Genomic DNA, 72089 nt, shown 5'->3' on the forward strand with positions numbered 1-72089 from the left:
GCTGCCGTTGTCTGGGTCAGCCAGAAGAGTGCTTCCATGCTGTGGTCTTACGACTGCATCTGGGTGATGAGGTCATAATTGTGGATTCTCTTGGTGATGATAGAAAAATATCAGAGTTGGGGTCAATTCCATTTAAATTCCAGTCAATTCAGAAAGCAGACCAAATTCCAATTCCCCTTCCAAGTTTTCTTCATTGAAAATCATTGAAGAGAATTGGAATTCTACTTCTTGAATCAACTGGAACTGAAATGTAATTGACCCCAACCCTGGAAAATATTATTGTTCAGTTTATTACATTTACATTTAAGTCATTTAGCAGACGCTCTTATCCAGAGCGACTTACAAATTGGTGCATTCACCTTATGACATCCAGTGGAACAGCCACTTTACAATAGTGCATCTAAATCTTTTAAGGGGGGTGAGAAGGATTACTTTATCCTATCCTAGGTATTCCTTAAAGAGGTGGGGTTTCAGGTGTCTCCGGAAGGTGGTGATTGACTCCGCTGTCCTGGCGTCGTGAGGGAGTGTGTTCCACCATTGGGGAGCCAGAGCAGCGAACAGTTTTGACTGGGCTGAGCGGGAACTGTACTTCCTCAGTACATTTATGAGACTTTCTATCTCAGTGAAATACTGGGTGACTGAAAAAACAACTATAGACTATTGTGTGTCTAAAATAAGCAACAGGTCTAACAATTATGACTAATATTTACAAATGTGGCCCTAGCGCTGCACTACCCTCTACAGTTTCAGAGGAGAAAGTCGCAACACAACTGAAGAGGCTGAATATGCTTCATTGTGTTGGTCAGTATTTATTTCCAGGGGTTTTCCCTCTTACTTTCCCATGGTTTCACAGCTGTACCAGTGAACAGTGGGTGTGGGGGCCCCATCTGTGACACAGAGCACACCGTGGCCCTGGTCCATGTGCTGGTTAGACAGATCTACTATCATCGGGGGAGCTGCAGGGAGAGGAAATATCCCATGAGAATGTGAAAAGTAAGTATGGAAACATAGGTAGGCCATTGTTTTATCACTAGAAAGAAACTATTCACCATTCTTTATATTCCAATGTGATAACTCAATAAAGGAAAATGTATGACTGAATAGTGACCCCGTCTGTAATGTAGACACGTCTAATGCTCCAGAGCGGATAATTATATCTCAGCTGTGTATTTATCTATCTTACCCTTGACCTGCAGGTCAAAGGTGATCTCTTTGACGTCATCTCCATCGGCCACCTGGACGGTGTAGAGACCCATCTGTCTATCCTGACCCTTACCAAGATAAGAGTACTGAGGTAACTGGAAGTCAAAGGTCAAAAGGAAAATAACACAATCAATATCAATACAACTTTATTGTCCATGTTAGTGAACAACAGAAATGTGTCTGCTTCTAGGTATTTATCATGGGGCTTATGCATTGATTGTCATCATAATCAAATCTTTTATTCTGTTGGGATGTCAATGACATGTATGATGGGTACCTGGTCTTAGGCACGTGTTTGGTGTCAAGGATACCGTGTCCCCAGCGAGGGTGGTGTTGTCTCTGGTCCATAACACCTGAGGTCCACAGTGAAAGTTATATAATCCTTCACCCATTAGTTCACTCATCTCTTTATGAGGAAACTCCCATGTGAACTAAACTATCTCTGCTTTTCTACAGTACAATTAACCATCAAGGCCTTGCCTTGTTTCAGCACTGTTTTTAAGAGACTCATAAAGGTGTTCATGGACTTCTGGACTGTTAAGAATAAAACGCAAAGACAGAGGACATCATAACAAGCCCAACGTTCATGCGGGCTGGTCTTCAAAAGCATTTTACAGCTAGCTTTTTAAAGACAATTTTAAGACATCTGTTGAGACACTCTTCCTTTTGGTTGAAGTTTCACTTTGTGGGTTGTGTTGACACAGAGCCTTACCCACAATGCTGTAGACATAATACACCTGGGGCGCCTTCTCCTCTCCGTACATGGCACCTCGGCAGATGTAGGAGCTGTCTTTCAGGATGTCGGTGATCCCTTTACTGGGATGATATGTTCCTTCCACATGGGCCTGGCTGCCCAGCTCATACAGGGTCACGTTAACGCCGGGGTAAAACACCACGCAGGGAATGGTACCTTCCTCTCCCTCCTTCATCATTACTCCTGGCCCCAGGGGAACAAACCATTTGTCTGGGTCTGAGGGGAGGACAGAGATCAGGTACATGTCCACCACATGTTAAACTTTGAAGAAGGGAAGTCAATTCTGAAACCAGCACTGATTTGTATTAACTTTGAAATGTCACAGTTTATCCCCCCATAGTCCTCCTATAATAGAAGAGATTGATGGTCTATGATGGCCTAGGATGGTATAGGATGGTCTATGATGGCCTAGGATGGTCTAGGATGGCCTAGGATGGTATAGGATGGTCTATGATGGCCTAGGATGGTATAGGATGGTCTAGGATGGCCTAGGATGGTATAGGATGGTCTAGGATGGTATAGGATGGTCTATGATGGCCTAGGATGGTATAGGATGGTCTAGGATGGCCTAGGATGGTATAGGATGGTCTATGATGGCATAGGATGGTATAAGATGGTCTATGATGGTCTATGATGGCCTAGGATGGTATAGGATGGTATAGGATGGTATAAGATGGTCTATGATGGTCTATGATGGTCTATGATGGCCTAGGATGGTATAGGATGGTATAGGATGGTATAAGATGGTCTAGGATGGTATAGGATGGCCTAGGATGGCCTAGGATGGTATAGGATGGTATAAGATGGTCTAGGATGGTATAGGATGGTCTAGGATGGTATAGGATGGTATAGGATGGTATAGGATGGTATAGGATGGTCTATGATGGCCTAGGATGGCCTAGGATGGTCTATGATGGTCTATGATGGCCTAGGATGGTATAAGATGGTATAAGATGGTCTATGATGGCCTAGGATGGTATAGGATGGTCTAGGATGGTATAAGATGGTCTATGATGGCCTAGGATGGTATAAGATGGTCTATGATGGCCTAGGATGGTATAGGATGGTCTATGATGGCCTAGGATTGCCTAGGATGGTATAAGATGGTATAGGATGGTCTATGATGGCCTAGGATGGCCTAGGATGGCCTAGGATGGTCTATGATGGTCTATGATGGCTTAGGATGGTCTAGGATGGTCTATGATGGCCTAGGATGGTCTATGATGGCCTAGGATGGTCTATGATGGCTTAGGATGGTCTAGCAGTCTAAGCCGCTGCCTCTGGATTACATCTAATAGATACTGCTATTTCAGAACACTGACTCCTCTCTATCTCTGTGCCATCCAATAAAAAATGTACAAATACATGAGTGGAACTGCCCCACTCCTTTAAAAAAAAATATATATATATATATATATATATATGAGGTTCATACATGGTGTTAAGTCTTACTCGGTACAAAGACTGCTATGTCCTTGGTCTCCTCTGTCGAGGGCTCCTTACAGACGTGGTTCCCAGAGTGTCTCCAGGTGACGTTGTGGAGGACCAGCACACTGGGGGTTCCTCTGTCCTCCACAGACAGTCCCTCCAGGCTGGGCTCGTGAGCAGACTTCCAGGTCACCTTGCTCCAACCAGAACAGACCACTGTGAAGGAGGAGTTGGTGCTCAGTCCTTTTCACTTGGGCTGAAGCTCCAGACTGAGGCTCTCTGGACAAAACTGCAGGAGCACTTGGAAATAATGAGAATAACAACACAGACACAGTCTTGATCGATTACAATATAACTTGCAGTATAAAAACACAAAGATGGCCACCAAAGATAGAGCCTTTGCCAAGCCCACCTCTTTACAAATGTGAAAGCGTCATGTTAAATAAAATACAAATGTGAAAGAGTCATGTTAAATAAAATACAAAAATGTGATGGAATCATGTTAAATAAAATACAAACGTGATGGAATCATGTTAAATAAAATACAAAAATGTGATGGAATCATGTTAAATAAAATACAAACGTGATGGAATCATGTTAAATAAAATGTGATGGAATCATGTTAAATAAAATACAAAAATGTGATGGAATCATGTTAAATAAAATACAAACGTGATGGAGTCAGTAAAATTGTGTAGAGAGAGGACTTTGAAGTTGAGTGCACATGCTCAGCGTCATATCCAGAGGTTGTCTTTGGGAAATAGACGTATGAGTGCTGCCAGCATTGCAGCAGAGGTTGAAGGGGTGGGGGATCAGCCTGTCAGTGCTCAGACCATACGCCGTACACTGCATCAAATTGGTCTGCATAGCTGTCGTCCCAGAAGGAAGCCTCTTCTAAAGATGATGCACAAGAAAGCCCGCAAACAGTTTGCTGAAGACAAGCAGACTAAGGACATGGATTACTGGAACCATGTTCTGTGGTCTGATGAAACCAAGATAAACTTATTTGGTTCAGATGGTGTCAAGTGTGTGTGGCGGCAACCAGGTGAGGAGTACAAAGACAAGTGTATCTTGCCTATAGTCAAGCATGGTGGTGGGAGTGTCATGGTCTGGGGCTGCATGAGTGCTGCCGGTACTGGGGAGCTACAGTTCATTGAGGGAACCATGAATGCCAACATGTACTGTGACATACTGAAGCAGAGCATGATCCCCTCCCTTCGGAGACTGGGCCGCAGGGCAGTATTCCAACATGATAACGACCCCAAACACACCTCCAAGACGACCACTGCCTTGCTAAAGGAGCTGAGGGTAAAGGTGATGGACTGGCCAAGCATGTCTCCAGACCTAAACCCTATTGAGCATATGGGGCATCCTCAAACGGAAGGTGGAGGAGTGCAAGTTCTCTAACATCCACCAGCTCCGTGATGTTGTCATGGAGGAGTGAAAGAGGACTCCAGTGGCAACCTGTGACGCTCTGGTGAACTCCATGCCCAGGAGGGTTAAGGCAGTGCTGGAAAATGGTGGCCACACAAAATATTGACACTTTGGGCCCAATTTGGACATTTTCACTTAGGGGTGTACTCACTTTTGTTGCCAGCGGTTTAGACATTAATGGCTGTGTGTTGAGTTATTTTGAGGGGACAGCAAATTTACACTGTTATACAAGCTGCACACTCACTACTTTACATTGTAGCAAAGTGTCATTTCTTTAGTGTTGTCACATGAAAAGATATACTCAAATATTTACAAAAATGTGAGGGGTGTACTCACTTTGTGATATACTGTACATATCTACCTCAATGACCTCGTACCCCTGCACATGGACTCTGTACTGGTACCCCGTGTATATAGACAAGTTACTCATTGTGTATTTCTTTAATTTTCTCTCTCTGGATTGTTGGAAAGGACCCGTAAGTAAAGCGGTTCACTGTTAGTCTACACCTGTTCTTTACGAAGCATGTGACCAGTAACATTTGATTTGATTTGGATTGTAACTGTAGAGGCCTTGCAGTGGTCTGGTAACTATAAGGCGCAACGACGGCTCGGAAACAGGGCCAGGAATGAGTTGGTTCACTGGGAGTGTACAGAGCATGTCAACTCAAGTAAGGTCTGTGAAATAGAAGCTCATAGAGAAGTAACAGCTGGAGGTTCCCATACTGCTTCTAAGAATTCACTCCCACAAACAACAAGTCTTACCTCTGCTTCATACAAATGTATTTGAAGGTATGTATGGGTTGTCTCAGGCCAACGGGACACTGCTCTGCTGTCTGTCTGGTACCATGAATTCCTCTCTGCTACAAGACCATCCAGACAGAGAAGTTAATGTCCTTCCCAGCTACAGTATGTCTTCAAAGTGAGTACAGATGGGGCATCGGTGGTAAGTCACAGGAAGGCGGTGCAGACAGAATCTCACTGAGATGTGACTGGCGCATGACACTGCCTTGGGGGTACAGATAGCCAGACAGCCAATGAGATCAACATACATATTGGGATAGGAAGTTCTTTTCTAATTAAGTATCATCTCGGGACTCATTCTCTTAGAGGAATTCAAACAAATATAGATTATTTGCCAGAAACCACAATCTGACTTTGCAAAAGGTTTGCAAGTGTAAAAGCATCAATATCTTGTAAGCCTATTGGCTCAGGTCCTATAATGTTAGTTGCTAACTGCCTAGAGGTGCTGGCTGGGAGTCAACATTTCTAATAAAACAAAAGAATCTGGCACCCTGTGACCTCATAGATCAAATAAAAGCTGTTTCCATGAACACACACACACGACCTCCCTCACCAGGGTGGTACCACTGAGTACGTGTGTAGGATCTTAATTTGATCACTCTTTTGTTCCTGATAAATTTCCTGCACCACAGGAAATGAAGATGAACTTCTTGATTTACATAAATTCACTGAAAACCCACACTACCATATGGTTGTACTAACAGTATTGCACTTTGCATGTAGCCTACTTTTAGCCAGCTAATAGTCTAACCGCAGATTAAGCAACATTATGGACTAAATGTAACAATCCTGTTGCTACATGATTATTTTGCTGTGACAATATAGGTCAAATTAAGATCCTACATCTGTAAATGAGAGATACTTTATCTATGGAAAGTCGGCATGAGAGTGAATTCCTAACAGGCCTGATCTGGGCATCGCCTCATCTGTTCCATCAGTAATGCTCTGGACCATGGTTGTATTTATGAAACTCTCTGGGCTGAGCTAAAAGCCTCCTAGCTGTTTTCTTATAATTGTGAGGGAGGCAGAGATCGAGCCTGGCTATCACATGCTCTCTGTGATGAGGAACACTGGCCTCCCTTGTGTGGCGGCGAGGGATTGACACACCAGACGTAACCAAACAACAGACACTGAGCCTGTGGCACCCTACCCACTAATGTTATTCCTATTGGAGAGGCTGCAAAAGAAACTGAACCTCTGTTTGATATGGCTTACACTCACGTATCCGATCTAGCACTGCAATGACTCCATTACTGGGACATTTCCAGTCCATGTACATTTTGCTTTGCTGAGGTTAGGAATATGCTGTTTCAATAGCAGTCTGCAATCTTTCTCATGGGGTATGGCACATTTCCCACAGGCTAAATAGAAGTGAAGAAGGCTATTTACGGGACAACATTCCATGGCTCACATTTACTGAGAGTTTCATCAGCATAGAGTCCTCACATCATTTCCATGAATACTTCTGAACAGTATATATACATGGGGTATGGCACATTTGTAGTTTTCAGTATTGAGCATGTGTTAATCTGTGACCCAAACAAGGCCTTAATTAATTTGACACATTTTTCATGCAGTGTCTGGATTGAAGGAAGGTATAGGTGGTGCTTTTACAGTAATGGTTTGACAGTGTATAATGCAAGTATACCCAGTTCTGGGGGAGAATAGTATTTTAAGCCATTGTTTTTAGTTGAGTGAAGTATTGCCCCCCTTCCTCCCATTGAGGTTACTTCCTGTGAAGGAAAGTGAATGGAGTATGACTGACAGTCATCCAAAGCTGTAATAGTAAATGAGCTAGTAAAGATAGTAGGGTGTATGGAATAATAAAATGTTGGTCAGTTATGCAAATGAAATCGCAGTTGAATAGTCAATCAGTGGTGGTCAGTGCCCTTTAAAATGAGGGAGGAGCATGGCCTTATTTATATTACAGCATATTGGATGACTGTCAGTCATACTCCATTCACCCAGTTCAACGTAACATCAATAGGTTTAGGCTACTACACGGCACTCAAATTTTCCCTATACCCATCATGAGGTTGCTACAACGTAGCCTATGAATGAATGAATGAACGTTTACAGGTGCACACAGGTCGAGAGACAAATCTGAGGGGACAGACACTGACATTCAATATCGGCTTTCACACTCTTGTCTGTGTCTAGCTGATATAGGGTGTAATCATTAGTCCAACAGTTGCAAACAAAGTTTCTATTGGACAAATTCAGGTATGTTTATCCCCGTTTTGTTCCATTTTCCTGCCGTTTAAGATTTTTTTTTTCAACAGAATCGGCGGAATGAATACACCCCTGATAATGGGTAAACACAGTTCACGTTCATAGCAGCCACGTTGTATTACATTTCTCACATTTATGCACTCACCTCTTCCCTTCGCTTGTGGACTTCAATGCACAACACACCAGCTGAATGCCAAACCCCTACACACAGGCCACACCGTTGTCACCATATTAGCTAAAGTAACGTCCTAGTCAGCATAGCTAATAGAACTAATGCGTTAGTAAACCCACTACAATCATGCAGTAACGTTACAGTGTACAGTCAGTTAGCAGTTACACGGCGGGCCCCAGTGGCAATAACGTAGTTAAATCAAAAGCTTACCTTGACTTGGAAGAGTTCCAGTGTTGTGTTGGATCGTCATAACCAGCTAGCTATCATAGCATCCCTCTGTTATAGCCAGCTAGCTATCATAGCATACCTCTGTTTGAGCCGGGTGTTTGCGTAACTGAACTAGCTAGCTAAATAAGTGACAGTGAAAGTGAAAAAAAATGTCAAAATCTATTTCTCTCTTGCCTAGGAGCATTTCTCTATTTAATTTTAGAAGAAATGTATTTGTTCTACTCACCACATTTTATGCACTGCAGTGCTAGCTAGCTGTAGCTTATGCTTTCAGTACTAGATGGATTCTCTGTTCATTTGATTGAGTGGACAACATGTCAGTTGCTGCAAGAGCTCTGATAGGTTGGAGGATGTCCTCCGTCATAATTACTGTGTAAGTCTATGGAAGAGGGTGAGAACCATGAGCCTCCTAGGTTTTGTATTGAAGTCAATGTACCCAGAGGAGGACAGAAGCTAGCTGTCCTCCGGCTACACCATGGTGCTACCCCACAGAGTACTGTTGAGGCTACTGTAGACCTTTTTTGCAAAATAGTTTTTGAATTATGTGTTTCAATTATTTGGTGACATGGTATTATATTTAGTATAGTTCTATTTAAAAAGGATAACTTTTTAAATGTTTTACAATTTAATTTTTATGAAATTCACAAAGGAGGATGGTCCTCCCCTTCCTCCTCCTCGGAGCCTCCACTGTAGTCAATATATATAATGAGCTCTGTGTGACTTATGGTGAATTGTGCAACAGTAGGGTAACGTACTGTATCTACGTTTTCTTTGACCATTGTGGCGTTGAAATTAAATCCAAGCATGTGTTATTGACCAGCCCCCATTGCAGAAGGGGAGTGATATGCATAGTGGGCAACTCTTCAACAGACATTTGTGGTTGTCGTGGTTCTCAACGCACTTTATGCTGTTTTCCTTTCATCCATCTTGGGAAAAAAGTTTGACCATCTTGTCAATGTAACTTAAATAGTTTTTACTCATGTCTGGAAAAAAACACTTGTCAAAACCCTCCTGTTATCATTTAGCTGTCTTGCCTGATACGTATCCCAGCTGCACTGAGAGACAAGTTATTCGAAAAAAAAATCAGAGTGTGACAATACCACAAGAGAGACGGATCAGGATGTGGATAGCATGTCACCCATCACCGGGTTGGGGATTTTGTAATGCCGAAAGCAGAGAAACCAGTACTGTCTCACAGACAAATGTGTGGGTTGGCAGTTGCAAACTAGTCTGGACTGGTTGCAGACAGAGAGAAGCAGCCGTGAACCCCCCTTGTTGTGTCATGTGTTAGAACAAGACAGAGAACAAGAAACAAGAAATATGATAGGGACAATATGGCCGTCTTTCAACACTTTGTCTTGTCTGTTGACCAGTAGGATTGCTATCTGTGCTCCTGTATCCTTTCTGAGTTGGAGAGAAATGTTGATATTGAGTGAAGTCCTTCAATCTGCAGTGAGATACCGGTAGAAACCTTCAGTCAGGAGTGTGCCTCAGGAGAGTGTATGGGAAGTCATCTCTTATGCGTTCATAAAAGCTCCCGCAATATCCAACAATCTTCTTGAAGCCATTAGGGTCAACAGTTTCTCCTCGTCCTTGAATCGTATGTGTGTGTGTGTGTGTGTGTGTGTGTGTGTGTGTGTGTGTGTGTGTGTGTGTGTGTGTGTGTGTGTGTGTGTGTGTGTGTGTGTGTGTGTGTGTGTGTGTGTGTGTGTGTGTGTGTGTGTGTGTGGCGTATGGCGTGTGTGTGGCGTGTGCATATGTATGTATGTACAGTACCTGTGTGCGTGTGTGTCTTTTCCCTCCTCCGTTAACTAATATAATAGAAACCGGGACACTAGATTCAGTACTTCAATACTTATGACTTTTTGGAGCTTCCACTTCAAACTAATTTACCTGTACTGTGTATTGGATCATATTCATGTGGAATTTCCCCCATAGCACTGCTGTCTGGAGGTGTTCGTAATGGTTAGTATGTTAGCATGTTCCTGCTGACTCTGACAGAGCAGTGTTTGTCATGGCTCTGCTCTGTGGAGGACACACAGACAGGAAATGAGGCAGACCCCGATTGCTGACCTGACCAGTTTTCGACCCGTGTGTGTGGGGTAACGGTCACCTCCCTACTCAGCATGCAGACAGAGGCCAACATATTCTACGGCTGCTTTTATGGTGGGTACGTTACATGTCATCCAGCATAAAGGTCCAAAGCAGATCTTTTTTTATCTCAAGATCAGATCATTGCTATGGTAACAATTAAGTACCTTACTGTGTTTTCTTTGGGGAAAAAATAAACAAAAATTTGCTAAATCATTCTTAGCTAAATGCAATTTGTTAAGCAATAATTTAGTTAGGACCGTTGGGAAGTCGTCTGAGGGACCTAATTGGAACATGGGCCTCATGGGAGGCATGTGTAACCTGCAAACTCTCTGTTATTGGCAGAGATGAGGGCAAACTCTCTGTTATTGGCAGAGATGAGGGCAAACTCTCTGTTATTGGCAGAGATGAGGGCAAACTCTCTGTTATTGGCAGAGATGAGGGCAAACTCTCTGTTATTGGCAGAGATGAGGGCAAACTCTCTGTTATTGGCAGAGATGAGGGCAAACTCTCTGTTATTGGCAGAGATGAGGGCAAACTCTCTGTTATTGGCAGAGATGAGGGCAAACTCTCTGTTATTGGCAGAGATGAGGGCAAACTCTCTGTTATTGGCAGAGATGAGGGCAAACTCTCTGTTATTGGCAGAGATGAGGGCAAACTCTCTGTTATTGGTAGAGATGAGGGCAAACTCTCTGTTATTGGCAGAGATGAGGGCAAACTCTCTGTTATTGGCAGAGATGAGGGCAAACTCTCTGTTATTGGTGATGTCACCAGGCGGTCCACAAACCCCACCCAAAAACCCCCAAACAGCTCTTAATAAACAAAATATGCATTTTCATAATTTTCCAAATCTCACAGTGTTATTCCAAAATTTCAGTGTGGGAATATATATAAAACACAGGATAATCATGCTTATGACTGTACTGCACCTTTAAATGATAGTGGTGACATTAGTCTTACTTTTGTCCCCCCAGTTTAACCAGAGAATAATGTATGACTTTAATAAGGAGTGGTAGAGATACATGTCATTTGGATGGCTCAAAGCCTGAAAAGACATTGGAAGCCATTTGACGTGTCTAGTACCAGAGCATGTTGTAGTAACATACAAATCACAGTGAAGCAACACAAACATAGAGGCAGACACATGCATACACACACCATGATAACATAAACACCATACACACACATACACATGGGCTTTGTGTTGTAAATACAGTATGTGGTAATGGAGTACGGGCACTAACAGAATCAAACAAAACAAAATTGGGAGTTAACTACCTACATTTGTCCAATCCACTACATTTTTTTGCTACAGTGCAAAACATGTTGCTTCGTCGTGTGTGTAATAAATACACCCCATTTAATGTGCACTATTGAATGGCGTGCTCCTCATTAATGCCACTGGGGGGAGACAGAGGGCAGTTCACATGATAAAGCCTTCACATAGGGTCATAATGACCGCAGACTATTTTTATGACCACAACAATAAAATACTCCATCTACAACTGTGCGGATATAGTTATAAATTAAAAGATTAGTAAATGTGATGACATTATCATTAAAAATTGAGGGACCAAGCAATAGTTGATAAAATATTAACGTAAAACTGACAGCAGAATGTTTGAAGTGTGGATAAAATAAATCACAATTGCCCTTGTTTGGAGAACACTGCTCTGAAATCAATTCTTACATAATTGATTTAAATTAATAAATTGATGTCCAAGATTTAGTTATAAGCATAAGCAACAAATGAAGCTTAATAATAAAGTTGTCCTCTGATTGTGTCTTGAGTGAAAATAAATAATATACTATAAAATGTACCGTGTGAAAATGGAGGGTAATCCCTCTTTATTGTATCCAAAGTATAGAAAATAGCACAACTACATGTCTGAAAACCTGAACATTAAATCTCGTGAAAATGAAATAGTCACATGCCTAACTAAACCAATACCATTGTACAAAACACTTTTGCACACAATTGAAAAATACAAATCTGAGTGATTATTGTAATTATAAACTGTTACTGGTCCCTGATAACAGTCTTGGACTCAAATTCATATTTTAAAACCATTTAATCTCTCTCTCTCTCTCTCTCTCTCTCTCTCTCTCTCTCTCTCTCCCTCTCTCTCTCTCTCTCTCTCTCTCTCTCTCTCTCTCTCTCTCTCTCTCTCTCTCTCGCGTTACATTTTATTTGGAATAGTCATGGAGTATGCCATTCAGAATGAATTAAATGTGGGAAAATGCCCAAATGATGAATTACAAACATGATACAATGTGAATTCTCCCACTGCTGGTGTTCTATTGAATTACATGTATGTATTGGCTCATTTCTCCACCTGTTCCATTGAACTGAATCAGCAGCCAGTCAGCAAGCCAGTCAGTCAGTCAGCCAGCAAATCAGTCAGTGTGTCAGTGAGTCAGTCAGCCAGTCAACCACCCAGCCAGTCAGCCTGTCAGTCTCCCAGTCAGCCAGTCAACTACCCAGTCAGTCGGCCAGTCGGCCACCCAGTCAGCCAGGCAGTCACCCAAACAGTCAGCCAGTCAGTCAGTCAGCCAGGACTTCACTGTCTCCATGACACACAGGTCATTCCCCCTGACTGGCTTCATGACACTGTGATGTTGACCAGGAAGTGACACCTAGTTGTGAAGTGTGACCTAACACTTTCAAGTCCTACTTTGAACTTAATGTTTTACTTTGTCTTACCTCTTCCAATTTTCATGATTCTTATTCATTTCTAATACCATAAAAAAATTACATCTAAATTCACAATAAAAACATTTCAGAGCAAGAAAAAGTATGAAACATACATCTAAATCAATACCATGTTTTTAAATCAGTAATGTATTTCAGAAACACAGACGGAGGCAGACTGCTAGTTTGTGAGAAGCAGTGGGAGATTGGCAAAGAGGGATGCATGTTTACCATGAGGGGCGGGAGGGAGGGGAGCATCTTCCTCAGGTCATTGTGCCCAACAAACACTGTGCCAGACAGACAAGGGTGCCTTGGGGCCCTGAGCCTGGTTGAGGAACCCCCTCAGGGTCCAGGCCAGACAGAGGTCACCTCACAGCATAGAAACAATCCTCCTTCTCACACAGCTCAGGTGAACACAGCACCAGTCCACACAGAACACAGTGCTCCCAGATGGCTACTCAGGTGAAAAAGAGCAGAGAGAGAGAGAGAAGGGAACAGTAGACTGCTGCTGTGAGATACAGTGGAGCTCAACGTCTCTGTAGCACTATACTATATATAACATACTGTAATATACTACACTATAAAATATAATAATAAAATACTATATTATGAAATACTACACTATAATATCCTGTACAATATATATATATAATATACTATACTACGCTACACTACACTATAATTTAACATGTAGTGTCCTTTTAAAAAATAATAATACTTTGCCTTGGACCATTTTGTATTGGTACAAATATAGCTATACTATAATACACTACACTATACTATAATTTAACATACAATACTATACTATACTATACTATACTATACTATACTATACAATACTATACTATACTATACTATACTATACTCTGCCCCACCAATGCTTCATCAGAGTGCACAGTAGGCTCCCACTGTTCATATACAGATTATTGTCAGATTATTATCAGATCATTAACTGGTCCAAACTGGTGAAACTGTTTCAAAATGACTAGTGCTGGATGTTAAACTGTTTCAAAATGACTAGTGCTGGATGTTAAACTGTTTCAAAATGACTAGTGTTGGATGTTAAACTGTTTCAAAATGACTAGTGTTGGATGTTAAACTGTTTCAAAATGACTAGTGTTGGATGTTAAACTGTTTCAAAATGACTAGTGCTGGATGTTAAACTGTTTCAAAATGACTAGTGCTGAATGTTAAACTGTTTCAAAATGACTAGTGTTGGATGTTAAACTGTTTCAAAATGACTAGTGCTGGATGTTAAACTGTTTCAAAATGACTAGTGTTGGATGTTAAACTGTTTCAAAATGACTAGTGCTGGATGTTAAACTGTTTCAAAATGACTAGTGCTGGATGTTAAACTGTTTCAAAATGACTAGTGCTGGCTGTTAAACTGTTTCAAATGACTAGTGTTGGATGTTAAACTGTTTCAAAATGACTAGTGTTGGCTGTTAAACTGTTTCAAAATGACTAGTGCTGGATGTTAAACTGTTTCAAAATGACTAGTGTTGGATGTTAAACTGTTTCAAAATGACTAGTGTTGGATGTTAAACTGTTTCAAAATGACTAGTGTTGGATGTTAAACAGTTTCAAAATTACTAGTGCTGGATGAAATGACTACTGTTGGATGTTAAACAGTTTCAAAATGACTAGTGCTGAATGTTAAACTGTTTCAAAATGACTAGTGTTGGATGTTAAACTGTTTAAAAATTACTAGTGCTGAATGTTAAACTGTTTCAAAATGACTAGTGTTGGATGTTAAACTGTTTCAAAATGACTAGTGTTGGATGTTAAACTGTTTCAAAATGACTAGTGCTGAATGTTAAACTGTTTCAAAATGACTAGTGCTGGATGTTAAACTGTTTCAAAATGACTAGTGCTGGATGAAATGACTACTGTTGGATGTTAAACAGTTTCAAAATGACTAGTGCTGAATGTTAAACTGTTTCAAAATGACTAGTGTTGGATGTTAAACTGTTTAAAAATTACTAGTGCTGAATGTTAAACTGTTTCAAAATGACTAGTGTTGGATGTTAAACTGTTTCAAAATGACTAGTGTTGGATGTTAAACTGTTTCAAAATGACTAGTGTTGGATGTTAAACTGTTTCAAAATGACTAGTGCTGGATGTTAAACTGTTTCAAAATGACTAGTGCTGGATGTTAAACTGTTTCAAAATGACTAGTGCTGGATGTTAAACTGTTTCAAAATGACTAGTGCTGGATGTTAAACTGTTTCAAAATGACTAGTGCTGGATGTTAAACTGTTTCAAAATGACTAGTGTTGGATGTTAAACTGTTTCAAAATGACTAGTGCTGGATGTTAAACAGTTTCAAAATGACTAGTGCTGAATGTTAAACTGTTTCAAAATGACTAGTGTTGGATGTTAAACTGTTTAAAAATTACTAGTGCTGAATGTTAAACTGTTTCAAAATGACTAGTGCTGGATGTTAAACTGTTTCAAAATGACTAGTGCTGGATGTTAAACTGTTTCAAAATGACTAGTGCTGGATGTTAAACTGTTTTAAAATGACTAGTGTTGGATGTTAAACTGTTTCAAAATGACTAGTGCTGGATGTTAAACTGTTTCAAAATGACTAGTGCTGAATGTTAAACTGTTTCAAAATGACTAGTGTTGGATGTTAAACTGTTTTAAAATGACTAGTGCTGGATGTTAAACTGTTTCAAAATGACTAGTGCTGGATGTTAAACTGTTTCAAAATGACTAGTGTTGGATGTTAAACTGTTTCAAAATGACTAGTGTTGGATGTTAAACTGTTTCAAAATGACTACTGTTGGATGTTAAACTGTTTCAAAATGACTACTTGGATGTTAAACTGTTTCAAAATGACTAGTGTTGGATGTTAAACTGTTTCAAAATGACTACTGTTGGATGTTAAACTGTTTCAAAATGACTAGTGCTGGATGTTAAACTGTTTCAAAATGACTAGTGCTGAATGTCAAACTGTTTCAAAATGACTAGTGCTGAATGTTAAACTGTTTTAAAATGACTAGTGTTGGATGTTAAACTGTTTCAAAATGACTAGTGTTGGATGTTAAACTGTTTCAAAATGACTAGTGCTGGATGTTAAACTGTTTCAAAATGACTAGTGCTGAATGTTAAACTGTTTTAAAATGACTAGTGTTGGATGTTAAACTGTTTTAAAATGACTAGTGCTGGATGTTAAACTGTTTCAAAATGACTAGTGCTGGATGTTAAACTGTTTTAAAATGACTAGTGTTGGATGTTAAACTGTTTTAAAATGACTAGTGCTGGATGTTAAACTGTTTCAAAATGACTAGTGTTGGATGTTAAACTGTTTCAAAATGACTAGTGTTGGATGTTAAACTGTTTCAAAATGACTAGTGTTGGATGTTAAACTGTTTCAAAATGACTACTGTTGGATGTTAAACTGTTTCAAAATGACTACTGTTGGATGTTAAACTGTTTCAAAATGACTAGTGTTGGATGTTAAACTGTTTCAAAATGACTACTGTTGGATGTTAAACTGTTTCAAAATGACTAGTGCTGGATGTTAAACTGTTTCAAAATGACTAGTGCTGGATGTTAAACTGTTTCAAAATGACTAGTGTTGGATGTTAAACTGTTTCAAAATGACTAGTGTTGGATGTTAAACTGTTTCAAAATGACTACTGTTGGATGTTAAACTGTTTCAAAATGACTAGTGTTGGATGTTAAACTGTTTCAAAATGACTAGTGTTGGATGTTAAACTGTTTCAAAATGACTAGTGCTGGATGTTAAACATGTTTCAAAATGACTAGTGCTGGAAGAAATGACTAGTGTTGGATGTTAAACTGTTTCAAAATGACTAGTGCTGGATGTTAAACTGTTTCAAAATGACTAGTGCTGGATGTTAAACAAGTTTCAAAATGACTAGTGCTGGAAGAAATGACTAGTGTTGGATGTTAAACTGTTTCAAAATGACTAGTGTTGGATGTTAAACTGTTTCAAAATGACTAGTGTTGGATGTTAAACTGTTTCAAAATGACTAGTGTTGGATGTTAAACTGTTTCAAAATGACTAGTGCTGGATGTTAAACTGTTTCAAAATGACTAGTGTTGGATGTTAAACTGTTTCAAAATGACTAGTGTTGGATGTTAAACTGTTTCAAAATGACTAGTGTTGGATGTTAAACTGTTTCAAAATGACTAGTGTTGGATGTTAAACTGTTTTAAAATGACTAGTGCTGGATGTTAAACTGTTTCAAAATGACTAGTGCTGGATGTTAAACTGTTTCAAAATGACTAGTGTTGGATGTTAAACTGTTTCAAAATGACTAGTGTTGGATGTTAAACTGTTTCAAAATGACTAGTGTTGGATGTTAAACTGTTTCAAAATGACTAGTGCTGGATGTTAAACTGTTTCAAAATGACTAGTGTTGGATGTTAAACTGTTTCAAAATGACTACTGTTGGATGTTAAACTGTTTCAAAATGACTAGTGTTGGATGTTAAACTGTTTCAAAATGACTACTGTTGGATGTTAAACTGTTTCAAAATGACTAGTGCTGGATGTTAAACTGTTTCAAAATGACTACTGTTGGATGTTAAACTGTTTCAAAATGACTACTGTTGGATGTTAAACTGTTTTAAAATGACTAGTGCTGGATGTTAAACTGTTTTAAAATGACTAGTGTTGGATGTTAAACTGTTTCAAAATGACTAGTGCTGGATGTTAAACTGTTTCAAAATGACTAGTGTTGGATGTTAAACTGTTTCAAAATGACTAGTGTTGGATGTTAAACTGTTTCAAAATGACTAGTGTTGGATGTTAAACTGTTTCAAAATGACTAGTGCTGAATGTCAAACTGCCATAAAGTGTGATATAAATAGCCAGCATTATATTATATTATATTATATTAAATTAAATTAAATTAAATTAAAGGTAGGTAGGCCTACTTTTCGGTTGATACTGACAGAATGATAAAAACTGTCACCTGAACTGAAATACATTGAATTAATTAATTATTACTGTATTGTTATCATTCTAATTATTTGGTGACATAATTATTCTGGTTTGTAGTATTTATACCTGTTGAAGCTGTTTTTATACACATCTGTTTTATGGTAGGATATAAATTAAAGTGACATATGACATAATACTTGGAATCTCCTTCATCAATCATAAATTATGTTTTTTAATAAATAGCTATTTTCTAAATCGCTTTAGTTATTTACATTTTTTGAATAATTGATCTAAAAACGTTATTATTTAAATACTTTATCTAAAGTAACATTTGATATTATATTTTGTAATGTCAGATAACTCAATGAAATGGCCCATACAAACTTTATTCTAGATCTAAATAAATAATAGAAAATGTAAAGAAAACTTGAAATATTATGTTCTATTTCGTTAGTAATTATTTTAACAACATGAACAGTAAGGTCTGAATCAATTACAATGACCTGCATGGACAATTTAATGTTCTCTTTAATTTTTCGAAGTTTAGGCTACAAAATCAACTGTATGATTTGACTGTGGGAGTTGGCTATATGAAGTCTTTTTTCGTTTTACATTCAATGTATTTCAATGGTATCGAAATGTAGACACAAAATCTGTGTTAATTGTGTGACCCTCATTAAACCTGGCTAAAACGTGCAATGTTTCTTCATCAGACTGGTTAAATTCCGTTTCTAAAGCACAAGAGAAAGATGACTAAACAGCGGAGAGGCATAAACTGGGGGCATCGAGAGGGCAATGAGTTGTATTAACATTCGAAATATCCCACGAGCCACTTCCTCCTGGTTTAGAACCCCCAGCCAACACCCTCTCAGATTGGGACCTTACAGAGAATGTCGTGAAAAGGTGGGCACGATACTAGACCGACATATCACCTCGGAGATCTGTTTGAAATTCCCCTCAATACAGCCGTGGAGCCGCGCTGTCTGTTTCAGCTCAGCATAGAAAAAAATAGGCCTAGATTACTTAACCCCAAAGAAGCAGGCCAATTCCATGTTTTATATAATCATACAAGTACATTTGAATTTAAGGTCACCTGAAATATTTCTAACTGCAGTGGGATAGTAAAATATAGGTCAACTCTTGAAATAAAGATAAATATATATGCCTAATACTATAAAGATTATATCACACAAAACAAGTAAAGGCATGAGGAATTTTGAAGAGGACAAAGACATAATGTATCTAAGGAAATATAGGTATTTTAAAGAGGGCAGTATTACATTTAATAAGGATTTATTGGGGCACAACATGATTTTATACTATCTGCTCATTTGAAAAAGGCCATGGTCACTCCAGGGCTCTCTACCACGTTCCTCGACCCTTCCCCATTTTATTCCACAAGTTATGCGGGCACGGCAGTAGCAGGTTCTCCCGTTGAGAAAATCAACATGAACTCATGTTAGTTTCTCCTGTGCGATTTGTAGCATTCTTCTCGACGCCCAGGACGGCTTTGATGCTGGTGCTCGGCTCCCTTTGAAATGCAGGGCCTTCTCAAATGCAAATCCACCCTGATGGGATAAGGCGAGGGAGGGAGATGAGGGCTATAAAATGTTGACGTCAGCGCGACAACTCCTAACCCGCAGCGTGTCTAGCAAACAATAAGTTAAAGAGTATAGGTGGAACAGCCAGGTGGAGGAGGCCTTTGGTTAAACAGAAACCCGGGGAAGAGGAGGCAAGAGTAACGCACTGGACGCACACTATGCGCAGGAGTTACCATTCGGAAATATGTACGTGAGTTATCTTTTGGAGAAGGACACCAGCATGTACCCAAATTCAGTGCGACATCCCAGCCTAAACTTGAACCATCAGAACTTTGTTCCAGCACCTCCGCAGTATACGGATTTCAGCGGATACCATCAAGTTCCTGGGATTAACAATGACCCTCACCACAGCCAGACTGGGGCCTGGAACCCCGTTTACGCACCGCCGACCCGGGAAGACTGGTCGCCCTATGGGCCAGGTACAGGACCGTCCACATCGAATCCGGGAGCAATTGGCTATAGCCCCCCAGAGTTCTCTCCAGTCCCACAACCCGGGCTTCTCCCGTCGTCTATCAACTCATCTGTAGGTCAGCTCTCTCCCATTTCTCAGCGCAGAAACCCTTATGATTGGATGAGGCGGAGCGCGCCACCGGCAAATTTAGGTAGGTTATTTCATACATCTTTGTAATCAAGGAGTGTATAATTTTGTTGTCCATAAGACCATAGAAAATAAAGCGTAAATCATGAAATATGTATTAAATTAAACGTACCTGTAGCAAAGCACACACTTATATGAAATAATGTGTCAAATTCAGTGTCTTTGGTCCATTTTTTTCTGAAACCACAGATACTGAAATACTGTAGGCAATACGCAGTCTTGAGAGGAAAAAGCTCAACCAGAACAACTGCGCTTCCAAATGCGTGCACCTGTTCACTGAATTCAGAGACGAATTCATGATTCAACTCAGAAAGAAGGAATACCAAGGTTACCTGGCTGTCGCTTGGTTGTTCATAGCTGATTCATTCGTTAGTATTTGTTCAATCCCATCAAGGTATTGGACATTGCATATTGTTTACTGACATAAACGTTATCTTGCGCGGTCATCAGCCCGTTTGGTCCTCTCATGCTCACTATTATTTTGTGAACTCATGAATCTCACCTCACATGCCGTCATAAATTAGTGGTATTATCTCGTGTGTTTTATGGTTATAATATGGCCTATGTAATGTATTTACAAGTTGAGGGTAAACCAGGGTATGCAATTTAATTGCATTACATTAAAGTGTTCAATGATTATGCTTATGATTATAATTGCCTATCATCGTGCAGTAAAAAGTAATAGGCTAGTATAGCTTATAACAGTCATAATATAGTCTAGGCTATATAAATGACTTTATTACCATATTTATGATCATCTTCGTATTCATCTTTGATTTTGTCTGGTGTAACTTATAGACTTCACAATTATGTTATTATGTTCCTCCTATTATGTGAGCAATCCCTCGTCCCGCGATACATGTTACCGGATTGTTTCATAATATCAATAAGAATTCTCTAGTCAGTTGAGACGGCTTAACCTGGAAGTGATCAGATGAAAGAAACCATCTGGGGTTTTGAAGATGTTGTTATGCAAATTAGACCGTTGGTTGTCGTCTTGTATGTCGTAGGGCTCTAGAATGGTTTGCTATGTTGTAATTCTTTGTTAGCCATTATGTCTCTTGGCAGGAGTTCTTGTTGTCGATTTACTTTGATGTCGCTCGCTTTGTTCACGCTTGTCCTCCACTAGACCTTCCTTATGCGTCATAATGGCCTGCTGATATAATACGTCATAAATTGACATCATATGACATGACATTTATGAAAATACATATTTTACTGAATTGAATTGAATGGGCACGGAAGCACATTGGTGTACTGTTCCTACAGATGTATTAACTCACTTGCTGTATATGCCTGTATTTCAGTTTGATCCTCTCCGCCCTCATACTCAACTCTGGGTCTTCAACTCAGTTCCACTGCTCTGCAGGGATGTCAAACTCATTCCACTGAGGGCCTAGTGTCAGCTGTTTTTTTTCTCCCTTTCAATTAAGACCTAGACAACCAGGTGAGGGGAGTTCCTTACTAATCAGTGACCTTATTTCATCAATCAAAGTACAAGGGAGGAGTGAAGACACTTGGCCCTCCGTGGAAAGAGTTTGACACCTGCTCTAAGGCCTCTATCTGAGATCCTCAAAAGGCCTACACATGTCCCAACATCTTGGTTTTATTGACATTTTGGACATAAGTATGTCATCAGTTCAAGCAAGCAGGCCTATTTCACAGGAGCCTACACACCAGCTCCTCCAGGTCTCACCGATGATCTCGAAATAACTGCTACTGAATTTGCAAGCATGTAGTTTGAAGGCATGTGAATCCTAGACCAAACTGGCCACCCTAGTGCCAAAGAGTGAGATGGCTATACGGTGCAATCGAAAAGTATTCAGACCCCTTGACTTTTTCCACATTTTGTTACATTACAGCCTTATTCTAAAATGTATTACATATTTTTTCCTCATCAATCTACACACAATACCCCATAATGTTAAAGCAAAAACAGGTTTTTAGAAATGTTTGCAAATGTATACATTTGGTTGTTGTTGAAATATCACATTTACATAAGTATTCAGACCCTTTACTCGGTACATTGTTGAAGCACCGTTGGCAGCGATTACAGCCTTTAATATTATTGGGTATGATGCTACAAGCTTGGCACACCTGTATTTCGGGAGTTTCTCCCATTCTTCTCTGAAGATCCTCTCAAGCTCTGTCAGATTGGATGGGGAGCGTCACTGCACAGCTATTTTCTGGTCTGGCTGGGCCACTCAAGGACATTCAGAGACTTGTCCGGAAGCCACTCCTGCTAGGTCTTGACTGTGATGAGGGTCAGGGGTGGCAGGGTAGCCTAGTGGTTAGAGTATTGGACTAGCAACCGGAAGGTTGCAAGTTCAAATCCCCCTGCTGAAAAGGTACAAATCTGTTGTTCTGCCCCTGAACAGGCAGTTAACCCACTGTTCCTAGGCTGTCATTGAAAATAATAAATGGTTCTTAACTGACTTGCATAGTTAAATAAAGGCTAGAAGAGATATTTAAAAAATTGTCCTGTTGGAAGGTAAACTTCTGCCCCAATCTTAGGGCTTGAGTGCTTTGGAGCAGGTTTTCATCAAGGACTTTGCTCCGTTTATCTTTTTCTCAATCCTGACTTGTCGCCCAGTTCCTGCCGCTGAAAAACATTCCCACAGCATGATGCTGCCACCACCATGTTTCACCGTAGGGATGGTGCCAGGTTTCCTCCAGATGCGACACTTGGCATTCAGGCCATAGAGTTCAATCTTGTTTTAATCCGACCAGAGAATCTTGTTTCTCATGGTCTGAGAGTCCTTTAGGTGCCTTTTGGCAAACTCCAAGCGGGCTGTCATGTGCCTTTTACTGATGTGTAGCTTCCGTCTGGCCTCTCTACCGTAAAGGCCTGATTGGTGGAATGCTGCAGAGATGGCTGTCCTTCTGCAAGGTCCTCCCATCTCCACAGAGGAACTCTGGAGCCCTGTCAGAGCGACCATCAGGTTCTTGGTCACCTCCCTGACCAAGGCCCTTCTCCCCTGATTGCTCAGTTTGGCCGGGTGGCCAGCTCTAGGAAGAGTCTTGGTGGTTCCAAACTTCTTCCATTTAATAATTATGGAGGCCACTGTGTTCTTGGGGACCTTCAATGCTGCAGAAATGTTATGGTACCCTTCCCCAGATCTGTGCCTACAGACAATCCCTTATATCCCAACTGTTGGACCTTATATAGACAGGTGTGTTTCCAAATCGTGTCCAATCAATTGAAGTTACCAATCAAATTGTAGAAACATCTCAAGGATGATTAATGGAAACAGGATGCACCTGAGCAAAGGGTCTCATAGCAAAGTGTCTAAATACTTATGAAAATAAGGTATCTTTTTAAATGTTTTATACATTTACTGAAAATTCAAAAAAGTTTTTTGTTTTGTCATCATGTGATATTGTGTTAGATTGACATGGAAAACAAATAGTGAATATATTTTTTGAATAAGGCTGTAACGTAACAAAATGTGAAAAAAAGTCAAGGGGTCTTAATACTTTCCGAATGCTCTGTAAAAAGCTTTTCTCTTTGTATAGAAAACCTACCAGAAATCAAGTTGTTGTCAGTGCCTGGGACCACTTATGATTAACAGAGGCAGCAGGAGCACAGACTTGCGGCTGCCATAAATGTCCATTTCACTGCACCTAATGGGCCCGGGCCCGTTCAAAAATACATGTTTAACCCACATGTATCGTTCCAGTTCATGCGGTTATCTGGTTGTCCCAGACGAGGAGTTTTATGGTCCATGTTAGCGATTAACTCTAGACAAGAGCCATGTCATTTTATCATATCAGCCAGCTGACCATTCATTCTCATGAACGTCTCATTAACCTCCACCGCTAAACCATTTTATCTTAGCAGCCATCAGTGACATCGGTACACAAGTGCAGTGCTGCAGATTGTGTGTCAACCGCATTCTCTACTTATACAAAGTAAACATTTCCACTTTTTAAAACTTTTCACGTTTGGATTCACGTCATGGGTTCTTGAATGCTCTGGTATTTTCGTTGATGGTTCCAGCAAGGGAGACTATTGTTGAATATTTCCGGGTCGACTACATGAATTATTACATATTTTTTGGGGATGCTTTGACACCTGCCATTCTGATTAAATGCTTATGTACAGTCTCAGTTTGCCCCTTGGAAGCCTCGTGACGCAAACCCTGTTGTCGCTAGTGATGGGAGCCACTCCAATCAGTACAGTGTTTCATTAACGCAGTATGGAGATTGTATGGGTCAATAACCCCGTAGACATGCACCATGCACCTCAGACGCCGTCCGCTTGGGAGTGGTCCGTCTGTGTCAACATGGTAATTAGAAAACAACGGTCATCAGAGAAGAGGTAGCTATTATGAATCAGGAGGTGAAGAGAATCAATTAGGGGTCGATGGGAGCAGGAGGGTGTGTTCTGTGTTTCAACAGCCTAATGGTCTGGATAACTCTCTGGTCATCAGGCCGGGCCTGGCGCCTTTTACAGGCAGGCCCCTCCCCCTCTCAGCTCACACATTTTAATCTTTAACTTGGTTGCTGCTGCTGCACTTAGGTCCGTCGTTCACTATGGACAGAATGAAGTGACTTTTGATTTACGGTACCTAATTAAAAAGACAAGCTGATCTCAGAGCTTTGCTAGTTCATCTGTGTGTGTTTTAGTGAGAGGTTTCATGTATGAAATGAAGCAGAAACCACATTTTCACAGATGTCTGTCTCATCTTTATTTACTCATCTAATATCGGTTATTTACGGCATGTAAGTTAATGTGAAATCTGATTGTAGCATTAACCCAGTCGTCCTCCCATTATGACCAATGCAGGTGAAGCCCTACTGAGAATCACATCTCAATCTTATGCAAATGTCTGTTCAGCTAGTTTTTGCTACAGATTTGAATGGCAAACAATATGGACAGGGTAGACATTCTATTAACATAACGTCTGTTAATGTTCAAATAAACATAGAAGTCGTTTTTTTAATCATCTCTACGTTACACACACAATATGAAGGTTGAATGATGACCATACTATAACTCTGTTGCAGGTGGTAAGACACGAACGAAAGACAAGTACCGGGTGGTGTACACAGATCACCAGCGCTTGGAGCTGGAGAAGGAGTTTCACTATAGCCGCTACATTACCATCAGGAGGAAAGCAGAGTTGGCCACCTCTCTCTGCCTCTCAGAACGACAGGTCAGACAACACCACAGCAGGCAGTCTCTCCCTCTCCCCCTCTCTCTCTCCCTCTCTCCCTCTCTCCCTCTCTCTCTCTCTCTCTCTCTCTCTCTCTCTCTCTCTCTCTCTCTCTCTCTCTCTCTCTCTCTCTCTCTCTCTCTCTCTCTCTCTCTCTCTCTCTCTCTCTCTCTCACTCTCTCTCTCTCTCTCTCTCTCTCTCTCTCTCTCTCTCTCTCTCTCTCTCTCTCTCTCTCTCTCTCTCTCTCTCTCTCTCTCTCTCTCTCTCTCTCCCTTTTAGTAGACTATCCACAGAGCACTTATCTCCAATCTTTTGTTTATTCCACAGGTGAAAATCTGGTTTCAGAATCGGCGTGCCAAAGAGAGGAAAGTGAACAAGAAGAAGATGCAACAGCCTCAGGCAGCGTCCACAACAACACCTACTCCACCCAGTAATGTTGCCATGGTGACCAGCAGCAGTGGCGGCCTAGTGTCTTCATCCCTACAAATGACTATCAAAGAAGAATACTGAGGACGGAGGTCTGACGTGAAGAAAAAGAAGAAGACTTTGTGTCATATCTAACCTGCAATAGAGACCCCAGTCAACAGCTTGAGTAACATGGGGACAAGGCACATGCAGGGGTCAACACCTACAGAGAAAAAATATTTGTAAAAGACTGGCTGCTGTTTCCTGCGCTTTTGTTTTTGGAAAAGGACAAGACAGACCAACACGAACGTTGGCTGTGCGCAATAGATTACGTGCTGGGGGTTTCGACGAACGGTGGCGATTCCACGTCGAATCATCGGGAAATGGATAGAAAATTAAGGCCCATGTTCTGTGGTCAGAGGCGGTAGGACGGCCACCCGCTGTGCACATGTTCATGTTGGTCCGTCTTGTGAAAGAGAGACAAAGAACTGAGAAAGAGAAAAGCTATAAATATATATAAATATTAAACTGTTGTCTTTTACTGTTATCATGGCTTCTATTGTTTCTTCTGCTGATACTGGAAATACCTGGAAATGGTTCAGATCCCGCGCAATACTAATACTAATACGTGTATATTTTCAAAGTAATTTGTATTAAAAGCTTTATTGTAACATCTTGAGCTCATTCTTTATAGTAGGGAAATGGAAGATTGTTGGAGCGCATCTTCAAGCTATATATATTTTCCTAAAAGGTTTTACAACATGAACATCTGTCACACATTTAGGATTTACATCATTTTGAAATCATCTACAATGTGAAATCATACTTTAATGTTTTACAAGGCTAAGTAAGTTTGACCATAAGCTAACTGCTCACTACATATGCTTTTTAGAGGCACTAAAGTGACAACTGTGAATATACAGGAATTGCTGGGATTAACATCATTGAAGAAATATGATTTCAGATGGCACTTCATCTCGGAATCAATATAATTTGAGAACGTTAAAGAAAAGTACGTACGTAATCATTGTGTTTGGTCTTGTATGTATTATTTTGTATCATCGTGGGGCTTTGAAAATCATCAGGTTAGAGGAGACATTAAAAAGTGGTGCAGTGGATGAAAGTGACAATGAGACAGACAGGGCCAGAGACAATGAGACAGACAGGGCCAGAGACAAGGAGACAGACAGGGCCAGAGACAATGAGACAGACAGGGCCAGAGACAAGGAGACAGACAGGGCCAGAGACAATGAGACAGACAGGGCCAGAGACAGTGAGACAGACAGGGCCAGAGACAATGAGACAGACAGGGCCAGAGACAATGAGACAGACAGGGCCAGAGACAATGAGACAGACAGGGCCAGAGACAATGAGACAGACAGGGCCAGAGACAATGAGACAGACAGGGCCAGAGACAAGGAGACAGACAGGGCCAGAGACAATGAGACAGACAGGGCCAGAGACAATGAGACAGACAGGGCCAGAGACAATGAGACAGACAGGGCCAGAGACAAGGAGACAGACAGGGCCAGAGACAATGAGACAGACAGGGCCAGAGACAATGAGACAGACAGGGCCAGAGACAAGGAGACAGACAGGGCCAGAGACAATGAGACAGACAGGGCCAGAGACAATGAGACAGACAGGGCCAGAGACAATGAGACAGACAGGGCCAGAGACAATGAGACAGACAGGGCCAGAGACAAGGAGACAGACAGGGCCAGAGACAATGAGACAGACAGGGCCAGAGACAATGAGACAGACAGGGCCAGAGACAATGAGACAGACAGGGCCAGAGACAATGAGACAGACAGGGCCAGAGACAATGAGACAGACAGGGCCAGAGACAAGGAGACAGACAGGGCCAGAGACAATGAGACAGACAGGGCCAGAGACAATGAGACAGACAGGGCCAGAGACAATGAGACGGACAGGGCCAGAGACAATGAGACAGACAGGGCCAGAGACAATGAGACAGACAGGGCCAGAGACAATGAGACAGACAGGGCCAGAGACAAGGAGACAGACAGGGCCAGAGACAATGAGACAGACAGGGCCAGAGACAATGAGACAGACAGGGCCAGAGACAATGAGACGGACAGGGCCAGAGACAATGAGACAGACAGGGCCAGAGACAATGAGACAGACAGGGCCAGAGACAATGAGACAGACAGGGCCAGAGACAATGAGACAGACAGGGCCAGAGACAATGAGACAGACAGGGCCAGAGACAATGAGACAGACAGGGCCAGAGACAATGAGACAGACAGGGCCAGAGACAATGAGACAGACAGGGCCAGAGACAATGAGACAGACAGGGCCAGAGACAATGAGACAGACAGGGCCAGAGACAATGAGACAGACAGGGCCAGAGACAATGAGACAGACAGGGCCAGAGACAGTGAGACAGACAGGGCTAGAGACAATGAGACAGACAGGGCCAGAGACAATGAGACGGACAGGGCCAGAGACAATGAGACAGACAGGGCCAGAGACAATGAGACAGACAGGGCCAGAGACAATGAGACAGACAGGGCCAGAGACAGTGAGACAGACAGGGCCAGAGACAATGAGACAGACAGGGCCAGAGACAATGAGACAGACAGGGCCAGAGACAATGAGACAGACAGGGCTAGAGACAATGAGACAGACAGGGCCAGAGACAATGAGACAGACAGGGCCAGAGACAATGAGACAGACAGGGCCAGAGACAATGAGACAGACAGGGCCAGAGACAATGAGACAGACAGGGCCAGAGACAATGAGACAGACAGGGCCAGAGACAATGAGACAGACAGGGCCAGAGACAATGAGACAGACAGGGCTAGAGACAATGAGACAGACAGGGCCAGAGACAATGAGACAGACAGGGCTAGAGACAATGAGACAGACAGGGCTAGAGACAATGAGACAGACAGGGCCAGAGACAATGAGACAGACAGGGCCAGAGACAATGAGACAGACAGGGCCAGAGACAATGAGACAGACAGGGCCAGAGACAATGAGACAGACAGGGCTAGAGACAATGAGACAGACAGGGCCAGAGACAATGAGACAGACAGGGCTAGAGACAATGAGACAGACAGGGCCAGAGACAATGAGACAGACAGGGCCAGAGACAATGAGACAGACAGGGCCAGAGACAATGAGACAGACAGGGCCAGAGACAGTGAGACAGACAGGGCTAGAGACAATGAGACAGACAGGGCCAGAGACAATGAGACGGACAGGGCCAGAGACAATGAGACAGACAGGGCCAGAGACAATGAGACAGACAGGGCCAGAGACAATGAGACAGACAGGGCCAGAGACAGTGAGACAGACAGGGCCAGAGACAATGAGACAGACAGGGCCAGAGACAATGAGACGGACAGGGCCAGAGACAATGAGACAGACATGGCCAGAGACAATGAGACAGACAGGGCCAGAGACAATGAGACAGACAGGGCCAGAGACAAGGAGACAGACAGGGCCAGAGACAATGAGACGGACAGGGCCAGAGACAATGAGACAGACAGGGCCAGAGACAATGAGACAGACAGGGCCAGAGACAATGAGACAGACAGGGCCAGAGACAGTGAGACAGACAGGGCCAGAGACAAGGAGACAGACAGGGCCAGAGACAATGAGACAGACAGGGCCAGAGACAGTGAGACAGACAGGGCTAGAGACAATGAGACAGACAGGGCCAGAGACAATGAGACAGACAGGGCTAGAGACAGTGAGACAGACAGGGCCAGAGACAATGAGACAGACAGGGCCAGAGACAAGGAGACAGACAGGGCCAGAGACAATGAGACAGACAGGGCCAGAGACAATGAGACAGACAGGGCCAGAGACAGTGAGACAGACAGGGCCAGAGACAATGAGACAGACAGGGCCAGAGACAATGAGACAGACAGGGCCAGAGACAATGAGACAGACAGGGCCAGAGACAGTGAGACAGACAGGGCCAGAGACAAGGAGACAGACAGGGCCAGAGACAATGAGACAGACAGGGCCAGAGACAGTGAGACAGACAGGGCTAGAGACAATGAGACAGACAGGGCCAGAGACAATGAGACAGACAGGGCTAGAGACAGTGAGACAGACAGGGCCAGAGACAATGAGACAGACAGGGCCAGAGACAATGAGACAGACAGGGCCAGAGACAAGGAGACAGACAGGGCCAGAGACAATGAGACAGACAGGGCCAGAGACAATGAGACAGACAGGGCCAGAGACAGTGAGACAGACAGGGCCAGAGACAATGAGACAGACAGGGCCAGAGACAGTGAGACAGACAGGGCCAGAGACAATGAGACAGACAGGGCCAGAGACAATGAGACAGACAGGGCCAGAGACAATGAGACAGACAGGGCCAGAGACAATGAGACAGACAGGGCCAGAGACAGTGAGACAGACAGGGCCAGAGACAATGAGACAGACAGGGCTAGAGACAGTGAGACAGACAGGGCCAGAGACAATGAGACAGACAGGGCCAGAGACAGTGAGACAGACAGGGCCAGAGACAATGAGACAGACAGGCCCAGAGACAATGAGACAGACAGGGCCAGAGACAATGAGACAGACAGGGCCAGAGACAATGAGACAGACAGGGCCAGAGACAATGAGACAGACAGGGCCAGAGACAATGAGACAGACAGGGCCAGAGACAATGAGACAGACAGGGCCAGAGACAGTGAGACAGACAGGGCCAGAGACAGTGAGACAGACAGGGCCAGAGACAATGAGACGGACAGGGCCAGAGACAATGAGACGGACAGGGCCAGAGACAATGAGACAGACAGGGCCAGAGACAATGAGACAGACAGGGCCAGAGACAATGAGACAGACAGGGCCAGAGACAAGGAGACAGACAGGGCCAGAGACAATGAGACGGACAGGGCCAGAGACAATGAGACAGACAGGGCCAGAGACAATGAGACAGACAGGGCCAGAGACAATGAGACAGACAGGGCCAGAGACAGTGAGACAGACAGGGCCAGAGACAAGGAGACAGACAGGGCCAGAGACAATGAGACAGACAGGGCCAGAGACAGTGAGACAGACAGGGCTAGAGACAATGAGACAGACAGGGCCAGAGACAATGAGACAGACAGGGCTAGAGACAGTGAGACAGACAGGGTCAGAGACAATGAGACAGACAGGGCCAGAGACAATGAGACAGACAGGGCCAGAGACAAGGAGACAGACAGGGCCAGAGACAATGAGACAGACAGGGCCAGAGACAATGAGACAGACAGGGCCAGAGACAGTGAGACAGACAGGGCCAGAGACAATGAGACAGACAGGGCCAGAGACAATGAGACAGACAGGGCCAGAGACAATGAGACAGACAGGGCCAGAGACAAGGAGACAGACAGGGCCAGAGACAATGAGACAGACAGGGCCAGAGACAGTGAGACAGACAGGGCTAGAGACAATGAGACAGACAGGGCCAGAGACAATGAGACAGACAGGGCTAGAGACAGTGAGACAGACAGGGCCAGAGACAATGAGACAGACAGGGCCAGAGACAATGAGACAGACAGGGCCAGAGACAATGAGACAGACAGGGCCAGAGACAAGGAGACAGACAGGGCCAGAGACAATGAGACAGACAGGGCCAGAGACAATGAGACAGACAGGGCCAGAGACAGTGAGACAGACAGGGCCAGAGACAATGAGACAGACAGGGCCAGAGACAGTGAGACAGACAGGGCCAGAGACAATGAGACAGACAGGGCCAGAGACAATGAGACAGACAGGGCCAGAGACAATGAGACAGACAGGGCTAGAGACAATGAGACAGACAGGGCCAGAGACAGTGAGACAGACAGGGCCAGAGACAATGAGACAGACAGGGCTAGAGACAGTGAGACAGACAGGGCCAGAGACAATGAGACAGACAGGGCCAGAGACAGTGAGACAGACAGGGCCAGAGACAATGAGACAGACAGGCCCAGAGACAATGAGACAGACAGGGCCAGAGACAATGAGACAGACAGGGCCAGAGACAATGAGACAGACAGGGCCAGAGACAATGAGACAGACAGGGCCAGAGACAATGAGACAGACAGGGCCAGAGACAATGAGACAGACAGGGCCAGAGACAATGAGACAGACAGGGCCAGAGACAAGGAGACAGACAGGGCTAGAGACAATGAGACAGACTGTGCCAGAGACAATGAGACAGACAGGGCCAAAGACAATGAGACAGACAGGGCCAGAGACAATGAGACAGACAGGGCCAGAGACAATGAGACAGACAGGGCGAGAGACAATGAGACAGACAGGGCCAGAGACAATGAGACAGACAGGGCCAGAGACAATGAGACAGACAGGGCCAGAGACAATGAGACAGACAGGGCCAGAGACAATGAGACAGACAGGGCTAGAGACAGTGAGACAGACAGGGCCAGAGACAATGAGACAGACAGGGCCAGAGACAATGAGACAGACAGGGCCAGAGACAATGAGACAGACAGGGCCAGAGACAATGAGACAGACAGGGCCAGAGACAATGAGACAGACAGGGCCAGAGACAATGAGACAGACAGGGCCAAAGACAATGAGACAGACAGGGCCAGAGACAATGAGACAGACAGGGCCAGAGACAATGAGACAGACAGGGCGAGAGACAATGAGACAGACAGGGCCAGAGACAATGAGACAGACAGGGCCAGAGACAATGAGACAGACAGGGCCAGAGACACCTCACCTAGAAGCCATGACTGTTTGCACAGTAAAAGTGAGTGGCGGGATAAGGAGCGATAAGGAGTGGCTTCAGGAGAATTGAGCAGTTTTAATATCATGTCTATCCTTCTACCTGTTATAACAGCCCTGTGACATCATGTCTACCTATCTAGCTGTTATAATAACCCCTGTGACATCATGTCTACCTCTCCAGCTGTTATAACAGACCTGTGACATCATGCCTACCTCTCCAGCTGTTATAACAGCCCCGTGACATCATGTCTACCTATCCAGCTGTTATAACAGCCCCGTGACATCATGTCTACCTCTCTAGCTGTTATAACAATCCCCGTGACATCATGCCTACCTCTCCAGCTGTTATAACAGCCCCGTGACATCATGTCTACCTCTCTAGCTGTTATAACAATCCCCGTGACATCATGCCTACCTCTCCAGCTGTTATAACAGACCCGTGACATCATGCCTACCTCTCCAGCTGTTATAACAGACCCGTGACATCATGCCTACCTCTCTACCTGTTATAACAATCCCCGTGACATCATGTCTACCTATCTACCTGTTATAACAGCCCCATGACATCATGTCTACCTATCTAGCTGTTATAATAACCCCTGTGAAATCATGTCTACCGCTCCAGCTGTTATAACAGACCCGTGACATCATGTCTACCTCTCCAGCTGTTATAACAGCCCCGTGACATCATGTCTACCTATCTACCTGTTATAACAGCCCCGTGACATCATGTCTACCTATCTACCTGTTATAACAGCCCTTTGACATCATGTCCACCCTTCTACCTGTTATAACAGCCCTGTGACATCATGTCTACCTCTCCAGCTGTTGTAACAGCCCCGTGACATCATGTCCACCTTTCTACCTGTTATAACAGGCCTGTGACATCATGTCTACCTATCTACCTGTTATAACAGCCCTTTGACATCATGTCCACCCTTCTACCTGTTATAACAGCCCTGTGACATCATGTCTACCTCTCCAGCTGTTGTAACAGCCCCGTGACATCATGTCCACCTTTCTACCTGTTATAACAGGCCTGTGACATCATGTCTACCTATCTACCTGTTATAACAGCCCTTTGACATCATGTCCACCCTTCTACCTGTTATAACAGCCCTGTGACATCATACCCACCCTCTACCTGTTACAATGCCCCGCAGAGCAAAGGCACACTGAGGATGTCTGCGGCATCTACCCTGCTGCATCACACACAGCGCTTAGCTATTTGCTAATCTCGTAACCAAAGACAGGGCGCGGCGTCCAAAGTGCAAGGTGAGAGAGGCGGTGAGTAAACAGAGTAGGAGGATACATCTACTGGGGAACATCTCCTGACCCCAGGCCAGGGAGGAGCACAGCCCTGGGATGAGACTCTGACCCCAGGGAGGAGCACGGTGGGGGTATGATTCTGACCCCAGAGAGGAGCACAGTGGGGGGTATAATTCTGACCCCAGGTAGGAGCACGGTGGGGGGTATGATTCTGACCCCAGGGAGGAGCATGGTGGGGGGTATGATTCTGACCCCAGGGAGGAGCACGGTGGGGGGTATGATTCTGACCCCAGGGAGGAGCACGGTGGGGGGTATGATTCTGACCCCAGGGAGGAGCACGGTGGGGGGTATGATTCTGACCCCAGGGAGGAGCACGGTGGGGAGTATGATTCTGACACCAGGGAGGAGCATGGTGGGGTGTATGATTCTGACCCCAGGGAGGAGCACGATCGGGGGTATGATTCTGACCCCAGGCCAGGGAGGAGCACAGCCCTGGGATGAGACTCTGACCCTAGGGAGGAGCACGGTGGGGGGGTGATTCTGACACCAGGGAGGAGCACGGTGGGGGGGTGATTCTGACACCAGAGAGGAGCACGGTGGGGGTGTGATTCTGACCCCAGGGAGGAGCATGGTGGGGGGTATGATTATAAACTGTACAGGTAGAGTCAATACTGTCTCATTTGGAGTCCTATATTAGCAAACAATGTTAGAAACTCTCTTTACAGTGTCAAACACACTAAGGTATGCTTTAGTCCTGCCTCAAAGATAAGAAATGCCTATTTGAATGATGAGGGCCAAACCAGAGTGTAGTTTGTATGTCTGACAGAGGCGGTATTCTCTGTGTTAATGTAGAATATCTAACACACTCTATGAGATACATCTAATTTATACATATTTTTACAACCATAAAAATGTATCAAGAACCTGAGTCAGCTACCTCCTCTCACTGAGGCAAGGAATTAAATGAAATACATTTAAATATCAATCATTTGTTATTTGTCTCTATACCCAGACTTGACAACCCAATGTGGAGTGACACTTGGTTAGGACAAAGCATTTCCTGTTGTGAATCAGGTCTTGTGTGGATGCATGGACATTGTAAATGACAATGGTTGTGACCTTTGTCCCTCAGCTACATTTTGCTTCAAACACCACGGGTGGTATCAGTGAGATAGTATGTGCTTACATGGTTCTGTACTGTCTTTGATATCAGTGCCCTCCTGAACACCAGGAAGTACCTCCAAAAGGAGTAATGTTGAACTTGAGCCTGAACCCACTGCCAGCCCCGCACAAGGGTTGTACTGACAGTTATTTGTAGGTGGGGTTGTTTTTTGCTCTCCAGGAGAAAGTATCTGAGATGTATCTGCCTTCCGTCTAAACACAAAAGACAAGAAGAAAGGACTTAGATGATGTATGTTGCTGAGAGGCTGGGATTGCCACAGAAACACTGGTCAGCACCATTAGGGGCATCGTCATAATAATGGTGCTAATGTTGGTTTATGTAATGGTATCAGAACATGATAATCATTTGGTCCCTGGCATGAAGTAAACATGACGGCTCTAGGATTTAAAGGAAGCTGCTAAAAACTATTGTTGATATGTATATATATACATTTGAACACATTTGTAATAAGGCTTTTCTTTTTCAGTGGTGTCCCCCCTCCCCCCACCACCCCAGGTAAACATAATCATTTGTATAAACAGGAGCTTGCTCTTAGTTCCATCAAGGCTGTAAATTTTACTGGTGTAATGTTGTAAAAATGTCCTCACCACAGTAACAGCGTTATGTTTGTTGAGAGAGTCTGATGCTTTGATAGTATAGGAAATGCCGAAAAGCTGCTCATGGAGACGTGTTTAGAACACGTACAAATAAATAGGCCCACTACAGCCATCGGTCATGAGTATAGCTTTACTGTTCAAATATTAAGATGGCCGACCCACAAATCAATTATACATTATTATTACAATGATTTCAAAATTAAATCCGTTAACTTGAAACAAAATCAGCGCATTTATGTGCTATATATGCTCTCAACAAACTGAAAAAAAGTAGTTACTAAAGTGTCCTGCAACTAACCTTTCTCGTGGATCAATTTCAAATGTAATTGTTAAGATATTAGTTCCATCATCATAATGGAATCTGTTTACAGCCAATCAAAGAGGGGCATGTTTCATAATTTACGTAAACAGACAATTCATTTTAGCAAATAAAAGAAACCAAACAGAGCAAAAAAGTCTTGCCACCTTCAATAAAAACCAATTGCCTCTGCAGTGCTGATTCTTACTTACATAGCCACGTGTTTATGGGGCAGTTTTACCATAAACTTTCATTTACAATATACTTACTGCCTCCTAATATCCTCTACGTTGGTCAGATGCATTGTAAATAAACACAGAAGCTGTAAAGTAATAGCAGGCAGAATGGTGTCAGTGCAGTAGCTGTCTATAAATGGCAGATATGCTTAACGTGCCCCTGGTAAGGTAAACTATTTAATGGAGACTACTGGTATTCCGGAGCACATGCCTGCATGTTGAAATACCAACGAACACAGGGACTCACAGACTGAACAAGTCTTAGATTATACATTTTTTTTTAAAAGGAAGATAAATGGCACAATACTTTAAGGTAGCAAATAATTTACAAAAACGGTACGAATGAGGAAATAAAATATATTTTTTTACACACCCATGTTGGTGAATATATGAAAATAGAACATTTCACAGAACATTTACACAACGTATTTTACACCAGATCGTTTACAGCAACGTCATGACCATTCCATCAGCAAGACTGATTGTAGTGTGTCAATTGCATGGGGCCTAATTAGGGGCCAGAAGCTGTATATACCGTCAGCCTCTATCAGTAAGAGATGTTTGGCAGACAGTGATAATCAAGGTCCCTAATCCTTTCCTATCAGGGTGAATAGACGTAATGCTACATTATACATTCGCAGTGGTCATTTGTTATTTGTTATGGGGGCGGCAGGGTAGCCTAGTGGTTAGAGCGTTGGACTAGTAACCGAGAGGTTGCAAGTTTGAATCCCTGAGCTGACAAGGTACAAATCTGTCGTTCTGCCCCTGAACAGGCAGTTAACCCACTATTCCTAGGCCGTCATTGAAAATAAGAATTTGTTCTTAACTGACTTGCCTAGTTAAATAAAGGTAAAATAAAATAAAAATGTTCCAGCCAATATTCAGGACTGTTATGATCTAGCTAAGCTACAGGACTGTTATGATCTAGCTAAGCTACAGGACTGTTATGATCTAGCTAAGCTACAGGACTGTTATGATCTAGCTAAGCTACAGGACTGTTATGATCTAGCTAAGCTACAGGACTGTTATGATCTAGGTAAGCTACAGGGCTGTTATGATCTAGCTAAGCTACAGGACTGTTATGATCTAGCTAAGCTACAGGACTGTTATGATCTAGCTAAGCTACAGGACTGTTATGATCTAGCTAAGCTACAGGACTGTTATGATCTAGCTAAGCTACAGGACTGTTATGATCTAGCTAAGCTACAGGACTGTTATGATCTAGGTAAGCTACAGGACTGTTTTGCAAGAACAGACTGGAATATGTTCCGGGATTCATCCGATGGCATTGAGGAGTTTACCACATCAGTCACCAGCTTCATTAGTTAGTGCATCGATGACGTCGTTCCCGCAGTGACCAAACATACATATCCCAACCAGAAGCCATGGATTACAGTGACCAAACATACATATCCCAACCAGAAGCCATGGATTACAGTGACCAAACATACATATCCCAACCAGAAGCCATGGATTACAGTGACCAAACATACATATCCCAACCAGAAGCCATGGATTACAGTGACCAAACATACATATCCCAACCAGAAGCCATGGATTGCATTACAGATCCCAATCCCAACCAAGTTCATGTTAGGCAGCCCTGCCTTCATCTCAGATTTCCCAGATTTCCCTATATGGGGCTTATACAAGGGCTAGTAAAAGGTGAATGTTTAACCAATGAAAAGTAAAAGGTAGTAAGTCATCAAATGTGTCCTCTAAGGTCTGCACGTCAGTTGGCTATTCGATTTAGTACGATTTCAGTTAGAGATATGAGTATTCTCACCACATTACAACAAATATCCCAATTATATGGCATATGGAAAGTTATCACCACATAAGGCAATATTAATATGCAATTTTAAATAAAGGGCAAATTGGACATGACATTTTGCATGGTCTCTGGTTGCAATGGGGACTTTTTGGCTTTGCATAGTGGTAAACTCAGTGACCTCAAGTGAGACAGACTTGAAAATGCCTCGTGGCACTATTGACGGACTTAGCTTTTGCCTGGGTAATTAACCTTTGTCTTGCTGATAATTTTGATTTCGACATGACATTACAGAACCCAATCCCAACCAAGTTCATGTTAAGCAACCCTGGAGATATGGGGCTTATGAGCGACATACAAGGGCTAGTAAAAGGTGAATGTTTAACCAATGAAAAGTAAAAGGAAGTAAGTCATCAAATGTGTCCTCTAAGGTCTGCACGTCAGTTGACTATTCGATTTAGTACGATTTCAGTTAGAGATATCAGTATTCTCACCACATTACAACAAATATCACAATAAAAACACAATTTGCCCATCATTGCTGTTTAAATGTTTTATTGAGCTCGGGTTGACATCTTCACACAACTTATTTGTAAAGTCTCTTCATCTCAGATTTCCCAATCAACATTTACACCGAACATTCTCTTTGCCGAAATTCTCGGTCATGTTCAATTGAGGACCATTGTCACCCCTTCTACACTTAATGTATAGAGTGGTTGTCTTGTTCAGGTGTGAAGGACGTCACGTCAGGCGGTAAAGTGTGGCAAAGACACTGAGATGTCTGAGAATCTCTCGAGCTGGATTCTAAAACCTGTATTTATGCCTGACCATTTTCTAAATCAGCTTCCCCTGATCTAGGCAGAGGATCCAGCTGTGATGAAAAGAGAGGAAGTGGAATCCTACATCTCGTCTCCATTTATACAATACATTTCCCTCCTTTGTTATCTGGGATTTACAAGGAGCTCCATAAAGACGGTCTCTTCTCGTGGTTTCCCTTTGACTTCATATCTGCAGGCATTTCTTTTGATTTGACTTACAGTGTAGAAATGATTTACTTTTCTATGGTCTTATTCAGAATCATAACCTGTGTTGGCAAAGTTTAAACTGTGATGGGAAATCATGTGTCGGACAACATGCATTGGAAAGAAGAACATTCCATACTCTTCCATGGGTTTAGATGCATTCTGAAGTCTGATAACTCTATAGGTAGACTATGGATCAATACAAGTTAACAAGATGTTTATTTTAAACAACACACGTAATGAGGGAGCATTCGTAGCACATGGGATTATCTGTGTTTCTGTCGGCTCCATGAGCTGGAGTTCCTCCTACACCTCCTATGACCTGGTGTCAAAGTTCACACTGCATCACTGAACTAGCCTGGTCAGTCACACTTCACAGCTCCCTGGATAGTGTGAGGCCCAGAGGAACAGTGGTACTACAGTTTACTGTAAGAGGCTATGGTGGGAACGGGACACTACATTCAAACATGGCGATTAGCATTGCTGATCTTGCTATGTTCTGGCTTTGTCTTTCTGCTAAAGCCTGTGAATGAAGTCTGTGATTATGTGCTGTCATTATCAGGCCGGGGCTGTCAGTCTAGTGTGAATTGGCCATGGCAAGCATGATCCCAGGGTATGTCAGAGCTTGTAGTGGTGGTTCAAACAATTTCAATTCCGGTGAAAATAGAGCAAATTAATTGGCTAAAAAAACAAACTTGTTAAAACCAACAGTTAATCATGATTCAAAAGGCGATTTGGCCTGAAACGTACGTATTTCCATGATTTTACAAAATCTTCATTCAATAGTAAAAATGAATAAACAAAGAATGATGTAATTTGACCCCAAAGTTCACTTTGAGTTCCAGGTGACTTTTCCACCGTCCTTTGATGCGGTGTCTGCCGGTCCTTTGACAAAGGCAAGCCTGCGATAAAGTAGCCTTTTCTTTGCAGTCGTTATGTTTTACTGCCGATTGTTAATCAGTTTCTGAGACGGCAACAATGGGCTACAGCCACGTTTGATTTGACTGAAAAGGAGTGTTTCTGTAAACTATCCGCCTGAGGAGGTCAAGGCTCTGTGAATCTCCCCTCCTCAATGAGGTGGAGGAAGATGTGCACAGAGTTGTCGTATAAAAGCAAGTGTCATATTTGAAATGTTAGGCTATACTGCATGTCAGCCACTGTCAATAAGATAGAGGGGGGTATTCTGGGAACGACACATGCCCTATTTCAAGACAAACACAGATAACTAGAAAAACAGATTAATAACAAGCAAATATGATTATTGCTGGCCGCAAAAACTCCAAAGAATATTTTGAGATTTTTAATAACAAAGAGCTTCTGGATATCAGAAAAATGATTACTCACCTCCAACTGGACGAATAATTTCTCTTTAATGAATCTGACGCTAAGGATATACTGTTGCTCCCGGACCGGGCACAAATCCGTCATTCTCATGAAGAGGAGATGGAGATACAGAGGCCGCAGAATAAGAGAGAATGTGAGAATTCATAGACACCTCTACCATCCGTCCTATTGGCCAAAATTCAATCATAAACTGGATGAGCTCCGTTTGAGACTATCCTACCAACAGGGCATTAAAAACTGGAATATCTTGTGTTTCACCGAGTCGTGGCTGAACGACGACATCGATAATACACAGCTGTCTGGGTTTTCCATGCATTGGGAAGACAGAACAGCTACCTCCGGTAAGACGAGGGGTAGTGGTCTGTGTCTATAACAGCTGGTGCACAATCTCTAATTTTAAGGAAGATTTTGCTCGCCTGAGGTAGAGTACCTCATGATAATCTGTAGACCACACTATCTACCAAAAGAGTTTTCATCTATATTTTTTGAGGCGGTCTATTTACCACCACAAACCGATGCTGGCACTAAAGCCGCACTCAACAAGCTGTATAAGGCCATAAGCAAACAAGAAAATGCTCATCCAGAAGTGGCGCTCCTAGTGGCCGGGGACTTTAATGCAGGAAAACTTAAATCCGCTTTAAATATTTTCTACCAGCATGTTACATTTGCAAAAAAACTATAGACCACCTTTACTCCACACACAGAGATGAATACAAAGCTCTGCCTTGGCATCCATTTGGCAAATCTGACCATAATTCTATCCTCCTGATTCCTGCTTACAAGCAAAAACTAAAGCAGGAAGTGGTCAGATTAAGCGGATGCTATGCTACAGGACTGTTTTGCTAGCCCGACTGGAATATGATCCCGGGGTTCATCCGATGGCATTGAGGAGTTTACCAGATCAGTCACCAGCTTCATTAATGAGTGCCTCGATGACATCATCCCCACAGTAAGCAAACGTACATATCCCAACCAGAAGCCATGGATTACAGGCAACATCCGCACTGAGTTAAAGGCTAGAGTTGACGCTTTCAAGGAGGGCGGCGCTAATCTGGACGTTTACAAGAAATCCCGCTATGCCCTCAGATGAACCATCAAACAGGCAGAGCGTCAATACAGGACTAAGATTTAATCTTACTATACCGGCTCCGACACTCGTCAGATGTGACAGGGCTTGCAAACTATTACGGATTACAAAGGGAAACACAGCTGTGAGCTGCACAGTGACACAAACCTACCAGACTAGCTAAATACCTTCAATGCTCGCTTTGAGGCAAGCAACACTGAAGCATGCATGAGAGCACTCAGCGCATGCGCGGACCAACTGGCAAGTGTCTTCACCGACATTTTCAAACTCTCCCTGACTGGGTCTGTAATACCGACATGTTTCAGGCAGACCACCATAGTCCCTGTGACCAAGAATGCCAAGGTAACCTGCCTAAACGACTGTAGCCATGAAGTGCTTTGAAAGGCTGGTCATGGCTCACATAAACACAATCATCCTGGAAACCCTAAGCCAACTTCACTTTGCATACCGCCCCAATAGATCCATAGATGATGGTCCTTCTGTAGCTCAGTTGGTAGAGCATGGCGCTTGTAATGCCAGGGTAGTGGGTTCGATTCCCGGGACCACCCATACGTAGAATGTATGCACACATGACTGTAAGTCGCTTTGGATAAAAACATCTGCTAAATGGCATATTATTATAGATGAAGCAATCTCACTTGCACTCCACACTGCCCTTTCCCACCTGGAAAAAAGGAACACCTATGTGAGAACGCTGTTCATTGAGTACAGCTCAGTGTTTAACACCATAGCGCCCACAAAGCTCATCACTAAGCTAAGGACCGTCGGACTAAACACCTCCCTCTGCAACTGGTTCCTGGACTTCTTGATGGGCTTCACCCCAGGTGGTAAGGGTAGGCAACAGCACAACTGCCACGCTGATCCTCAACACGGGGGCCCCTCAAGGGTGTGTGTTTAGTCCCCGCCTGTACTTCCTGGTCAGCCACAACTGCGTGGCCAAGCATGACCCCAAAACCATCTTTAAGTTTGCTGACGACGCAACAGTGGTAGGCCTGATAAACGATAAGACAGCCTATATGGCGGATGTCAGAGACCTGGCAGTGTAGAGCCAGGACTACAACCTCTCCCTCAACGTGCGCATGACAAATGAGCTGATCGTGGACAGGAAAAGGAGGACCGAACATGCCCCCATTCACATCGATGTAGCTGTAGTGGAGCGGGTTGAAAGCGTCAAGTTCCTTGGTGTCCACATCGCCAACAAACTATCATGCTCCAAATACACCAAGACAGATGTGAAGAGGGCACAACAACACCTATTCCCCCTCAGGAGACTGAAAAGATTTGGCATGGGCACCCAGTTCTTCAAAAAGTTCTACAGCTGCACCATCGAGATCCTCCTGACTAGTTGCATCACCACCTGGTATGGCAACTGCTTGGCGTTCAACGGTAAGGTGATACAGAGGGTAGTGCATACGGCCCAGTACATCACTGGGGCCAAGCTTCCTGCCATCCAGGACCTCGATACTAGGCCCAAAAAACTAGTCAAAGAGTCTAGCCACCCAAGTCTAAGACTGTTCTCTCTGCTACCGCACAGCAAGCGGTACCATAGCACCAAGTCTATGACCAAAAAGTTATTTAACAGCTTCCACCCCCAAGACATAATACTACTGAACAATTAATCAAATGGCTACCAGGGATAATTGCATTGACCCCCCACCCATATTTTTTTACTGCTGCTGCTACTCGCTGTTTATTATCATTTTACCCCTACCTACACGTACATATTACCCCAATTACGTCGACTAACCTGTGCCCCTGCACAATGACTCGGTACTGGTACCCCCTGTATATAGCCTCCACATTGACTCGGTACTGGTACCCCCTGTATATAGCCTCCACATTGACTCGGTACTGGTACCCCCTGTATATAGCCTCCACATTGACTCGGTACTGGTACCCCCTGTATATAGCCTCCACATTGACTCGGTACTGGTACCCCCTGTATATAGCCCCTTTATTGTTGTTGTGTTACTTTATTAAATTTATTATTTTATTTTAAATTTTATTATTTTCTTAACTCTTATTTTCTTAAAACTGCATTGTTGGTTAAGTGCTTGTAAGTAAGCATTTCACAGTAAGGTCTACACCTGTTTTGTTTGGCGCATGTGACAAATAACGTTTGATTTGATTTGACTGGTAAGTTACTCTGAATGCTTATGTTGATAAATCCATCATCTATGATGGGAGGAATCAGTTTGAAACAATGTGCGTAGAGGAAGATATGAACAATAAAACCCCATTTTGAATAATTATTCCAGTCTTCGCTGCGTGGTAACAGATGAACAGTGGAGAGCAATGTAATGACAGAACTCTGGTCTCTGTGGCTGGCTGGCTGGCTGAGGTTTATGGCCCCTCAGTCTGCTAATTAACCACCTTAACAGGCCTTTAATAGCTGGCCCTGACTTGCCCTCTGTCACTGAGCTGCCGAGTAATCCAAGCACAGCCCCACCACACACAGTCATATTTGAGGAACGGAGGTTATATCTACATCTATGGTAATTATTAACTGACCAATAAGCAACCCCTGTAATTTCCATGATCTTCTTCCTACAACTTTTCACTGACCGTTGTTTCTTTGTCTGCTGCTACAGATACCACTGAACAATATTATTGTTATAATCACCATGAAATAGCTATGAAGTAAATGAGACTGCTTCATGCTGAACCAGCCCTTCAAATGTCAGTTGTTCAGTTTGTCTTTCACTCCTTACATCATTATTCCTGGTTCAGCAGGTGATTCTAAGAAGAGTCCAGTTTACCTGAGAACAAACTCCTATTTGACTGTTGACATGGTGGACTGCCCCACTGGCTAATACCATAGTACCAATGGACCTCATTGCAATCTTAAAGGACTACCCAAAAGCTATCTTTTGTTATTTGTTTCATTAGTCCATTGTTGATATAGTCCCAAAATGTTTTGCATGTTAGCAATCAAGATATATAACTTAAAAAATACAGAAATGATGCATCGTATGAGGACTCATTTTGGGACTATATCAACAATGGACAAATGAAACAAGTACCAAAAGTTAGTTTTTGGTGGAGTTATCCTTTAAAGCCTCTAGTGAGAATTCCATTGTGCTAGGTGAGAATTGTAACACCAGGTTTTGAATACATGTGTTTCTGCTGCCTAGGAGGGATTGGATTTGAATAGGGCATTTCTTGCAATAATATGTGGCCGATTCTGTGCTGCAGAAGAAAAGTTGTCAAATAAATGTAGCCGTTTTTCCCTGTACGTATTCTGTTTTATTTAAAATGGCCAAGAAAATTGCCAAGATTGAAGCTTTTCAGGGGCATAACAATCACTGATCATAATCTTGATGTGATTGGCCTGACTGAAACATGGCTTAAGCCTGATGCATTTACTTTGTTAAATGAGGCCTCACCTCCTGGTTACACTAGTGACCATATCCCCCGTGCATCCCGCAAAGGTGGAGGTGTTGCTAACATTTACAATAGCAAAATTTAATTTACAAAAAAAATAAGAAGTTTTCGTCTTTTGAGTTTCTAGTCATGAAATCTATGCAGTCTACTAAATCACTTTTTATAGCTACTGTTTACAGGCCTCCTGGGCCATATACAGCGTTCCTCACTGAGTTCCCTGAATTCCTATCGGACCTTGTCGTCATAGCAGATAATATTCTAATTTTTGGTGACTTTAATATTCACTTGGAAAAGTCCACAGACCCACTCCAAAATGCTTTCGGAGCCATCATCGACTCAGTGGGTTTTGTCCAACATGTCTCTGGACCTACTCACTCTCACAGTCATACTCTGGACCTAGTTTTGTCCCTTGGAATAAATGCTGTGGATCTTAATGTTTTTCCTCATAATCCTGAACTATCGGACCACCATTTTATTACGTTTGCAATTGCAACAAATAATCTGCTCAGACCCTAACCAAGGAGAATCAAAAGTCGTGCTATAAATTCACAGACGACACAAAGATTCCTTGATGCCCTTCCAGACTCCCTCTGCCTACCCAAGGACATCAAAGGACAAAAATCAGTTAACCACCTAATTGAGGAACTCAATTTAACCTTGCGCAATACCCTAGATGCAGTTGCACCCCTAAAAACTAAAAACATTTCTCATAAGAAACTAGCTCCCTGGTATACAGAAAATACCAGCGCTCTGAAGCAAGCTTAGAAAATTGGAAAGGAAATGGCGCCACACCAAACTGGAAGTCTTCCGACTAGCTTGGAAAGACAGTACCGTGCAGTATCGAAGAGCCCTTACTGCTGCTCGATCATCCTATTTTTCCAACTTAATTGAGGAAAATAAGAACAATCCAAAATTTATTTTTGATAATGTCGCAAAGCTAACTAAAAAGCAGCATTCCCCAAGTGAGGATGGCTTTCACTTCAGCAGTAATAAATTCATGAACTTCTTTGAGGAAAACAATGTATACGAAATGCTTCAGTCTGGTTTTAGACCCCATCATAGCACTGACACTGCACTTGTGAAGGTGGTAAATTACATTTGAATGGTATCAGACTGAGGCTCTGCATCTGTCCTCGTGCTCCTAGACCTTAGTGCTGCTTTTGATACCATCGATCACCACAATCTTTTTGAGAGATTGGAAACCCAAATTGGCCTACACGGACAAGTTCTGGCCTGGTTTAGATCTTATCTGTCGGAAAGATATCAGTTTGTCTCTGTGAATGGTTTGTCCTCTGACAAATCAACTGTACATTTTTTTTGATCCTCAAGGTTCCGTGTTAGGACCACTATAGTTTTCACTATATATTTTACCTCTTGGGGATGTCATTCGAAAACATAATGTTAACTTTCACTGCTATGCGGATGACACACAGCTGTACATTTCAATGAAACATGGTGAAGCCCCAAAATTGCCCTCGCTAGAAGCCTGTGTTTCAGACATAAGGAAGCGGATGGCTCCAAACTTTCTACTTTTAAACTCGGACAAAACAGAGATGCTTGTTCTAGGTCCCAAGAAACAAAGAGATCTTCTGTTGAATCTGACAATTAATCTTAATGGTTGTACAGTCGTCTCAAATAAAACTGTGAAGGACCTCGGCGTTACTCTGGACCCTGATCTCTCTTTTGACAAACATATCAAGACTGTTTCAAGGACAGCTTTTTTCCATCTACGTAACATTGCAAAAATCAGAAACTTTCTGCCCAAAAATGTATCCATGCTTTTGTTACTTCTAGGTTAGACTATTGCAATGCTCTACTCTCCGGCTACCCGGAAAAAGCACTAAACTTCAGTTAGTGCTAAATACGGCTGCTAGAATTCTGACTAGAACCAAAGAATTTGATCATATTACTCCAGTGCTAGCCTCCCTACACTGGCTTCCTGTCAAGGCAAGGGCTGATTTCAAGGTTTTACTGCTAACCTACAAAGCATTACATGGGCTTGCTCCTACCTATCTCTCTGATTTGGTCCTGCCGTACATACCTACACGTACGCTACGGTCACAAGACGCAGGCCTCCTAATTGTCCCTAGAATTTCTAAGCAAACAGCTGGAGGCAGGGCTTTCTCCTATAGAGCTCCATTTTTCTGCAATGGTCTGCCTACCCATGTGAGAGACTCAAACTCGGTCTCAACCTTTAAGTCTTTACTGAAGACTCATCTCTTCAGTGGGTCATATGATTGAGTGTAGTCTGGTCCAGGAGTGTGAAGGTGAACGGAAAGGCTCTGGAGTAACAAACCGCCCTTGCTGTCTCTGCCTGGCCGGTTCCCCTCTCTCCACTGGGATTCTCTGCCTCTAACGCTATTACAGGGTCTGAGTCACAGGCTTGCTGGTGCTCTTTCATGCCGTCCCTAGGAGGGGTGCATCACTTGAGTGGGTTGAGTCGCTGATGTGATCTTCCTTTCTGGGTTGGCACCCCCCCTTGGGTTGTGACGTGGCGGAGATCTTTGTGGGCTATACTCGACCTTGTCTCAGGATGGTTAGTTCGTGGTTGAAGATATCCCTCTAGTGGTGTGGGGGCAGTGCTTTGGCAAAGTGGGTGGGGTTATATCCGTCCTGTTTGGCCCTGTCCGGGGGTATCATCGGATGGGGCCACAGTATCTCCTGACCCCTCCTGTCTCAGCCTCCAGTATTTATGCTGCAGCAGTTTATGTGTCGGGGGGCTAGGGTCAGTTTGTTATATCTGGAGTACTTCTCCTGTCTCATCCGGTGTCCTGTGTGAATTTAAGAATGCTCTCTCTAATTCTCTCTTTCTTTCTCTCTCTCGGAGGACCTGAGCCCTAGGACCATGCCTCAGGACGACCTGGCATGATGACTTCTTGCTGTCCCCAGTCCACCTGGCTGTGCTGCTGCTGCAATTTCAACTGTTCTGCCTGTGGCTATGGAATCCTGACCTGTTCACCGGACGTGCTACCTGTCCCAGACCTATTATTTGACCATGCTGGTCATTTATGAACATTTGAACATTTTGGCCATGTTCTGTTATAATCTCCACCCGGCACAGCCAGAAGAGGACTGGCTACCCCTCATAGCCTGGTTCCTTTCTAGGTATCTTCCTAGGTTTTGGCCTTTCTAGGGAGTCTTTCCTAGACAACGTGCTTCAACACCTGCATTGCTTGCTGTTTTGGGTTTTAGGCTGGGTTTCTGTACAGCACTTTGAGATATCAGCTGATGTACGAAGGGCTATATAAATACATTTGATAAGATTTGATTTGTATGACAAATAAAGATGGGGGAAATTGCTTCTGTGTCGATTACAGACAACTGAACAGTCGTGGACAATCTCTGTGTGCTCAATCAATCTACACAGGGGATACAGGCAAATTGTAGAAGATCCATCCATCCGGTGTAGAGAAGACTGCTTTAAGGCTGCCAGTTCTTTGGGGCTCTACCAGTTCTTTGTGATGCCGTTTGGTCTCAAGAACGCACCTGCCTCATTTTAGTGATTGATGAATACAGTACTATGAGGGCTAAAAGACTGTCAATTATTCTGCACAGCTGAATGTTTTTTTAATGCTGTACCCGGCTGGTACCCCCCTGGTCCGATCTCTCATACTCCTCGTCAGAGGAGGTCGAATCCCGTTACACCGCTCAAAGGAAGTAATTTGTTAATTTCCATTATCAGCACTGCTGTACATCCATCTACATAGAGAGTGAGTAGACACCCAGCTCCTATAAGTCAGTGGCGATTTTAGCATGTCAATCTCAGTGGGTCAAACTCAACAAAACATTTTTTTTATGCATGCCAGCAAAGCCTCTACACAACACAACACTAAACATTGCATTCATTTCACTATAACAGGGACAAAAGGTGTCCACAAACTGTTAGGGCCTACATAAAGCTGTCCCAACAGCAGAGCTTTCTTTTCAGCACCATGGAGTGAATCCTTACCACCGCTGTAATAGTCTCATATAAACTTGAACCCAGCCGCAGAGAAACACAGCAGGCAGAGGTGAGGATAAATCTGGCTACCGTAGCCGACTTGAGAACCGTGATGGGATAACAAGCAGGCCCAGCATACGGTATTGGCGGTAATGGCGGTAATGGCCCAATTTAAGAATTGACTCCCTTAGTGGAGCCCGAAACACTGGAACTAACTCGGAATCCCTCCATCCTCTCATGACAACGTTCCCGAAGCCGGTTGTCAATCCGGATGGCCAGAACGATAAGCTCCTCCAGACTGTCAGGGTTGTCCCGGGAAGCCAGTTCATCCTTGAGAACCTCACTGAGTCCGTTCAGAAAGACTGAGTGAAGTGCCTCTGTATTCCAACAGCTCTCAGCAGCGAGCGTCCGAAAATCAATGGCGTAATCCGCTCCACTCTGCCTGTCCTGCCGAAGAGCAGCATTCCTGCCACTGGTGTGGTGATCAAACACCCCCCTCATCTCCTGGGTGAAGATTTGCCAATTGAAACAAATGTCTGCTTGCTGCTCCCATATGGCCGTGGCCCAGGCCAGAGCCTGTCCTGAGAGCAAGGAGATGACATATGCCACTCTGGCATGCTCGTGGGAAACATTGATGGCTGCAGCTCGAAGACCAGCGAACATTGGAGCAGGAACCCACGACACCTCCCAGGATGCCCCTCATTGCTCTCGGGTGCTGGGAGATGAGGCTCCCGAGGGCTGGTAAAAGGTGGAGGGTTAGGAACCACCACATGTGCAGCAACCGTTGCTCCCGTCTGTCCGTTCTACAGAGTGAACACAAGAGTTCCTAAATCCTCTGATAATGTTTTCAGCTGCGCCTCATGGTGACTCATCACAGTTCCATGGTGAGTGAGAGCAGACCGTAAGTGATGGAGCTCGGAGTGTCCCTCGGACGACGGAGAAATCTCTGCTGGGTCCATATTAGGCTCAGTTCTACAGTCGGTCTCATACAAACTTGAACCCAGCTGCAGAGAAACACAGCAGAGAGAGGTGAGGATAAATCCAGAACATTTACTGAAGCTTACACAGCAAAACAACAAAGCACTGGCACATGAATCACTAAAAAAAACAAGAGACCTGAGCAACCGGCCTAGTCCATAGAGGACCTAAATAGTCATACACCAGGTGAACCCAATAAGCCCAATCAGGCTCACCTGGACACTAGAAAACATAAGGGTGCCACTGCACCCCAAGGTGACCTCTGACCTGTGACAACCGCTATACCTGGCTACCAGCAGAGCCTTGTCTGGCAGCAAAACAGTTAATTCAGCCTCCGTTACTGCCTTTAAAAAAACATAGTTTACATGGCTGACTTGCTTAAATGAATGTGGTTTCTACTGACAATTGAGATGTAAAAACTATGGCATAAGGGGATGACGCGCGGATAAGAGGCAATCCATAATTTTGATTAAGACATTAATGAGCGAGCTAGGATGGACGTAGTCATTATTACTATTTGTTCAGCACCTTTGAAATGTACAGTGACAGAATTCAGAACATGGGCCGTTCTTACAGTATTCTCCCTGTACACTAAGTCAGAACTGTAGGAAAAATAAAGGGGGAATATAAGCAGACAATGAAAGCTCTTACAATATTCAATGATTACATTTCTCTAAAACAGCCTACAGGCTACATGTGCACCACCAAGTCAGAACAGTAGGCTAAGTTATGGGACCAAATTATTAGGGTGAGGCACATGGTCTACTAACAGCTTTCTACACAACATACCCTTAGTATTGATTTCTTAGTTACAGTATACAAATCTCCCTGGAATATTACATAATTTATGCAGCAGCATACAAGACACCTTGTTATGCTGTGCTCACTTGAATTTGAAGGCCAAAATTTGTCGTTAAACTTTGTCATCAAAGTCTGGCATTCTCTGGATTTATGGTGCTTTCAAGACAACTGGGAATTCTGAAAAAAAAGCAAGGTTGAATTATGACGTCCGTGATCTTCAGGTCGGAGCTGAAGAAAGAGGCCCGAGTTCCTGATTTGGAACTCAGAGTTGGATGACCGTTCCAAATGTATTTTCCCAGTCGGAGCTAGTTTTTTCCCCAAGTTCCCAGTTGTCTTGAATTCACTGAAGTCTGAGATTTCCCAGTTCAGAATTTCCAGTTGTCGTGAACACGGCAGAAGTCATTCTACGTTGACAGCGTGGCCAAAGTCTGAGCTAGTAGGGGAAAGACAAGTGCTAGTAGACAGGAGAGGAGTGTCTGTCTCCCTGATAACTCTGGTCTCATTAGCAGGTGACATGGACAATATGCTAGTTGTGAGACAACAAGCATCAGCTTGGCCAGTCAGGGGGCAGGGACAGAGACGACCCAAAGCGAATGTGAAAGTCAGGTGCTAATCCACTGATTATTTTATGACTACGTGAGAGAAACATACCTGGAGGAGGTGAGACGCAATATAAGTTCATCATTTTTAAACTCAGGTTACAAGCAAGAAGGTAATACTTTTCACACTGTCATAGCAGTTAAAATCTTCATATGGCAAGTTCTCAGGGTTTTATAAAGCTACGATGTGTAAATATTTCTGTCAACCGCAAATAAGAAAACACTTTAATGGTTTAATAAATAAATGCTTAAATACAGATCATTCTGTGACTTATCTTTTGGGAAAAACTGAAATAGCCAGGTGATATTTCTTCACTGTTATATGTAAGACAATAGGTAATGATTAACTCCCGCCATTACATTTCAGTCATTTAGCAGATGCTCTTATCCAGAGCAATTAGGGTTAAGTACCTTGCTCAAGGGCACATCAACAGTTTTTTTTCACATAATGGGCTCAGGGATGTGAACCAGCAATCTTTTGATTTCTGTCCCAACACTCTTAACCGCTAAGCTACCTGCCGGCATCCCAGTTAATTTCACAACAGCATTTTATTTCACAGACATGTATTCCACCTAAACATTTGGTTGTCATTGAGTAAATGAAAGTCAACTATACCATATGTTCAGCTAAGCATTGGAATGGTCCAACCAACTGGGGAATCAAAAGAGAACTAAATGGACCAGCAACAACATTTGACGAAGTGTTAAATCCTAACGATGCTGTATTTCCTAACGATGCTGCATTATAATATTGAGTGACAGTTGATAGAGCAGGCTCAGTGTTTCCTGTGGAAAGCCCATGGCTCCTGTGTGACTGTTCCTGTGTGACTGTTCCTGTGTCACTGTTCCCATTGAAACCAGTGGCTGTTCAAATGCAGAGATCAAAGAACTTCCTAGCCCTTGATGGCAGGATGACCTGTCTGTGCTCTGTCCCCTTCTACCCCTTATCTCCACCCACTTACCTCAGAACTGGAGGGTAACGCACCCCAAGGGAACCAACACCAAGACAATACACCACTGTATTTCAGGGTGCATTTAGTATTAAACTACTAGTAGACCACCAAGAAAAATGTGCAATCTGATATAAATATTTGACTTCCTAACCTTCGGTCCAATAGCATAATGTTATACAATTGTGCAATGACAGTTTTATGTGAGCATGAATAGGCCACACTTCCACTATTGTGTAGTTTATATCACTTTAAGTTTGAATGTATATTTTATTGAGTCCAGTAATTATAGGTGTAATAATTAAAATAATATAAACAGCCTTAGAGGCCGGTTTATATTTGGTCTAACAACATGTTTGTTCCCAGAGCTGGTCCCGTGTGGCTCAGTTGGTAGAGCATGGCACTTGCAATACCAGGGTTGTGGGTTTGAATCTCATGGGGGACCAGTATAAGCAAAATATGAAATGATATGCTCTCACAACTGTAAATCATCCTGGATGAAAGTGTGTTCAAATGTCTGGTGGCAGGTAGCCTAGCGGTTAAGACCATTGTGGCAGAAACAGAAAGGTTTTTACTTTGAATCCCTGAGCTAACTAAGTGAAAAATCTGTTGATGTACCCATGAGCAAGCACCCTATAGGACTGTCTGCTAAAATGTAAATGTCTGTAAACCAGCCTTAAAACTAAAGATCACAAAGCATATACAGTAGGCTATAGATCAAGTAAGGTTCATGGCATTTATAGTCAGCTGTAATATACCTTTTGGGATGAGAAGGAAACTTCTCAGTGGTTATAGCTATATATATATATATATGACTATATATATGACAGCTGACTATATGTAACAGGGTATTGCAAAGAAGGGTAGGCACCTGCTATACTGTGTATTTTTACTGACCCTGTATACAGTATTCATACTTACTTTATTGTGTTCTTAATTTTCTTTCTCTTGTTTTTCTTCTAATTTGTTATTTTTTTGTACTACTTAGTTATTGATTACTGGATCGCTGGGTTTAGAGCTCGCAAGAAAGGCATTTAACTGTACTTGTGAAAAAATTTAATAATTATGATTAAATAACACAATCATCAGCTGTTAATATCACGTCACCGTGCTCGGTTGCTAGTTTTTACATTTATTTATACAACTTAGTTAACAGGTTGATTTTTGTCTACAATGTTCATGCAATGTTGATATATTGTTTTAATAATATTGGCTTGTCATCGTATGCATCTCCAGTACTCAACGGCACCAGTGGATTTCATTCCTCTAATCTTTCAACAGACCATGCCACAATACCGTAAAGTAAACTGTGGGCTGCAAGTATTTAAAACATGTATTACAATGTATCCCCAGGATGTTATCTGTTTTATTGTTGTCGCATTCACAAGGATGTGTTATTAGTTTTTATCCAGTGGTCCTACAAAAATATTCAATAGGACTGTATGCCTTACATTTAGCGAACATGATTTCAGTGTTTACATGAGGCTTAATTCCAAAACAAATTTACATATACATGAAGGTGTTAAAAATGTATTTTAAGAGACCAATGACATCGCACAGCCAGCATTTGTGACAGGCTGACAAATCAGTCTGAATATAGAGAATCACCGACAGTGGAGGGGATTATCTGGGGGGGGTTTATGGATTTATGGCAAATGAATATGCTTGGCTATGAGTTCAGTAGTGGCTCAGGGGTATCAGGGGCTGTCACAACATTTCCAGATGTAGGTTACATCTCAAGTGTGTATTTCCAAATCACTTTCCTAGGTTATGAACAAAATGCATGTTAAGGAGATATACCTACCATGAATGGTAATCACTGTTCTCTAAAAAAGGGGAAGTAGTGGCCAACAATAATTGAGTGGTTTTCAAATCATATTAGCGTTTACACCGTACAATTTAAATGTACTAAGATTTGAGATGTGATGTGTTTTGTTTTGCTGCGGCTAATGTAAAATGGTGATGTTGCGTCATAATGGCAATAGAGTTTATCAGACTGCAATGATAATATAATCGACATGTAAAGTGTTGGTCCCATGTTTCATGAGCTGAAAGAAAAGATCCTAAAAATGTTCCAAACGCACAAACAGCTTATTTCTCTCAAATTTTGTGCACAAATTTGTTTGAAATGCTCTCTGTTAGTGAGCATTTCTCCTTTGCCAAGATAATCCACCCACCTGATAGGTGTGGCATATGAAGAAGTTGATTAAACAGCATGATCATTATACAGGTCCACCTTCTGCTGGGGGACAATAAAAGGCCTCTCTCTAAAATGTGCAGTTTTGTCACACAACACAATGCTACAGATGTCTCAAGTTTTAAGCACACGTGAAATTGGCATGCTGACTGCAGAAATGTCCACCAGAGCTGTTGCCAAAGAATTGAGTGTTAATTTCTCCACCATAAGTTGCCTCCAACGTCGTTTTAGAGAATTTGGCAGTACCAACCGGCCTCACAACCGCAGATCATGTGTAACCACACAAGCCCAGGTCTTCCACATCCGGTTTCTTCACTTGCGGGATCGTCAGACAGCTGATGAAACTGAGGAGTAATTCTGTCTGAAAAAAGGTCTGTTTCTGAAAATTCATTCTTATTTTCATTCTGAAAACTCATTCTTATTGTCTGGGCCTGGCTCCCCAGTGCGCCTACGCCCTCCCAGGCCCACCCATGGCTGCCCCACTGCCCAGTCATGTGAACTTCATATATTATGGCCTAATGAATTTATTTAAATTGACTGATCTCCTTATATGAACTGTAATTCAGTAAAAACGTTTGAAATGATTGCATGTTGCGTTTATATTTTTGTTGAAATGAAGTAAAAGATGCAGACTTTTGGCCATGTACATTCAGTCGATCTTTCTCACCTGTCAGTTGAATCATTAACTAAAGCCAGGCCATAAAGCTATAGTTTATGGAAAGTTTAATCATGGTGGGTGGGTTGTAAAGATTGGGCCAGTACCCATTGCATGGTCTTACCTTTTGCCCTCTGAACCTACAAACCTGGAAGGCAGGTAGCGGGAGGTTGTTGTTGTTTTGCATTTTTGTTTAATGTATGTTGGAATATAACTGCCTGGGAATATAATGCTTCATTAGGTAGTGTTAAAGGTTGTGCAACAGATCTCTACTGTCCAGATATGCTAATTTGGCCTTCTCCCTGCTAAATTTGCATCGTTCTGAGAATGTGGATGTAGAGTGTCTTCTTCTGGACATGTGGGTAAGGCTACTGTGACAGATGCAGGCATCTCTTGGGTGTCCAATGAGGTTTATTGGTTGTCATGTGACAGTAAGAGGAAATGGGAGAGTTCTAGGTCCATTTCTTTCTTAGAGGAATCAGGTTTTACAGTCTGTTACAAAGCAGACAATCATTATTCATTTTTTTTTATATAATTAGTTAGTTTTTACATCATACCAAAAATTATATATTAAAATGGAGTACTGAGTGCTTATTTACCAAAACACTAGCCAGTTCAGTAGTTATTTTATCGTGCATATATTTAGAAATATATTTCCTGAGATTTGGAACTTACTATTAACTTACTATTAGCTATTTCTACAGCATTATCTGCACCCTATTAGATCATCATTTAATTATGTGCAGAATAGACATACATCCTTATTTATTACACAAGTCTATTGAAGATCAAGGGAAATACATTGGAAATACCTTAATGTTTTTTATACCAATTTTACAATAACACAATTGGATAAAGTGTTTTGAAATTAGTAAATTTACTTTCATTATTACAATTGATGTGAAATAGTTAAGCCACTAATTATGTACATAGTTATTTAATGAAAAAATAACCTGCAAATGTCATTAACTATCCAAACATACATTTTAGTTCAAAATAAATCTAAATATGTACTTTACTACATTGAGAAGATAAGAAAGTGGTCTTCTCAAAACGTACTTTGTAACAAGTCCTTGTACCTATTTACTAAGATCCGCAATAAAAAACAATTTGTGATTAGAGCCATTGCTACACTGCTAAATGACACTTTGTGTGCCAAAATGTAAATTAAATTGGGGAATTGACTATATACTGTAGATAGGTGACATTATGCAATTCATACAGTAATTCATACAGTACAAATGCAACAATTATATGTATGCAACCCTGTTACTGGAGAGCTAGCTACCCTTCTGTAGGTTTCCACTCCAACCCTGTTACTGGAGAGCTAGCTACCCTTCTGTAGGTTTCCACTCCAACCCTGTTACTGGAGAGCTAGCTACCCTTCTGTAGGTTTCCACTCCAACCCTGTTACTGGAGAGCTAGCTACCCTTCTGTAGGTTTCCACTCCAACCCTGTTACTGGAGAGCTAGCTACCCTTCTGTAGGTTTCCACTCCAACCCTGTTACTGGAGAGCTAGCTACCCTTCTGTAGGTTTCCACTCCAACCCTGTTACTGGAGAGCTAGCTACCCTTCTGTAGGTTTCCACTCCAACCCTGTTACTGGAGAGCTAGCTACCCTTCTGTAGGTTTCCACTCCAACCCTGTTACTGGAGAGCCAGCTACCTTCCTGTAGGTTTCCACTCCAACCCTGTTACTGGAGAGCCAGCTACCTTCCTGTAGGTTTCCACTCCAACCCTGTTACTGGAGAGCCAGCTACCTTCCTGTAGGTTTCCACTCCAACCCTGTTACTGGAGAGCTAGCTACCTTCCTGTAGGTTTCCACTCCAACCCTGTTACTGGAGAGCCAGCTACCATTCTGTAGGTTTCCACTCCAACCCTGTTACTGGAGAGCCAGCTACTTTCCTGTAGGTTTCCACTCCAACCCTGTTACTGGAGAGCCAGGTACCTTCCTGTAGGTTTCCACTCCAACCCTGTTACTGGAGAGCCAGCTACCTTCCTGTAGGTTTCCACTCCAACCCTGTTACTGGAGAGCCAGCTACCTTCCTGTAGGTTTCCACTCCAACCCTGTTACTGGAGAGCTAGCTACCTTCCTGTAGGTTTCTACTCCAACCCTTACTGGAGAGCCAGCTACCTTCCTGTAGGTTTCTACTCCAACCCTTACTGGAGAGCCAGCTACCTTCCTGTAGGTTTCTACTCCAACCCTTACTGGAGAGCCAGCTACCTTCCTGTAGGTTTCTACTCCAACCCTTACTGGAGAGCCAGCTACCTTCCTGTAGGTTTCTACTCCAACCCTTACTGGAGAGCCAGCTACCTTCCTGTAGGTTTCTACTCCAACCCTTACTGGAGAGCCAGCTACCTTCCTGTAGGTTTCCACTCCAACCCTGTTACTGGAGAGCTAGCTACCTTCCTGTAGGTTTCCACTCCAACCCTTACTGGAGAGCCAGCTACCTTCCTGTAGGTTTCCACTCCAACCCTGTTACTGGAGAGCCAGCTACCTTCCTGTAGGTTTCTACTCCAACCCTGTTACTGGAGAGCTAGCTACCTTCCTGTAGGTTTCCACTCCAACCCTGTTACTGGAGAGCTAGCTACCTTCCTGTAGGTTTCCACTCCAACCCTGTTACTGGAGAGCCAGCTATCTTCCTGTAGGTTTCCACTCCAACCCTGTTACTGGAGAGCCAGCTACCTTCCTGTAGGTTTCCACTCCAACCCTGTTACTGGAGAGCCAGCTACCTTCCTGTAGGTTTCTACTCCAACCCTGTTACTGGAGAGCTAGCTACCTTCCTGTAGGTTTCCACTCCAACCCTGTTACTGGAGAGCTAGCTACCTTCCTGTAGGTTTCTACTCCAACCCTTACTGGAGAGCCAGCTACCTTCCTGTAGGTTTCCACTCCAACCCCAGTTGTAACTAACCTGATTCTGATTATCCACCAGCTAATTAGTAGAATCAGGTGTGCTAAGTGAGATTTGGATTGAAAACCTACAGGAGGTTAGCTATCCAGAAACAGCGAACCCTGGCTATACTATTTATTTATCTAGAAAAGTCAGTTAAGAACAAATTCTTATTTACAATGACGGCCAAATCCTAACCCAGACAAGGCTGTGCTAATTGTGCACCACCCTATGGGACTCCCAATAACAGCCGGTTGTGATACAGCCTGGAATCAAACCAGGGTCTGTAGTAACACCTCTAGCACTGAGAAATAGTGCCTTAGACCACTGTGCCACTCAGGAGTCTTTTATCTGGACATTTTGAAGTTAAACATACATTAGACAATAATAACTAGAAGAGTTTGAAATGGAATAATTTACAGTCGTCCCAGCAACGTCCATATGTTTTGAAACAACTATTGATGTAATGACAGTAATCCTGTGATGTTTCTTCTCACCTCTCGTCACCCTGGTTCTTTATCATACTGTAATGCTTCCACCTAGTGGTCCAATCTGATAATGAAGTCAGTACGGGTATGATACAATATCAAAATACAGGTGAAATAATGCCCTATATGTCGCTTCTCTAGGCTCTACGACTATACAACAAAAATACATCTATCGCAGAAATACACCATAATGAATTGTAAAAAATGATCAGTAATTATGGTGCGTAGTTGCATACTTCACATTGGAAAACAAATCAATGCTATTGAAATACCATTAACACATTGTTCTTCATACATAGATATCATCGAACTCCAGTGATAGTCGTCTCTTTCTCTGGCTGGAAGCAGGTGCAAGAGGTCTGCAGAATTCTGCGGAAAGACAATTTCAACATCGGACACAATATACATTCATCATCATAAAGTGGTGTTAAAATAAAAGACTTGTTACTGTACACAAACTATGATGAAATGACTGTGATATGTGGTTGTCTCACCAACCACCTTAAGATGAATGCACTAACTTTAAGTCTTTACTATCACTTAATACACTGTTATAGGTATGTACTGTGTGTCATTCTCTACTGTGAGTTACCGTAATGGGAGGTGTCTTGGTTCGGGTGGATTGTGGTCTCCTCCTGTGGCCATTTGTTGCATAAATCCCCACGCATCTCAATGTAGTTGTTCTCCTCCACATCTAAACACACAACAGTGCAGTTTGGGAAATGGAATGTTCCATGTGAATGTTCCATGTGAATGTTCCATGTGAATGTTCCATGTAAATGTTCCATGTGAATGTTCCATGTGAATGTTCCATGTGAATGTTCCATGTGAATGTTCCATGTGAATGTTTCATGTGAATGTTCCATGTGAATGTTCCATGTGAATGTTCCATGTGAATGTTCCATGTGAATGTTTCATGTGAATGTTCCATGTGAATGTTCCATGTGAATGTTCTATGTGAATGTTCCATGTGAATGTTCCAAGTGAATGTTCCATGTGAATGTTCCATGTGAATGTTCCATGTGAATGTTCCATGTAAATGTTCCATGTGAATGTTCCATGTGAATGTTCCATGTGAATGTTTCATGTGAATGTTTCATGTGAATGTTCCATGTGAATGTTCCATGTGAATGTTCTATGTGAATGTTCCATGTGAATGTTCCATGTGAATGTTCCGTGTGAATGTTTCATGTGAATGTTCCATGTGAATGTTCCATGTGAATGTTCTATGTGAATGTTCCATGTGAATGTTCCATGTGAATGTTCCGTGTGAATGTTCCGTGTGAATGTTCCGTGTGAATGTTCCATGTGAATGTTCCATGTGAATGTTCCGTGTGAATGTTCCGTGTGAATGTTCCCTGTGAATGTTCCGTGTGAATGTTCCATGTGAATGTTCCATGTGAATGTTCTATGTGAATGTTCCATGTGAATGTTCCATGTGAATGTTCAGTGTGAATGTTCCGTGTGAATGTTACATGTGAATGTTCCGTGTGAATGTTCCGTGTGAATGTTCCATGTGAATGTTCCATGTGAATGTTCTATGTGATTGTTCTATGTGAATGTTCCATGTGAATGTTCCATATAAATGTTCCATGAGAATGTTCCATGTGAATGTTCCATGTGAATGTTCCATATAAATGTTCAATGTGAATGTTTCATGTGAATGTTCCATGTGAATGTTCTTTGTGAATGTTCCATGTGAATGTTCTGTGAATGTTCCATTTGAATGTTCCATGTGAATGTTCCATGTGAATGTTCCATGTGATTGTTCCATGTGAATGTTCCATGTGAATGTTCTTTGTGAATGTTCCATGTGAATGTTCTATGTGAATGTTCCATTTGAATGTTCCATGTGAATGTTCCATGTGAATGTTCCATGTGATTGTTCCATGTGAATGTTTCATGTGAATGTTCCATGTGAATGTTCCATGTGAATGTTCCATGTGAATGTTCCATGTGAATGTTCCATTTGAATGTTCCATGTAAATGTTCCATGTAAATGTTCCATGTGAATGTTCCATGTGATTGTTCCATGTGAATGTTTCATGTGAATGTTCCATGTGAATGTTCTATGTGAATGTTCCATGTGAATGTTCCATGTGAATGTTCCATGTGAATGTTCCATGTGAATGTTCCATGTGAATGTTCCATTTGAATGTTCCATGTAAATGTTCCATGTAAATGTTCCATGTAAATGTTCCATGTGATTGTTTCATGTGAATGTTCCATGTGAATGTTCCATGTGAATGTTCCATGTGAATGTTCCATGTGAATGTTCTATGTGAATGTTCCATGTGAATGTTCCATGTGAATGTTCCATGTGAATGTTCCATGTGAATGTTCTATGTGAATGTTCTATGTGAATGTTCCATGTGAATGTTCCATGTGAATGTTCCATGTGAATGTTCCATTTGAATGTTCCATGTGAATGTTCCATGTGAATGTTCCATGTGAATGTTCCATTTGAATGTTTCATGTGAATGTTCCATGTAAATGTACCAAGTGAATTTTCCATAGAAATGCAACAAAACGCATAAAGTAGATACTTACATTCCGTCTGACTTTGACCTTTTCTCTTTTTCTGACGCCTCTTCTTCAAATGTAGAATGGCGACGGCCAGTGTCGTCAGTGCAAATGCAAAGAGACCAAATGCAGCCACAGTTGACCTGTGACCTTTTCCCGAAACAAATGCCACAGTTTAATTCTAAATATATTCATGAATCTTTAAAAAGGTACTGTGTTCTGTAGTACCCTATCCCCTGATTCATATTTGTGCCTTCAAAGCTTGGTTCAATACATACTGTGCTTCTCAATTAAAGGACAAGTAATGGGCAGGTCTACTGTACTGTCCAGAGAGAACGGTTCTGGACCAATAGTATGCAGAATGTCCAGGAGGAGTGTACTGTACCTCTGCATGTTGGGACAACTGGGCTGAAGCCTTCCTCACTTATTTCGTTCATTGCCACACAGGTCAGGTTTCCAGGCGTATGGCTGTCTAGGAATAGAACAGGACCTGAGCTCAGGGTCTGATTGGACCCTGTCCAGGCAAATGGCTGCTCGGTCCAGATCATCACAACTCGGTCTCCTTTATCAACAGAGCAGGTCAGAACAACTCTCCCATCAAAAGTACAGGAGGTTCTCACCTTTGGTTTGGAAACAGGTTCTGAAATGTAAATCAATCATGTCACACAAATATACACTCACACAGTGTAAAGTCAATCAACAAGCTACAACAGAGAATATTATTTTCAGTCAAAATTAAGCAAATAAATTAACAATAAATGAACGAAAGCCAAAATAAAATAAAAACTGAAATTACATTAAAGGGGCAATTTGCAAGCGGGTACATCAATGTTTGCACTTAAATGAATGATATACCCATTGATTCTTGAAGACTATTACTGAAGAGCTTAGTTCAACTGTCATACCCCACCAGAATCCAAAATATAAGCCTGTTTTACTCCATTGTTTATAAAAAATGTGATTGTAAACTAACTGTATAGCTCCAAAAAATTGTTGAAATAATAATCTTGATATTGTGCATCCATAGCTCAGTCTGAATTTGAGAGTGGATACATTTTTACAACCCCATCTCTCAGCTGTTTACCAAAACAATGGCTGGGTGGACACTGTTATTGGTCAAATTGCAGATTGCCTCTTTAATCAACATAGACGTGTATGTTTGTGCTAAAACTTCCCTGACAAATTGAAGAATTGTGTAATTTCAAACAACTCACCTAGAATATTGAGCTCAATGTGCCGCTCGGATAAACGGCCTCCATTTTCACTGTATTGTTGAACAGTATAATTTCCACTGTCTCTTTTCAGTCCTTCATTAAACTTCAGTGAACCATTTAGAAAGATCTCACACCTATCCATTAAATTAACAAGCGTACCATTTCTAGCTATTAACATATCTGTATTATCATGTTTCCATCTTATGTCAGAGATCTTGGCGTGTAAGTGCATTTTAGGGTGAAGGAATATGGAGTTTCCTACTCGTCCAACTGTTCTGATGTCTTCTGCAACAACTGAAAATAAAGCATTTCAATGCTTTAAAATAGATGCGCAAAAAAATATTGTTTAAAATATTTTTTGGACTCATCAAGAAAAACTATTCAGCCTACTTACCATAGCTTATGTAGAGGTGAAGAAGCATCATCAACATTGGAAGCCCACCAGTAGATGTTAAAACTCTCAGAGTATGGCGTGAGGACATGTTTGTAAACTAGATAGTTTGGCATGAAATGAATGTGTAGTTGTCATTACGCTCAGACAGTTCTGTTTCCTGCTATGGGGAAATGGCCAACTAGTCATGAAACCACAGCATATGGGTTCAAACATTCTACAAGTTTCACTCACTGAATAGAGAAATGTAAAAAAATATTTTGTGCTTACAACTAAGCACAGTGTCAACAATGTCAACTCACCTCCATGTCCTACTCATGTTTTCACTTTTAAAAATCTATACATTATTTCACCATTACTTAACCAGGTAGGCCAGTTGAGAACAAGTTCTCATTTACAACTGCGACCTGGCCAAGATAAAGCAAAGCAGTGCGACAAAAACAACACAGAGTGACACATGGGATAAACAAACGTACAGTCAACAACACAATAACACTTCTTCTTCTCTCCATGAAGAGCAGGCTGATCACAGGCCAGGCAGAGCTACTGAGCTGTAGAAACACTAATAGGTGTGGCTGCGGGACGCTGTTCATATGCAAGTTGTACTGTTTCTTTTTTAGCTACTCTGCAAAGCACACTCATTAACCACTTTATATAAAATATAGAATTCTAACATGCTAAAGTACCCAATGCATTTTACACTCTGGGCCTAGTTTAACTTCTGTGGTTTGCCTTGCTCTGTTGATGCGCATCAGACCGTTTCATTTTCACATCAGTTAGCCACTTTACCACAGCTTTCTAAAACAGTGTACTTGCAATGCAAAGTATCCGTCCTATTTTCTTATCTACATGTTTCAAAATCAGTTATTTATGAAAAGACAATAAACGATGCAATGGAAGGCGTTTCATTGTCTTAATCTTGATAGTTTGGTTACAACTGAGGTTGAAGCAAAAGGTTGTAAACTGGAATAGTGCAAAATGAGATACCTGGAGATACCAGGTTGTGTAAGGGCTATTTTACCAAGAAGGAGAGTGATGGAGAGTTGCATCAGATGACCTGGCTTCCACAATCACCCGACCTGTAAGGACTGACACTGGAGTCGAAAAGCAGGTACATGGAGTCAAACATTTAATGAGGAACAGACAAGGAACGGACAGGAACAGCGTTAGCACACGGGTAACAAAATGTCAGGAATGTTAATGCAGCAGTGGGGAACAGAGATGGGGAACTGACAAATATAGGGGAAGTAATAGACAGGAGATTGAGTCCAGGTGGGTCCAATAACACGCTGATACGCGTGACAAGGGAAGGCAGGTGGGCGTAATGATGGTGGCAGTAGTGTGTAATGCTGGAGAGCCTGGCGCCTTCGGGCACCAGGAATGGGGAGCGGGAGCAGGCGTGACACGACCTCAACCCAATTGAGATGGTTTGGGATTAGTTGGACCGCAGAGTGAAGGAAAAGCAGCCAACAAGTGTTCAGCATATGTGGGAACTCCTTCAAGACTGTTGGGAAAGCATTCCAGGTGAATCTGTCATAGAGAATGCCAAGAGTGTGCGAAACTGTCATCTTTGGCTACTTTGAAGAAACTCAAATATAAAATATCCACACACAAAATATACAGACTTTTTTGGTTACTACATGATTCCATATGTGCTATTTCATAGTTTTGATGTCTTCACTATTATTCTACAATGTAGAAAATAGTACAAATCAAGAAAAACCATTGAATGAGTAACATGTAACATGTAATATCAAGACGTTCTACCTTATGGTGTTTAATTCAAAATAACATTAACTGTCATCTAGTTCTAAATACAGGAAGAACATCAGATACTGTAGACATAAACATGAAAACAGAGTGGGTGGAGCACCAAAGTGCCATCTCTTAGAAGTGGTTTTATGAAACTCGCCATAATGAAATGCCATAATGCTTTGAGAAAACAGGTCTCACTCAATGGGCTTTTTACATTTGACATTTCACTCATTTAGCAGATGCTATTATCCAGTGTGACATACAGTTAGTGCATTCATCTTAAAATAAAAATGTAGAACCAGGATCAGATATAGCCCTTGGCTGTGGGATATTTTAAAATACTCTTCGAAAAGGTGGAGTCTCAGAAGATTGGACTCCGCCATTTTAGCTTCAGGGGGAAGCTTGTTTCACTATTGGAGTGCCAGGACAGAGAGGAGCTTGGACTGGGCTGACCGGGAGCTGCCCTCCCAAAGGGGTGGGAGACCCAAGAGACCAGAGGTGTCATAACGAAGAACTCAGGTTGGGTTGTAGGGTTTGAGCAGAGCCTGAAGGTATGGAGGGGCTTGCAGGAGTTTAATGGCACAAGCGGGGAGCCCAGACAACAGCACGTTGCCTTATCAGATCTATATCAAAATGATTTTATATAGCCCTTCTTGCATCAGCTGATATATATTATGATTTGACATAAAAAGTCAACGTTTTTAAAAAAGGTAAAAGAAAGAAATCTTCCACAGCAACAGGAAAGTGTCTTCATAATCATATGAATTCTATAATTTCAAATAATACTATGATTGAAGACGTATAGATCTCATTACTGAAACTCTTTGCAATACCTTTACATCATAATATGTTTTGATTTACAGACCCACATTCACAATATATTATATAATATTTGCACATTTCAGTGTTGACCCTTTAGATAAAAAATAAATAAAGCAGACACACATCTACTTTAGCACATTACAAACTTGCATGCCTCAAAAGAAAGAAAGCGTCACATGTCCAGAATAATATAAAGACAGAAAGGGTCACCAATCCAGAATAATATAAAGACAGAAAGGGTCACCAATCCAGAATAATATAAAGACAGAAAGGGTCACCAATCCAGAATAATATAAAGACAGAACGGGTCACCAATCCAGAATAATATAAAGACAGAACGGGTCACCAATCCAGAATGATATAAAGACAGAAAGGGTCACCAATCCAGAATGATATAAAGACAGAACGGGTCACCAATCCAGAATGATATAAAGACAGAACGGGTCACCAATCCAGAATAATATAAAGACAGAACGGGTCACCAATCCAGAATAATATAAAGACAGAACGGGTCACCAATCCAGAATAATATAAAGACAGAACGGGTCACCAATCCAGAATAATATAAAGACACCAATCCAATAATATAAAGACAGAACGGGTCACCAATCCAGAATAATATAAAGACAGAACGGGTCACCAATCCAGAATAATATAAAGACAGAACGGGTCACCAATCGAGAATAATATAAAGACAGAAAGGGTCACCAATCCAGAATAATATAAAGACAGAACGGGTCACCAATCCAGAATAATATAAAGACAGAACGGGTCACCAATCCAGAATAATATAAAGACAGAACGGGTCACCAATCTAGAAAATAATAAAGGAAGTGTCACATATCCAGAATAATATAAAGAAATGTACTACATTGTTGAGGGAGAATTGTTGAGGGAGAATTGTTGAGGGAGAATTGTTGAGGGAGTTAGCAAATAAGCAAATCACTGTACATTTGATACCTGCTGTAAAATGTGTATGTGACCAATAACATTTGATTTGAGTACCCATGTTAAATATACCTGTTTCAACAACATGGTACCATGTATTTGTGTATGGTATCAAAGCAAAGAAATGGCAGTTTGTTGCCCTAGTCTTATCATCACATGAGGTAAGTGACTATTCAGACCAACAGTCAGCCATTTAATAATTTAAACCTGTGAGGGGAAAGTATGGTTTCCTCTGTTATCTACGTTAACTGTGCTCTTGAGGCGCCATGATCACGTGGTAGTGGATTACCAACTCTGGAATACACCAGATAACTTTTTGGTCTTACGAGGGATGTGGATGAGAATAATTTATGTTTCTCCACTCAGCTGACAGGTATTGTTCTCCATTCATACAGGAGTAATAAAGTTCTGTGGGGATTATTATTTATTTTTAGATATTATTTTTAGAATAATGTATTTATTTTTTTATCATGGGCTGATGCAGCACCATCAGTATCCCTACTTTGTAACGTCGGGTGAGTGATGAGTGAGGAGTCAAATGCAGAGAGCGAAGTGAACGGGAAAAGGGATCGGTGGCAGCTAATAGACCGGCGACGACGACCGGCGAGCGCCACCCGAGCAGGAAGGGGAGGACCCGGGGGGCGAGGCGCAGGGCGATCCGGATGGAGGCGATGGAACTCCCTTAGTATTGTAGGATCCAATATATCCCCCACCGGGACCCAGCACCTCTCCTCCAGCCCGTACCCCTCCCAGCCCACCAGGTACTGCAGGCCCCTCACCCGGCCACTGGAGTCCAAAATGGACCGTATCGTGTACGCCGGGCACCCCTCGATGTCCAGAGGGGGCGGAGGGACCTCCGGAACCTCACTTTCCTGCACGGGACCAGCTACCACCGGCCTGAGGAGAGACACATGAAATGAGGGGTTAATATGATAGCACAAATGGAGTAACAATCGATAACACACCTCGTTTATTCTCCTCAGGACTTTAAATGGCCCTACACACTGCGGACCCAGCTTCCGGCAGGGCAGGCGGAGGGGCAGGTTTCGGGTCGAGAGCCAGACCCTGTCCCCCGTTGTAAACATGGGGGCCTCACTATGGTGATGGTCAGCGCTCTTCTTCTGCCGTCCACTCGCCTGACGCAATGACTCCTAAACGGCCCTCCAGGTCTCCTTAGAGCGCTGCACCCATTCCTCCACCGCAGGAGCCTCGGTATGGCTCTGAGCTCCTGAGGTCCAGTTTCGTGAAGAATCGCGCCCCGTGAAATGATTCCACCGCCGTAATGATGAGAAGTAGTGGGTAACTAAAACTCACAGTGATGGAATTTAGACCTCGATAATCAATACACGGATGCAAACCACCCTCCTTTTTCTTCACGAAAAAGAAACTCGAGGAGACGGGTGACATGGAGGGCCGAATGTACCCCTTTCCCAGAGCCTCCGTGACATGTCTCCATAGCTAACGTCTCCTCCTGGGACAATGGATACGTGTGACTCCTGGGTAGTGCATCGTTTACCTGGAGGTTTATCACGCAATCCCCCTGTCGATGGGGTGGTAATAGGGTCGCCTTCTTCTTACTGAAGGTGATAGCCAAGTCGGCATACTCAGCAGTAATGCGCATGGTGGAAACCTGGTCTGAACTCTCCACCGTTGTCGCACTGATGGAAACTCCTAAACACCTGCCTGAACACTCATTAGACCAACTCTGGAGAGCTCGATGTCTCCACAAAATTTTAGGACTGAATAGCCAGCCAGGGAATCCCCAGTACCACCGGAAACGCAGGTGAATCGATAAGGAACAGACTAATCCGTTCCTTATGATTCCCTGCGTAATCATCTCCAGAGGAATCGTGGCATCTCTGACCAGCCCTGACCCTAACGGTCGACTATCTAAGGAGTGCTCGGGGAAGGGGGTGTCTACCTTAACTAACGGAATCCTCAACCTCTGAGCGAGTCCGCGATCTAACAAATTCCCCGCTGCGCCTGAATCGACTATTGCCTTATGCTGAAGAGAGGGCAAAAACTTAAGGAAACAGATGAACAAAATCATGTGTCCAACAGGAAGCTCTGGGAGAGTGTGGTGCTGACTCACCTGAGGTGACCGAGGAGTGTTCCGCCTGCCCTCTCGACTCCCAGATGAACTCATCTAGCAGCGACCTGAAGTGTGCCCTTTCCGGCCACAATGGGTACAGGAGGAGCCTCCTCCTCCGGTCTCCCTAGACGCAGCCCCTCCTAGCTCCATCGGGATGGGAGCAGGGGGAGGCAGGTGGTGGAACTGACAAGACCCTTTCAGAACGTCCGCGAGCAGCCAGCAGATGGTCTAGCCGGATAGACATGTCAATCAGCTCATCCAAGCTGAGCGCAGCGTCCCGACAAGCCAGCTCCCTGCGGACGTCCTCTCTTAGGCTACACCTGTAATGGTCTATCTGTCTTTCCACCCAGCTCCAGCGGCCAAAGTCCGGAAATCCAACGCAAAGTCATGCGCGCTCCTTGTCCCCTGCCGGAGATGGAACAACCTCTCATCCAGGTAGTGGCCCCTCGCTGAGTCGGGCCCGTTCCAGACGGCGTTGACCCACTCCAGGGCCCTACCTGTCAGGCAGGAGACGATGGACACTCACGCTCTCCTCGTCCGAGTGAGCAGGCCGAACAGTGGCCAGGTAGAGCTCTAGTTGTAGCAGAAATCCCTGGCACCCTGCCGCCGCTCCATTGTACTCCCTCGGAGGCGTGATGCGCAGAGCGTTGGCACCGTATCCCGCTGGAGGGGATGGTGGAGTTGCTGGTGGGAGGGTAGGTGAGGTAGTAGGGAGACCACTACTCTCCCAAAGGTCCATCCTCTCCATCATTTGATCCATTTCTGATCCGATGTGACAGAGGATGGACGTATGATGAAGGACTCTGTCCTCCATCGTGGGGAGAGGGGTGGTCGCTGCTCCTGCTTACTCCATCTGAAGGTGCAGGCTTCTGTAATGTCAGGTGAGTGATGAGTGAGGAGTCAAATGCAGAGAGCGAAGTGAACGGGAATTAATGTCCTTCAAAACGTAACAGGTCCAAACATGGGTGAATGCCCTAAAAACACTGGCGCTAGACAAACCCAAAACCTAGTTACAAACACTGGACAGCGAAAACCCAAAACAAACATGATACATCACCAAACGTAACAAAGCAACAAGCCCGCACAAACACCAGCTGGCAAAACGAACTTCAATAACACCCATCCCAAAACCCAAACAAGGAACAGGTGAAAACAATTAGACAAAAACAAACGAAAAGGAAAAAGGGATCAGTGGCAGCTAATAGACCGGCGACGACGACCGCCGAGCGCCACCCGAGCAGGAAGGGGAGCCACCTTCAGTGGCAGCTAATAGACCGGCGACGACGACCGCCGAGCGCCACCCGAGCAGGAAGGGAGCCACCTTCAGTGGCAGCTAATAGACCGGCGACGACGACGACCGCCGAGCGCCACCCGAGCAGGAAGGGGAGCCACCTTCAGTGGCAGCTAATAGACCGGACGACGACCGCCGACCGCCACCTGAGCAGGAAGGGGAGCCACCTTCAGTGGCAGCTAATAGACCGGCGACGACGACCGCCGAGCGCCACCCGAGCAGGAAGGGGAGCCACCTTCAGTGGCAGCTAATAGACCGGCGACGACGACAGCCGAGCGCCACCCGAACAGGAAGGGGAGCCACCTTCAGTGGCAGCTAATAGACCGGCGACGACGACCGCCGAGCGCCACCCGAGCAGGAAGGGGAGCCACCTTCAGTGGCAGCTAATAGACCGGCGACGACGACCGCCGAGCGCCACCCGAGCAGGAAGGGGAGCCACCTTCAGTGGCAGCTAATAGACCGGCGACGACGACCGCCGAGCGCCACCCGAGCAGGAAGGGGAGCCACCTTCAGTGGCAGCTAATAGACCGGCGACGACGACCGCCGAGCGCCGAGCGCCGAGCGCCGAGCGCCACCCGAGCAGGAAGGGGATCCACCTTCAGTGGCAGCTAATAGACCGGCGACGACGACCGCCGAGCGCCACCCGAGCAGGAAGGGGATCCACCTTCAGTGGCAGCTAATAGACCGGCGACGACGACCGCCGAGCGCCACCCGAGCAGGAAGGGGAGCCACCTTCAGTGGCAGCTAATAGACCGGCGACGACGACCGCCGAGCGCCGAGCGCCACCCGAGCAGGAAGGGGAGCCACCTTCAGTGGCAGCTAATAGACCGCCGACGACGACCGCCGACCGCCGAGCGCCACCCGAGCAGGAAGGGGAGCCACCTTCAGTGGCAGCTAATAGACCGGCGGCGACCGACCGACCGCCCGCCCGAGCAGGAAGGGGAGCCACCTTCAGTGGCAGCTAATAGACCGGCGACGACGACCGCCGAGCGCCGAGCGCCACCCGAGCAGGAAGGGGAGCCACCTTCAGTGGCAGCTAATAGACCGGCGACGACGACCGCCAGCGCGAGCGCCACCCGAGCAGGAAGGGGAGCCACCTTCAGTGGCAGCTAATAGACCGGCGACGACGACCGCCGAGCGCCACCCGAGCAGGAAGGGGAGCCACCTTCAGTGGCAGCTAATAGACCGGCGACCGCCGAGCGCCGAGCGCCACCCGAGCAGGAAGGGGATCCACCTTCAGTGGCAGCTAATAGACCGGCGACGACGACCGCCGAGCGCCACCCGAGCAGGAAGGGGATCCACCTTCAGTGGCAGCTAATAGACCGGCGACGACGACCGCCGAGCGCCACCCGAGCAGGAAGGGGAGCCACCTTCAGTGGCAGCTAATAGACCGGCGACGACGACCGCCGAGCGCCACCCGAGCAGGAAGGGGAGCCACCTTCAGTGGCAGCTAATAGACCGGCGACGACGACCGCCGAGCGCCACCCGAACAGGAAGGGAGTCACCTTCAGTGGCAGCTAATAGACTGGCGACGACGACCGCCGAGCGCCACCCGAGCAGGAAGGGGAGCCACCTTCAGTGGCAGCTAATAGACCGGCGACGACGACCGCCGAGCGCCACCCGAGCAGGAAGGGGAGCCACCTTCAGTGGCAGCTAATAGACCGGCGACGACGACCGCCGAGCGCCACCCGAGCAGGAAGGGGAGCCACCTTCAGTGGCAGCTAATAGACCGGCGACGACGACCGCCGAGCGCCACCCGAGCAGGAAGGGGAGCCACCTTCAGTGGCAGCTAATAGACCGCGACGACGACCGCCGCCGAGCGCCGAAGGGGAGCCACCTTCAGTGGCAGCTAACTAGACCGGCCCGAGCGCCGAGCGCCACCCGAGCAGGAAGGGGAGCCACCTTCAGTGGCAGCTAATAGACCGGCGACGACGACCGCCGAGCGCCGAGCGCCACCCGAGCAGGAAGGGGATCCACCTTCAGTGGCAGCTAATAGACCGGCGACGACGACCGCCGAGCGCCACCCGAGCAGGAAGGGGAGCCACCTTCAGTGGCAGCTAATAGACCGGCGACGACGACCGCCGAGCGCCACCCGAGCAGGAAGGGGAGCCACCTTCAGTGGCAGCTAATAGACCGGCGACGACGACCGCCGACCGCCGAGCGCCACCCGAGCAGGAAGGGGAGCCACCTTCAGTGGCAGCTAATAGACCGGCGACGACGACCGCCGAGCGCCGAGCGCCACCCGAGCAGGAAGGGGATCCACCTTCAGTGGCAGCTAATAGACCGGCGACGACGACCGCCGAGCGCCACCCGAGCAGGAAGGGGATCCACCTTCAGTGGCAGCTAATAGACCGGCGACGACGACCGCCGAGCGCCACCCGAGCAGGAAGGGGAGCCACCTTCAGTGGCAGCTAATAGACCGGCGACGACGACCGCCGAGCGCCACCCGAGCAGGAAGGGGATCCACCTTCAGTGGCAGCTAATAGACCGGCGACGACGACCGCCGAGCGCCACCCGAGCAGGAAGGGGATCCACCTTCAGTGGCAGCTAATAGACCGGCGACGACGACCGCCGAGCGCCACCCGAGCAGGAAGGGGAGCCACCTTCAGTGGCAGCTAATAGACCGGCGACGACGACCGCCGAGCGCCACCCGAGCAGGAAGGGGAGCCACCTTCGGTGGTATTCGTGACATACTTCCCTTCGCTATACTTTACAGATTGAATCCTAATCGTAGTTCCATTGATACGAATTGTGACTCTGCCAAGTACTGTAGTATGACAAGAACCAAGAAGGTCAGAGAGGAACGAGCGGAGAGATAGAATGACAAAGCTTAAATGTTCCTGATACGTACAGCATATACAGACAGGATGGGAGCCACTTCAGTGGCAGCTAATGTGATTTCCTTGTGACGGATATGAGAGCGAGACCAGAGCAGG

General features: G+C 43.8%; 3 protein-coding genes and 1 long non-coding RNA gene across 8 annotated transcripts; 1 reads left to right on the forward strand and 3 right to left on the reverse strand.

Annotated features, from left to right (window-relative positions):
• Nucleotides 1-1209: 1209 nt before the first annotated feature.
• Nucleotides 1210-13076, reverse strand: LOC127930827 (uncharacterized). Its single transcript, XM_052521757.1, has 4 exons — nucleotides 13048-13076; nucleotides 10665-11155; nucleotides 3410-3628; nucleotides 1210-2173 (listed from the first exon to the last, which is right to left on the reverse strand). The coding sequence occupies exons 1-4, from the start codon at nucleotides 13074-13076 to the stop codon at nucleotides 1821-1823; spliced, it is 1092 nt and encodes a 363-aa protein (XP_052377717.1). The 3' UTR covers nucleotides 1210-1820.
• A 6527-nt stretch (nucleotides 13077-19603) lies between these two features.
• cdx1b (caudal type homeobox 1 b) lies at nucleotides 19604-26390 on the forward strand. Its single transcript, XM_035771664.2, has 3 exons — nucleotides 19604-20158; nucleotides 25165-25313; nucleotides 25642-26390. Exons 1-3 carry the CDS (start codon nucleotides 19741-19743, stop codon nucleotides 25822-25824), a joined length of 750 nt encoding a protein of 249 aa, XP_035627557.1. The 5' UTR covers nucleotides 19604-19740; the 3' UTR covers nucleotides 25825-26390.
• Nucleotides 26391-55600: 29210 nt separating this feature from the next.
• On the reverse strand, nucleotides 55601-57385 carry LOC127930701 (uncharacterized). 5 transcript variants are annotated; one of them, XR_008138934.1, is made up of 4 exons: nucleotides 57331-57370; nucleotides 57190-57236; nucleotides 57098-57144; nucleotides 55601-56827 (listed from the first exon to the last, which is right to left on the reverse strand). It is a non-coding gene; the product is annotated as an uncharacterized LOC127930701 (long non-coding RNA). The 5 variants fall into 5 exon arrangements; XR_008138932.1 differs by having other exon boundaries at nucleotides 57284-57333; XR_008138935.1 differs by lacking the exons at nucleotides 57098-57144; nucleotides 57190-57236 and having other exon boundaries at nucleotides 55601-56872; nucleotides 57331-57385.
• A 574-nt stretch (nucleotides 57386-57959) lies between these two features.
• LOC118384946 (T-cell surface antigen CD2-like) lies at nucleotides 57960-62847 on the reverse strand. Its single transcript, XM_035771665.2, has 6 exons — nucleotides 62249-62847; nucleotides 61855-62148; nucleotides 61026-61280; nucleotides 60668-60790; nucleotides 58710-58811; nucleotides 57960-58486 (listed from the first exon to the last, which is right to left on the reverse strand). Exons 1-6 carry the CDS (start codon nucleotides 62334-62336, stop codon nucleotides 58407-58409), a joined length of 942 nt encoding a protein of 313 aa, XP_035627558.1. The 5' UTR covers nucleotides 62337-62847; the 3' UTR covers nucleotides 57960-58406.
• Between the last annotated feature and the right edge of the window lie 9242 nt (nucleotides 62848-72089).

Source organism: Oncorhynchus keta, chromosome 6 (assembly GCF_023373465.1).
Source record: "Oncorhynchus keta strain PuntledgeMale-10-30-2019 chromosome 6, Oket_V2, whole genome shotgun sequence".
In the NCBI taxonomy this organism is placed as follows: domain Eukaryota; kingdom Metazoa; phylum Chordata; class Actinopteri; order Salmoniformes; family Salmonidae; genus Oncorhynchus; species Oncorhynchus keta.

What these genes read in the sequence shown, in the direction of transcription:
- cdx1b (XM_035771664.2), top strand. Translation starts at nt 19,741, where the DNA reads ATGTACGTGAGTTATCTTTTGGAGAAGGACACCAGCATGTACCCAAAT. An exon ending in CGCGCCACCGGCAAATTTAG is followed by an intron (nt 20,159 to 25,164) that starts GTAGGTTATTTC and finishes ACTCTGTTGCAG; the next exon opens with GTGGTAAGACACGAACGAAA. An exon ending in TCTGCCTCTCAGAACGACAG is followed by an intron (nt 25,314 to 25,641) that starts GTCAGACAACAC and finishes TTTATTCCACAG; the next exon opens with GTGAAAATCTGGTTTCAGAA.
- LOC118384946 (XM_035771665.2), bottom strand. Translation starts at nt 62,336, where the DNA reads ATGTCCTCACGCCATACTCTGAGAGTTTTAACATCTACTGGTGGGCTT. An exon ending in AGGTCAAAGTCAGACGGAAT is followed by an intron (nt 58,812 to 60,667) that starts GTAAGTATCTAC and finishes TTGTGTGTTTAG; the next exon opens with ATGTGGAGGAGAACAACTAC. An exon ending in CCAAGACACCTCCCATTACG is followed by an intron (nt 58,487 to 58,709) that starts GTAACTCACAGT and finishes GTCTTTCCGCAG; the next exon opens with AATTCTGCAGACCTCTTGCA.
- LOC127930827 (XM_052521757.1), bottom strand. Translation starts at nt 13,076, where the DNA reads ATGAATAAGAATCATGAAAATTGGAAGAG. An exon ending in AATCATGAAAATTGGAAGAG is followed by an intron (nt 11,156 to 13,047) that starts GTAAGACAAAGT and finishes TTGTTTATTAAG; the next exon opens with AGCTGTTTGGGGGTTTTTGG. An exon ending in CAATAACAGAGAGTTTGCAG is followed by an intron (nt 3,629 to 10,664) that starts GTTACACATGCC and finishes CCAAGTGAAAAG; the next exon opens with GACTGAGCACCAACTCCTCC.